The 72,089-nt window shown below is 38.3% G+C and overlaps 3 protein-coding genes and 3 long non-coding RNA genes across 8 annotated transcripts in view; 3 read left to right on the top strand and 3 right to left on the bottom strand.

Annotated features, from left to right (window-relative positions):
* LOC127945165 (transcriptional enhancer factor TEF-5) overlaps positions 1–1,724 on the bottom strand; it is a 41,361-nt gene extending 39,637 nt beyond the window's left edge. For both annotated transcript variants that reach the window (XM_052541755.1, XM_052541753.1), the window contains exon 1: positions 1,536–1,724. The gene's annotated coding sequence lies outside the window, so the exon portion shown is untranslated. The remainder of the gene's footprint in view (positions 1–1,535) is intronic.
* A 12,376-nt stretch (positions 1,725–14,100) lies between these two features.
* LOC127945054 (uncharacterized) lies at positions 14,101–15,846 on the bottom strand. Of its 2 annotated transcripts, none has more exons than XR_008150504.1 (4): positions 15,454–15,846; positions 15,224–15,312; positions 14,573–14,700; positions 14,101–14,452 (listed from the first exon to the last, which is right to left on the bottom strand). It is a non-coding gene; the product is annotated as an uncharacterized LOC127945054 (long non-coding RNA). The 2 variants fall into 2 exon arrangements; XR_008150505.1 differs by having other exon boundaries at positions 15,228–15,312; positions 15,454–15,844.
* Positions 15,847–40,114: 24,268 nt separating this feature from the next.
* LOC127944864 (uncharacterized) lies at positions 40,115–67,104 on the top strand. Its single transcript, XR_008150466.1, has 4 exons — positions 40,115–41,825; positions 61,208–61,244; positions 61,383–61,432; positions 66,977–67,104. It is a non-coding gene; the product is annotated as an uncharacterized LOC127944864 (long non-coding RNA).
* LOC127944865 (uncharacterized) lies at positions 47,651–48,956 on the top strand. The gene is made up of 2 exons (XR_008150467.1): positions 47,651–47,877; positions 48,657–48,956. It is a non-coding gene; the product is annotated as an uncharacterized LOC127944865 (long non-coding RNA).
* On the top strand, positions 56,018–60,073 carry LOC127944862 (zinc finger protein 862-like). Its single transcript, XM_052541199.1, has 2 exons — positions 56,018–58,497; positions 59,337–60,073. The coding sequence occupies exons 1-2, from the start codon at positions 57,789–57,791 to the stop codon at positions 59,759–59,761; spliced, it is 1,134 nt and encodes a 377-aa protein (XP_052397159.1). The 5' UTR covers positions 56,018–57,788; the 3' UTR covers positions 59,762–60,073.
* On the bottom strand, positions 67,045–71,219 carry LOC127944863 (transcription factor Spi-B-like). The gene is made up of 6 exons (XM_052541200.1): positions 71,094–71,219; positions 70,798–70,818; positions 69,772–69,922; positions 69,048–69,184; positions 68,808–68,952; positions 67,045–67,999 (listed from the first exon to the last, which is right to left on the bottom strand). Exons 2-6 carry the CDS (start codon positions 70,816–70,818, stop codon positions 67,683–67,685), a joined length of 771 nt encoding a protein of 256 aa, XP_052397160.1. The 5' UTR covers positions 71,094–71,219; the 3' UTR covers positions 67,045–67,682.
* Positions 71,220–72,089: the final 870 nt, after the last annotated feature.

Here is a 72,089-nt window from a genome sequence, read left to right as displayed (position 1 = left end):
GTACCGGTCGAAAGCACAAAGAACACACTGCAGTGCTATTTAAAGCAATGAGCTCACTTGTCATGTTTTGCAGGCCCTCTTGAAGCTTCACAACCAGTGTCAAGAAAATTCCCACAAAATAAACATTCTATATTAAAAACAATATCGCTTGAATTGATGAATATATAAATAAATATACAGAAAAAAATCAAGCAATAATGGAAGATTAAAAATAATAATAATAATAATAATGACAGGCAATGATGAATAGATGGTGTTCTTGTAATAATAATAATGAACTTAATTGGATGCACTTAATTGAAAGCATGTTAAAAAAAAATAGTGTCCAATCACTGAACATTTTTTTGGGTTAAAGACTATGTGGGAGCATTTAGAGAAGAGTTCATACTTCCACAAGTATTCTGAAGGAAATGTCTGGAGTGTTTTTTTTTTTTCTTGGCACCACTGTTACGATCTGGCATATTTGTTGCATGAAATTCTTCCCTGATTGCTCACTGTAACGTTACACGTCCTGAAAAACCTGTTCAATCTCTGCACGGTGAAACTGAGGAGGAGCGTTTATCTGACACGGGTGACGATGGAGCCAAGATGCACGAGATCTTAAATTAATTAAAAGGAATATTACACTCCCTTTGACAGCCGAAACTGAATCATACTGATAACTTTATACGAACAATGCTGTCCATTATAATTCAAGACAGAGAAATTAACACTAAGCAGTCTAATTTTGTCATAAATAGGCTGGGTTTTATGAGTTATTTTTACAGGCTTAAAGCTAATTAACCTACATAAAACAAAGACGCTGCCAATATTAAACTAATTCTTTACAACCTTTTTTTTCTTTACACATTTATACACTGTCAACTTCTTGAATCATAAACATCGGTTTTTAAACATCAGTTAATGGATTGCACATCATACAGTCGACCTGTTTTTAATAACTAAATGTAACACAATTTAGGACAAAATGGTTTTGCACAGCTAGATCAAGTAGTGTAGAATTTAATGATTTTAATTTATTTATAAAGATCTAGGTATTTTTTTTTACTTTTGATAATTATATATATATATATATATATATATATATATATATATATATATATATATATATATATATATATATATATATTAAAACATAGAACAACAAACAAAACTTTAAATGTATTGACACATACTTGTCAGTTAAGTTTAAACATGTAAATCAATCTTATTTGTTCACCATTTAAAAAAAAAAGTGTGGAGATGAGCAATGAAACAATAAATAAATGTGATTAAAATTAGTTGCTCCACTAAATTAGAAGTACACATTTTCTCACACTTATTCTCATACTCAGTATCCATATTCCATGGATACAAGTTTGTATTGAAATATCAGCAAATAGTTTACATATGTAAAGTCAGGTGAGTGAGTGTGCGAAGCAGCATCACTGAAGCAGCTCCGAGAAAAATGCCAAAAATGAGAATCATGTAAAAACTGCAGCGCGAGCGCAATGACCGCAAGAAACAAAGGCGCGCAATAAAAGTTTTGCACTTACCTTTAACGCAAACTTCTACTCTACTGCGGGCAAAAAGGGAATTCGGGTTTTATCTCATGAGCACATTTACAAATGCAAACCACGCTGATGTTTTTGTAGAATTTTTTCTCCTGATTTGACAGTAAACCTGGAATGTCAAGTATGACTTCGGTATGAAATCACAGCGAACCCGAGCGGAGTGCTGGAGGAGGAGTCACGAAGGAGGAGGGCGTCAAATCTCCACCCACCTCAAACTTCACCAGCAAATCTCATGCGTGCTGATCAGTTTAGATGTATGGAAGGCCAAAAGGGCCAACAACACGAATTTTAACACATCAACAATTTCACGCATTAAATACATGATGCTTAAATAGTGTGGAATACAAGTTAAAAAACAGTTTCAATGGGTCAGTGTCATTGGCTGCTGAAGACTTGGATCAAACCATTTCTGTGAGCTTAGGGAGTTGTGTCATTCATAGACCATTAAACATGCTATGGATCAGGGCTCGCATTCACAAAACTATTTATCTTACCATTAAGGGTAAGATAAATAAAACTTTACTAAGGAATAAACAGAAGTCTTAAGCTAAGAGTAAGGGCGGGGTTGACCTAGTTGCTATGGAGGATGACAGCATACTTACTACATATGCACACACCGATTGGCTGATAGTCTCTGTCAGAGATTCTTTTTCATAACAGCCTTTTAATTACCAGAGTAGAGTAATCATGGCTGACAGTAAGACATGCAAACATAAAAGAAAACCAAACTGGATGCGAGATCAGCTATATATTAAGAATATAATCAAAAATTTAAGTTTGGGATTACCTCCAAACCAATCATTTTTAAAAATTAATTATCCTCAAATATTTCTAAAATGTTAATATTCCGAGGTAGATTGCTGGCAACAGCCATTTTAGGATTTTTCAGATGTCGTCTTAGTTACTTAGGAGTTGTAATGCCAGGCTAGCAGAGGGAGCCCTCACCTGAGTATTGACTGTCAATCTCCATCTGCTGCCTCGTTGGTGACTTCCTGTTTGGCAGCCATAAAGCATGGCTTGCCCAAACACTCTTTGTAAAGTATTGCCAGTCTCGCCGAGCGTTCTATTACCATTACCTGTTGATATTTGTGTATGACATCTGCCTGTTTGATACTACTTCTGATTACTGGATTTCCCCTCTGTTCTGGCTGCCAATTGGACTGGTTGACTGTGTTTAGACAACTGCCTGTTTTCTGATGCTGATTCTGGATTGCCCTTTAAATAAACTTCTGCATATAGATCCTCACTCAGCTTCAGCCTCCTCGTTACAGAATATTTTGCCACCAATGAATCCAGCAGAAGTTTCAGAGCGAGGCAACCAAAAACAAGTTGAAAGCCTACAGTCCATCTGACACTGAGTATAATACCTGACACATTATACTTGTTCACTTCCTCCACCCATGCCACAAATGGTAAGCCTTGCCATTCCTGATAAATTTGATGGTTCAGTGGATAAATGTAGAGATTTTATCCGACAAGTAGAAATGTATTTTGACCAACAGAAAGGCAAGTTTGCTTCTTATAACCAGAAATGTGCTTTTTTGATGACACTCATTATGGGAAGAGTGATAACCTGGCTGCTGATGTTTGAGAGTCAGATTCACTTATTTGTACCTCTTATGAATACTTTAAACAACAGCTATGTGATGTGTTTGAATATCCCGCCGGGGCCAGGGATATTTTGACGCAATTACTTTCTGTGTACCAAGGCAATTGTTAGGCAGCAGACTACGCAGTGGAGTTCAGAATGCTGGCAGCACAGAGTGGATGGAATGATGTCACACTGAAAGCAGTTTTCCAGCGAAGCTTAACTCAAGAACTTCAAGCAGAACTGGCCTGCAAGGGTAAGACTTCAACTTTCTCTGAGTTTGTGGATTTAGCCATAAGGATTGATAACCTATTGAGGAATGCTCCTCAACTCTTTCACAGTCATGCTCAGTTCCCCTGGCCACAAATCAGGAACCTATGCAACTAGGTCTTTCAAGGCTCTCTAAGGAGGATAGAGTTCGATGATGATAGCACAACTTGTGTTTCTATTGTGGTTAGGCCAGACATCATAGGATGAAGTGCCCACACAAGTCTCAAACGTTCTCTAATCCCACACCCCGGGTAAATATTGATCAGTTCTTTCTCCTGCCATTTAAAACATTCACCATTCCTGTTCAAATGGCTTATGATGAGTCCTCAAATTTGTTGAGGCGCTGATTGACTCTTGAACTGCCTTAAACCTCATTCACAGAGACATCGTCATCAAATACAACATTCTCACTCAACCTTGTAAACCACCTATCCAGATCCGAGCAGTTGATCATTCACCCATTGTAGATGGCATAATGGAACAAACTCACCCCATTCAACTCCAAGTCGGCCTGTTCCATCAAGAGGCTCATTTCATGTAATTGACTCTCCAAGATATGAAATAATCCTAGGCTTCCTTGGCTATCAGTTCATGACCAAGTTATTTCCTGGCATCATGGTGAGTTAGCCTGCTAGTCAAATTTTTGCTTAACCCATTGTACGCACTCGTACAAGCCTTGTCACTGAACAAACCACCAAAGTCCCGATTACCCAATTACCCAATTACCACCTCACCATCCCTGGGATTGTGCTATCGATCCCTTTTCAAAAGCAATGCCGCCCAAAAGTAAAGTATACCCACTAACCCATTACAAAACCCAAGCTATGAAGAGTTACATCAAAGAAGCCTTAAACAATGGATTTATACACACTTCAATGTCTCCAAACACTGCAGGTTTCTTCTTTGTAGAGAAAAAGGATGGTGGACTTCTTCCTTGTATCGACTACAAAGGTTTGAATAATGTTACAGTCAAGTTCGCTCGTTCCCTATAGTTCCAGCTGCCCTTGAACAACTCAGAGAGGCAAATATTTTTACTAAACTGGATTTAAGGTGTGCACACAACCTGATCCGGATCCGCAAAGGGGGATACCTTCACTGTAACTTATTTCAAATGTTAATGTTTTGATGTTAACTTAAATTTATCTCACTATAAAAGCCAGAATACCTACTAATATGTTTATTTACAAAAAGTCACGAGTGGAGGGAAATTATAAATTATATATATATATATATATATATATATATATATACATATATATATATATATACAAAACAAATAAGCTGAATAAGATGATCTATAGCTTGTTAAATGGTGGTAGCCATATAAAAACACCCCCCTAAGCTCACAGAAATGGTTTGACCCAAGTCTTCAATTGCCAATGACACGCACCCATTCAAACTGGTTAACTGTAATTCATTAATTAACTTATATTTGTTGAATAAGTGTATTTAATGCACTGGTTTTTCAAGTGCAAACAACATGTGTTTAATGAGTGAAACACATGTTAAATACACGTGAAATACACGTATTTAACGTGCTGTTGACATGTTCAAATTCACGTGTTTTTGGTCCTTTTGGTCTTCCATAGAGATGCACTCACTATGCGCTATGTAGACTACATTTTTTGGTATGAGTGGTACTTTCCTAACTGACTCAGCTAACTGTGCATCATAAAAGTGATGAATAAATGAATAAATAAATAAATAAATAAATTTTTATTTAGCGTTTTATTTAGCTTAAGTTATTTTAGGCTCACTTAGCATATAATTATTGGATTAATTAATCATAAAACTTGATACACAATATTAGATTTTATTATTATTACTATTATTTTTACAGTAGCTTTGAAGTGCTTAAGGTGCAGAGGAAGAATTAAAAGCGTCAGACTCGAGTATTTGGCCACAGTTGAATAATGCACATGTATAAAAAATAAATAAAAAAAATAATATTACAAAATAAATAGTGTCTTAATTAAATAGTTTAGGATTAAACATATACAAACAAGTAAGAGGCTCCATGCAAGTGTGAATTCTCAAAGCAGTCCATATAGCCTTGTTGAAACAGCACCACCTTAAGGACAACTTATTCATAATAAAGTAATCATGTTTGTGTGAACAATTTTAAAAAATCTCCAGCTTGAGTTTCCGAAAGAAAAAGAAAAAAAGAAGAAGAAAGAAACCTGTAGTATTTTTAGGATTTTTTATTTATTTTTTTGAATAATTCTTCAAAAGCGGGCAAAATATTATATTTTATACATATGTCATAAAGTGTTATACTACAGTATCTATAGCATCTTAAATGCATTCATAAAAACGGTTTAAAGAATTTATAAAGAAGCACATATCATTGATTTCCTAAATGCATGTACAGAATAAATAAATATAAAGAGAATAAATAAATAATATAATAAATAAATATAAATGAACAAATCACTTTGTTTTCATGGAAGGATATATAAAGGCATTCACATTTTTTAAAAAATATGATAGTTTGATACTATAATTTGAGTAAACACTCTAAAACATTTTTAAAAATTACTTTTAAATGAACACACATGTATATTTGCATATGTTTTGCACCTCAGATGTTTGAGAGAAAATATACATTGTACTGATCATTTATAATAATTTACATGCACCTTTATTATATATAAAAAAGGAAAATTCATAAATCTTAGTAAAACAGAAAATATAACCAAACAGTTTTCCAGTCACATTATCAAATCGCACATCTTCCATCATCTTTCTTCCGGATTATGAAGTTATCCTGTGTTGATTGCAAAGATTTGACTCTTGGGCATATAATTTTGTGCCATGAGTTCATTCGCAGGCCAGGTTGCCATCAAAACTGGACAGAGCAATGGCAAAGGATTGTACTGCATACCTTTCATATCTGAAAATAAAAGCACTTACAGTCAGGTTAGTTTTCTTCACACCATGGTAACAACTGAGCACAAATTCTTTAGAATATGAAATTATCAATGCAACATATGCTAGAAAAATGTCATACTTGTGACATTTTGTTCTATTGTGAAGTTTTCTTTTTGTGGAATCCCAGTTGAAGAGGTAAGTATTTGTCAGCATCACCAGTATCACTCACTGTCTTTACTGTGGATGATATGGAAGTTCTTGTCAGAGGCCTTGTGTGACCCGACCAGAGGACTTAGGAAACAGTGTCATCATTCCAAACTGGAGATTTGTTGTGGAGTTCAATTAGGTTGTCCATCTACCTGTTTTGGTAGTGAATAAGTATATTGTCGTTGTCCTAAAGGTAAAATAACAAAGTTGTTTTGCATGAATGATATGGTCGTTGCAATGAGTATTGCAAATGAGTTCGTAAGTTATCTGAACTGCCTAACTAGCCATCATTTTTGGGAAATCATGGGTGATGGTAAAGGCCTGTTCACACAGGACGCATTTTTGCATTTAAATTCACTTCTTTTCCATTGATTTTCTATGCAGATATGCATATATTTGACCATTGCGCTCGCATCTTTTGCAAAATATCATGAATGACACTCTCTCTCTCTCTCTCTCTCTCTCTCTCTCTCTCACACACACACACACACACACACACACACACATACTAGTAGCAGGCCCAGACAATAGGAGGACAGAGTGAAGGTACATTTCCACTCATTTCCACTCTTTTATTAGCCCCGGGTCCAGTGGTCCCGAACATCCTGTATGTAATAGAAATGTGTAAGGGGGTGTACAGTAAGTGGTCAGTGAAAATTTGTTCTGATATATGTTCTTCACAGAAAATGAGCCAAGGCCAATGAGTAAAAAAAAAAAAAAAAAACATTGTATCGTATCATATTAATCGTTTCATTTTTCTTTTGACAAAAAGTAAAAACTGGACCCACAGACCCAGAACACCATACAAGGGTTAATAAAACGTGAACTTGTGCCCCTCAGGAGCCCCAGAGGAGGTCGTCTGTGAAGGTTTTCACTCATCTAGGTCATTGCTGAATGCCTGCTAAAATGTATTAGTTAGCGGCTGGACTTTGTTTTCCATTTGGTGAAGTCGTTTCTCCACTTATCCAAGTGGCATGATCAGACACCCCCTGAGGACCGCACCATCTGTCTTTTAATTTAACAAAAAAATTAGGCCAAGCCTTTACAAGATGAGCAAATGTATCCCTAAAAGCGTAACTGAAAACAACAGTCAAATTCACTTGAAATTCCCCCACTTCAGCTTGTAGATAAAGCGGAGCGGTGATCTTTAAGTCAGCTCTGCCGTATTGTTCTGGCTAATCTTCTTAGCTCACAAGATCTAGTCCTAATCCTCTCCCTGAGCAGCAAACCCCCATGCATGTGTATTTAACGACATTAAGAGTTGCACACACTGAAGCCATTGTCAAACAGTTTCCTCTGACTCCAAACCTAATGTGTATTGCTCAGAGGGGAAAAAAGAAACTAAAAAAAAAATAAAGCTGGGACCAAAAATTCTCTTGACATACTCTTGGAAAACACTTCCAACCCCCAGCAAAGCTCAAAGGGACTCTTATAATAACATAAATGCTGCTTGACTGTAGAAACTAATGGACCAAAGCTCAAAATGAAGCTTGGCCTCACTCATTAGCATGCATTCAAGTGTGAATAGGCTCAGATGACCTTTGGCCTTGGATTTCTTTACTTTGGTGCCAGCAGGGGAGCTCTCTTTGGTGGTTTTCTTCTTAGTTTTCTTCTGTGAGGTCTCCTCTTTTTCATCCTCCTCCTCATCATCAGGATCTAAGACAACAATATTGAAGGACAAATGATCAGGCAATGTAATACATCCTAAAATTGGTCCTGCTGAACACATTGTTAGTCTGTGCATGTTATTTAAAGGGGGACATGTAATTCTAAATAAAAAAAAAATTGCTCTACCTCTTCAATGACTTCCCTTTTTTGCTTAAGTCACCAAGAGGTTATGGTTTTGTTTGTCCCTGCTGTGTTTCTCTCTTTGGTTTGTGACTGTTTGTGTTCTTGTGGTGCCACCAGCCATTAGTCACATGCCATTTTTTGGAGCAATAAGTCAAATAAACATTCCTAATAATTTTCATAATGATGCCAATTCAAGTAGTGTTCAGGATTTATAAATTTTTCACTTTTATTCGATGTACCTAATAATCGGATGCGTGAGACACTACGCATGTCTTCTACTTAACATCCAGTTTAAAATATTTCATACAGTGTTAGGGAAAAATATGCCCAAGATACTGGGATGAGCTCAAGCATCTCTGTTAATCTATTGGACCACTGGTTTGAAAATGCTTTTATGGAACTTCATGTTTAATATACATTTATTTGTCCCAGTTGATGTATTAAAAATCAGTTTTCTTCTTTACCGCTTTGCTCTCTACTGAGAAGTTACAAAATAACAAACATTTGTATAACCCCTTGAAGAATCACCATCAGTTAAAATGACCTTTAAAAAACCAAGTTTTAGTACTTTCCGCACATTCAAGCACTGCTCAAAAGGGGGTTGAATCTTTTGAGTGGATGTGGCACATTGGTTAAGATGTAACCTCTTATGTACAGATCGCTGAAGGAGGCCAGACTAGGTTACGTATAAGGAGAAAGTCTAATTCTCACACAATGTAGGCCAGATATCACAGCCTGCTTCCATACTACACAGAGTGGGGAGCATATAATCTGATTAGTTACGATCTTAGTATTTAAAGACCTTACTTTAACAAAGAGAAAAGACAGTGGGATCCTTCAATACTGCCGGCATGGGGGTTTCACTTAGCTTTAAGGAAAACTCATTCATAGACCGTTAGCCACAGTAGATTCAGTTTTAATGTAAGTGAGGTTCTGTTTGACAAGCATCCAAAAGCAGTTGCTTGGCTGGCTGAGAAATATTAACTTGCCAATTTTTAATTAGAGTTAATGTTTAGGCACTTTTCATAATTTCAGCCATGTCTCCTCTTTTGGGTGAGTGAGTTTCAGTGCCATGCTCCAGTGACCTCAACCAACCCCTCTCTGACATATTCAATCTCCTTTTCTTCTCCCTTTCTGGTTAATAATATAAAAGGATATTCAGTGAAAAGGAAACCGATGCATAAAATATTTCCTGGTTTTGAAAAACAAACATTTACAAATATTAAACATGGAAATCTGTTTGATATCTTTTTTTTTTTCTAGAAAATATTTAGCATTGAAACAACAACATAAAAGTTATTTTTAACAATTATAGTCATTACTTGAATTGTAACTTGTGATTTTAATCAGTAAACAGGCACCAGGACCCAAAACAACAACAACAACAAGAGCAAACTTAATCCGATTTTATGAACAAATCCAGCTGACAGGAAAACACAATCACTCTTTTGATCAAAGAGTCAATTCAGTCTATTAAGATATTATGAGCTATAAAGGCTTAATGTTCCCTAGACTTATTTAGGCTTAGACTTATGGATTGCTACCTGCCATCTTAAAATTTACAAATTGGCCAATAAACTGGATATAAGGCTCTTTAAATTGCATATAGGCAGATAAACTGGATATACGTCTATTGACAACTATGTAAATCCCAACCTACTGCAAGTTATGTCCAGTCAAAGAACAGACAGACACAAGTATGTTGACACAAACTTTAATCAATCAAACATACTTGCATTAACTTCATATGACAAACCTAGGCTTGTTTAGTACCTTCACAGAGCTATAGCGTATTTATGCCTGGTATAAATGATTATACATTTTCTCAGAACATTTCTCAGTATCCTTTACTGCCTATAAAACATCCAGTGTCATACAACTTTAAGACATGTATAACTGCATTTAGAAACTAGAAGCTGTTTTTAGCTATAAGACACGGCAACTAAGATGTACCTTCTTTGAAGACATGGTTATTGAGATGACATTGGTTCAATAGTAAAAGTCCAAGCAAGAGAGCGGATAAAGCTGTCATGTGTGTTTATACGAGTGTATGCTTAGTGTAGCATCAGTGTGACTGATTATGAAAGTTATAGTTTAGTCCAGAGAACTTGACAGTAGGATTCAGTGTTAAGCCCATTTTCCTCAGGAGCAACCAAAACAACACTACTACTAGTAATAGTAGTAGTAGTAGTAGTAGTAATTAGAGGCATGCCACATGTAACAACTAAAAGCAGGAATATAGCAAAATAGATTACTATCTACTCCATAAAAGCCATTGTTTTATGTCATGTTTTAATATGACATAGATTTATTAAGTAATGAATAAAGCAAAGATTACTGGAGTATGTCTTGTTTGTGTGTGTGTGTGTGTCTGTGTTTTCTACTTCAAAATTTCATATTCAATTAAATGTGTTACTTGCTGTTTCTTTGCAATTGTTTGCAGAGTTTACTAACACATTTTTAGCTTTTTTTTTGTGTGTCTGGCTATACATTCACAAATATTGATGTATATATGTCGTGTTCTGTCTAAATAAAAACAATAAGAATTATTATTATTTTTTTTGTGTGGTAACAAAAATGGTCCCTAAACTAAAGTGTTACCATTTGTGGTTTGGGGTAGATAAAGTCTGTTGGATTTCATAAAATATATCTTATCTTTTTATTTTTTTTATTTTTTTTTTATTATTATATATATTTTTTTGTAATCTCACCTTTCTGTATTGATCATTTCATTTTACAAACATAAATTTCAAAACATTATTTCCATTCATTATAGTTCCTATAAATCATTGTGAGCAATTATACCTTTTGGTGTACAGTATTAGGTTTATGATATGATTATTTCATTTAAAAATTAATAATATTTAACTTTATTCTATTCTATTCTATTCTATTCTATTCTATTATTGTCTATGTGTAATTACCAATATGTGCCACAAGATGGAGAAGTAAAGCAGCATTTGTTGTAGTGCTACTAAACTCAGTTCAAGTTAGTTCTAATATATTTTAAATATAACACAACATTGTAGTGCAAACTGAAGCAATTTTCTATTCACAATGCATGCAATATAAACGTTTGCATCTAAATTAATTCAGTGCATTTTCACAGATTTATTTTCCCTCACTTTATATTGACCACATAATAAATTAACACAACTTTTAAATAATATGTCATGTTTAAATGTATGTGTGCCCGTTGAGGGCCTCCCATGCATCAACGGCTCCATCTAAAGCCTGGACTAATTGAACCTCTCCATTTCCTCCCCCTATACTTAGAAGTATGTGGGCTGGCTGCCAAGTGTTGAAAACATGACTGCATCTTTAATCTGTAACTTTAATTATGAGCCTGAAGTAGGGTGTTAGAGTTCAATGGCCTGGCATACATCTCCTCCTGACCCGAGGGGTCCAGCTTTGTCCTCTACCCCTCTTCCCTGCCTGAATATGGCAGTCTAGACTAATGGATCTCCTGGCTGGCCTGCTCTCTCTGACAGCCTTCCCAACAACTGGCATCTCGCCCAGAGAAGCTAGTGAATTGACCCACTGTGGCAAAGCTCCTCACGGCTTAAAGGGACAGTGACACGCTGCAGCCTGCCGCTGAACAAGGCTGAGTTCCTGTGTGCTTTTTATGTTTACAGAGGGAAAACTATAAGGTGAATTCAGGTTAATCATGCCATTTTTTCTAGTCATCCCAATGGCAAAACATGTCCCTGTTTACCTCATTTAAGTGTCTAATTTGTCTCTGATGCTTCAACAAAACAAAACAGAATATTTATATATATTTAACAGAAACTATATTGAATTTGTTCTTCCACTGACCAGTTAAATAGAGCATGTTTCATGTATACACATAAAACAGATTTTATATTTAATTTAATAATTATGTCTATTGTCATTAATGGTAATTTAGGATATTCTTTAATGTCATTTCTAAAGAAACTTGTCTGCAGTGTATTTAAATATATTTGTAATATATATATATATATACACACTCATTTTTTCTTCTTTTTTTTTTACACAATATTTGTGTGTGAAAAGTTTTATGCTTAATAGTGTTTTGTATTTTTATCTAAGGAATATGCTAAAAGTAAACTGAGGCAGTTGGCTTTTGGAACGGAGCCCGATGTCTTTCTCGGTGTAAAGTGTTGGATGTCATGTCCAGGGTAATGCACACCGCCAGATTTTCAGGGTACAGGAGGCTCTGCATTGAAGGAAATCAAACAAAAGTAAATGATAAAATACAGATAATATGATACTGTCCTTAGGGGACTGATGTACAGGGCAGAATGTGCCTTATTTTACACACACAAATACCCAAAAGGGAGGGTGCTAAACAAAGAGGAGAGTAGGCAATATAATGAAAAGGAACAAAAGGCACACGGGAGGTGTTCTCCTTTCTAATAAAAGGCTGTGAGATGATTTGTCATGAGTAACAGTACAACAGGCTCTTCGCGCTTGAAAGATGGCATATTCTGTGACGCTCACATCCTCACAGAGAGCAGATGGAGGGCAGTGTGAACAAGTGCACATTTCTCCCTCGGGGCATTCTCAAATGCTCCTGCCCTCACTGTATCCACATACACGTGTGTTGTGTATCCACAAATACAGTCACTTTGTGGTGCTATTGTTCCTATCATCTGAATTGAGTGACTTTCCCCCTTATGAAACATAAATGAACTTTAGCAAACTTTTAAAAAGAGTATACTTAAGTGCAAACTGAATGTAATGATTTCAGACCCTAAATTGCAAGTTATTTACAAACAAATGAAAATGTACTATAGCTTACATTTATTTTAAATGCGATTGGGTGCATTTTAAGAGCTAAAGTAGGACTTAGGTATCTTTATATGCAAGTGCACTGCTGAATGTGCAAACATTTATGATAAACTAAAATATACTTTAATTTTAATTTAACTTCTGTTACAACTTTTATTTAGTGTATTTCAATATATTTGTAATTACACAATTGTTTATGACAATGTTCTGATTTAATACATCTAATGGATTAACCTTAAATAATATAAACTAGCACTATGCATATATAAACTCAAGATCATCAGTGACCTTGCCTGTCACCTCTGCACACTACATCTCCCACAATCCCCCTTGGTTTTCACCTCCACACACTTCACAATCACGCCACCTGTGTGATATCATTCTCATCAACTATCCATAAAAGCCAGCACCACTCACAGATTTGACCCCTCTCCACGTCCCTCTTTCCAGTCTCCCAATGATCTTCCTACATGACAGCAGGAAAGTATTTGGTATCTCTGAATAATAGCATGTGTTGTGTGTTGTGTGTGTGGCTACCCATCATTCATCTCCCATCTCCTATGTTCTTCATACAAGAAAACAGGAAATCTGGAAAGTGTTTGGTACTGTATCTCTCAGAGACTGTTCGATAGTGTGTGTTTGTGACTACTCACCATTCATCTCCCATCTCCATTATATCCTTTGCTCTGCTGTCTAACATCAGTAACGTGCATGCTCTTGGTACGTTGATCATTTCTGCTACATTCTCAGTTATCCCTCAAGTATTTGTAACAAAAAAATACAACATCTTGTAATGCAAAATAATTAATGTTGTAACTCCATTTATTTCACAAAAAAATTGCATATTTGTTACTAAAATATGAAAAATAACTTTCTGGTGTATTGATGTCCCAGATGTCATTAATCCGATCAAAAAATGTTATGTCTTAAGTAAAAAATAATCCTAATAATTAATATTTAGTTTTTCCAAGTCTAAAATAAACACATATGAGCCTACCTAGTAAAATGATGTATTTACCAAGAATCTTCAGAACACAATATTCACCATTTTCATTTTATTGAAGCATAGATTATAAAGTTGATAAAGTAGCATCAAGACAAATAAGATTCAAGAAAAATTATTATCATCAAAACACATTCACACAGATGAGTGATGAAATGTCCTTAAAAGTCACAGAGTCCCATCCAGTCAACTGTGATACAGATCATGTGATACATATAAGATATGTGATACTGTTTCAGAAAATAATGATTCCTTATCATCACATCAAAACTGGTTTCATCTCCCCATCGTGATCTTCTTCTCTCGTGTCTGGAAACAGTTTGTGGTTGATATCCAGCACTGATGAGGTGTAGCTTGTTCTCAGCCAGAGGATCTCTCAGTCCTAAGATCCCAGACCTGGTCAAAGTGAAACAAACAATCCAGATAAAGTTGTTTAATGGACAGAGAGCTCATCTTATGTTCTGTGTGATTTTAGCAGGGTGAGTAACTATGACCCTTGTAGTACTGTACACTTACCATTCTTCAAGCTGTTTTGAGACCTTTTGAGAAGCTTTTTCTCTGAAGACAATTTACCACATCCTCTTCTTTCACTCCTTTCAAGAGCATCACTTGGTCAAAACCCCTCATTTGGCTGATGAGATCATCTGTACAAATTAAAATACTGCAATAAAAATTTCATTCTGCAATAATTAAGAAAAAGTTACAGAGGCAAAGGACTTGCTCGTGAGACTCCATTAGCATGTGTAGTTCTCAGAGATTCTAGAATTGATCTAATGTTGCAGTAAATGAGTCTTTTTTCTTCCTCTAGAATCTTTCTCCAAAGTTCCTGACTTCTCTCACAAATGTGTTTTAGTCTGTGCAGTGTAAGGCCTGGCTTCAAACCAATCAACTATCAATTCACAAATTATAATACAACATTTAGAAAACAATGAGATAATGTCAATTGGTGTTTATATCGGCTAAACCAATTTCATGATACTTGTCTGCTTTTAAAACAGGTGGTGTGTTTTTAAAAACATAAGATGAAAAATGTCCAGTCACACTTTGCTAACATGATGTAATTGTAATAGTATGAAAAAAAACAAAAACAAATCAAGGCTGACATGAACAGTTCTGTGAGAGATCATCATAACATGTTGTATAACACAGCATTGCTTCAACACACACATACCAGAGGACTTCTGTTTGTTTGAGCACAAGATGGCCGTCTTCATTCCTCATCCTGAGCAAATCATTTCCTTGAACTTGCTCCTCTTCTGTGAAACAAGAAAATCTCTACTTACTCTCTGTGCAATTAATATTGCTCATTAAACATAATTAAGTTAATTTAAAGTAAGATTCAGACCAGAGCATATGATGAGTAAATGTTTATTAAAAAATATTCTAAACAAATGTACCTGGGAAGAGCTGATCATGGCAAGATTTGCTGAGACTCAGTAATAGCTCTTTTAGTTTTTAGGAAGGTGTGTGAGGGTTGGCTCTTAAAAGAGCTGTTGAGCTCGATATTGCTCGAACAGTATTATCTGCAAACAATCCTGTAAGACAGAAAAGAAGGAAATATTATTAATTACAGACAACTTATACATTACACTGGGTTTTGTTTAGACAATAAAAGCAGCCTCTGTAAAGATGCTGTATAATTAAATGTTAAATGCATCCATTATTGAAAGCAAGTAATTAATAGCAAGCTATAGTCATATGAATTCTTTTGATAGTGTCAGATGAGACAGTCCTGGGGCTTGTACAATATCATACAAGTGATGAACAACTGTGTTTAGGGTTCATTTTTAAGACTTTGACCCTGTCCAGATACCCACAATTGCAGTCTTGGCCACTTGAGAGTGTGTGTACGTGACAGTGTGTGAACGAGACTGTCCCCGGTCTTAATAATGCCAAAGCACAGCGTCCTTAACACACACTAAACCTCTCCAATACTTCTCCGGAGCGCTATACAATGCTTAGTGTATCCCATCATGCATCATGTTTTGAAATAAATCGTCAGACTTTTTGCAGAGATCTCACAAGAGGTCATGGAAAGCTGTCGAATGTACAGTATGTGAAATATTGATAATAGGATATTAAAAGTCTCTGTAAACACATAAGTGTCCAATAAGGCAGTGGCTCCCAATCCTGGTCCTGGAGAACCCCAACATTGCACATTTAAGATGTCTCCCTGATCAAACACACCTGATTCAACTCATCAGCTCATCAGTGAAGACTCCAAGACCTCAAAAGTGTGTTTGTCAGATAAGAGAGACCCCAAAACCGTGCAGTGCTGGGGTTCTCCAGGATCAGGATTGGGAAACACAGTCATCAGGTGATGAAAAGTTTGACACACACTTGTGGTCATCATGCCCACTTGAACACTAGGTTAAATACAGGAAAAACGTCAAATAAGTAATCAAGTGGTCAAGAGCAAAGATGGCAAGTGTGGGTATTTGGCCAGTGCAACAGTTCAAGAAACAACAAATGCTGTACAAATTATAACATATATGTCTTCTCCATTTCTGAAGGAATCCCTCTCCAGAAACACCACTGGGCTGACTGCCTTTACGTCTTTTCAGCTAAAAATAAAAATAAAAATAATAAAAAAGGGGAGAGAACATAAAATTGAATTATATACAGAATGTTAATAATGATCGGTGAGCACATATTTAGATATAAACTGATATGAATGAACTGCAAGATGGAAAAATATATATTTGTATTATTTATTTTTTATTTATTTTGTGGGGGGGGGATTTACATCAAAAGGTATTAAAAGCATGGCACAGAACATATGATTACTGTGATATCTGTAATATAAAAGCACATAAAAACACTAACATTACAGTGATACAAACACAGTGATTATTGCATTGTTGTATTGATTATTAATATACTATAGTAAACTACAGTTACAGTTACTAATGTCCCATTTACTGTGTTTTAACTTCACATTTCATTTATTACTATTGTAAGTGTCGTGATTTCGATGATTTTACTACAAATACAACTTACATCATTGAACCTGAAATTAATATAAAACGGATTGAAGGTCTATGGCACGTCACGTGACAGATAGAGTTTAATCACACTAATTAGCAACTGTGTTCATTTATTTAAACACAATGAAACTCAAAGACAGCCGCGGATGACCGATATAATACAGCGATTAAACATATGGCGCTAATCTGATTAATATAGAAGACAGAATACATTTTATAATAGGCATTAAAAGAGCGTATATACAACTACTCACCCAAACTGTGGAACTGATAGCAAGTATCGCGATGTGTGCTGAATGAGACTTCTTGAACGTGATTTCATAGCGATAAACATTTCATGTTCTCGCGTCTAAATTCTGACGCCAAAAGTTTCCCACTGAAAGTAATGAAGGTTTTAGTGCGTCGATACTTCGACGCCGAGAGGCACATTTGGCGTCAGAAAAGTGATGCTAGGGGCGCTTGACCATGCTTCGGTCTTTGACGCCTTTGGAGTGAGAATGGGTTGTGCATCATCAACTTCATCTTTGCAGCGACACAGAAAACACCAGTTTATTACGAAACAATTAAATGTCTCCTTGCATATTTTTGAACCATGAGGCCATTCTGCATTGAGCCAGACCCACGGAATGAGCGAACGGAGTGTAATCTATGGAGAAATGCACTCTCCGCTCACAAGCTCTCCGGCTATGGGCCAATGATGCTATGATGAGCATTTACTACTTTTAAAAAATGGTCTGGTACAATATTATCTTTTCCTTTCTTCGCGGTCCGAGTTTGCGGTCGGGTTAGTTGAAAACGTCGGTCGGGTGCGGGTTATTAATACATTACCCACGCATCACTGGTGCCTACACAAGTTTTGAGGTTTTAATGTGCAAAGTAGAAGTTACTAGCCCATTGCTTTGTGCTTTGTCTTCGTCATCAGTTAGGAACCTAGGTGTGCTACTTGATCGCAATCTTTCCTTAGAAAGCCACGTTTCTAGCATTTGTAAAACTGCGTTTTTCCATCTCAAAAATATATCTAAATTACGGCCTATGCTCTCAATGTCAAATGCAGAAATGTTAATCCATGCATTTATGACTTCAAGGTTAGACTATTGTAATGCTTTATTGGGTGGTTGTTCTGCACGCTTGGTAAACAAACTACAGCTAGTCCAAAATGCAGCAGCAAGAGTTCTTACTAGAACCAGGAAGTATGACCATATTAGCCCGGTCCTGTCCACACTGCACTGGCTCCCTATCAAACATCGTATAGATTTTAAAATATTGCTTATTACTTATAAAGCCCTGAATGGTTTAGCACCTCAGTATTTGAATGAGCTCCTTTTACATTATACTCCTCTACGTCCGCTACGTTCTCAAAACTCAGGCAATTTGATAATACCTAGAATATCAAAATCAACTGCGGGCGGCAGATCCTTTTCCTATTTGGCGCCTAAACTCTGGAATAACCTACCTAACATTGTTCGGGAGGCAGACACACTCTTGCAGTTTAAATCTAGATTAAAGACCCATCTCTTTAACCTGGCATACACATAACATACTAATATGCTTTTAATATCCAAATCCGTTAAAGGATTTTTAGGCTGCATTAATTAGGTAAACTGGAACCGGAACACTTCACATAACACCGTACTTTCTACATCATTAGAAGAATGGCATCTACGCTAATATTTGTCTGTTTCTCTCTTGTTCCGAGGTCACCGTGGCCACCAGATCCAGTCTGTGTCCAGATCAGAGGGTCACTGCAGTCACCCGGATCCAGTACGTATCCAGACCAGATGGTCGATCAGCACCTAGAAAGGACCTCTACATCCCTGAAAGACAGCGGAGACCAGGACAACTAGAGCCCCAGATACAGATCCCCTGTAAAGACCTTGTCTCAGAGGACCACCAGGACAAGACCACAGGAAACAGATGATTCTTCTGCACAATCTGACTTTGCTGCAGCCTGGAATTGAACTACTGGTTTCGTCTGGTCAGAGGAGAACTGGCCCCCCAACTGAGCCTGGTTTCTCCCAAGGTTTTTTTTCTCCATTCTGTCACCGATGGAGTTTCGGTTCCTTGCCGCTGTCGCCTCTGGCTTGCTTAGTTGGGGTCACTTCATCTACAGCGATATCATTGACTTGATTACAAATTAAAACAGTCACTTTTTCAACTGAACAGAGATGACATAACTAAATTCAATGATGAACTGCCTTTAACTATCATTTTGCATTATTGAGACACTGTTTTCCAAATGAATGTTGTTCAGTGCTTTGGCGCAATGTATTTTGTTTAAAGCACTATATAAATAAAGGTGATTGATTGACTGATTGCTTTGATTATCAGACCACCAAAAGTTAACGTGTGTGTGTGTGTGTTTCTTTTTTTTCTTTTTTTATAAAAGGAGTTTTCAGATTTTCTATCCTATGTGGTCTCAAGTACTGACAAGTAGTTGATACTTGGTGATTTAATATACATTGTTCTTGTCCTTCGAAACCTCTTATAAGAGATTTTATTCAACTCCTAGACGAAACACCTCACGAAACACATATTTGGTCCAACACACAAACTGGGTTACTCACTTGATATAGTTTTATAATCAGGCTTTGACATTAGTAATATATCTGTAAGTGATGCTGGGCTGCCTGATCACTGGCCTGTTTTGACAGTGTTTTTACCTGTCCTAGCCATTTCAAATCTTGTTTTTTTTGCACAAAGTTCTGGAAAAGTGTGTAATAAATCAAATTTCCCCCTACTTAATTTCTAACAACATTTTGGATCCTTTTCAGTCTGATTTCAGAGCCAAACACCGTACTGAATCTGCACTTTAAAATGTAGTAAATTACCACTTACTAGCTGCAGACACTGGCAGCTGTTCTATTCTGATATTATTGGACTTAAACTGCAGTAGGTAACTTTTGTAGAAATATATTTTTTTACATATTTGTTAAACCTGTCATTATGTCCTGGCAGTAGAATATGAGACAGATAATCTGTGAAAAAATCAAGCTCCTCTGGTTCCTCCCAGTGTCCTATTGCCATTTGCAGAAAGCCATCCGCTCCCGGTAAGAAACAACCAATCAGAGCTGCGGTCCGTAACTTTGTTTGTGTTCAAAATGTAGAAAAATGTATATAATAAGCGAGTACACCGTGAATCCATTTTCCAAACCGCGTTTTTAGCTTGTCCTGAATCACTAGGTTGCACCTATAATAAGTGTTTATATTCAGACTATTTTAGATTGCTTCGGGGGTACCGCGGCGGAGTAACCCAGTACCTTTGTGATTCTTCATAGACATAAACAGAGAGAAGTAGTTCCGACTACGATGTTCTTCCGCAAGACGCAAGCAGTTCTGTTTATTAACCGCTAGAGCGTCAAAAGTTACCTACCACAGCTTTAAGTGCAGCTTTTGATACAGTGGATCATCATATCCTGTTAAAGAGATTAAACCTTGAATTTGGCATTCATGATGTTGCATTAGATAAGTTTGCATCATATCTCACAAATAGGAGTTTTTCCGGGGTGCCCCAAGGCTCAATTCTGGGTCCAATCTTACTGTCTATATTTAATCCCTTTCCACGTAATCATATTTATGCCGATGATACTCTGCTCTATTTTCCTTTACAATCAGGTACTGAATCAATATCCTCTCTGCTAGCTTGTTTAGAGGACATTAAGGTTTGGATGTACATTCATTTCCTTCAACTAAATCAGAAAAAGACTGAAGTCATGTTGTTTGGCCATTCACACGTTTTAAATAATCAAAGTTCTACCTTGGGCCCCCTTCAAAAAAACATTTGCGTTAAAAGTAAAAATTCTGTGAGTTACTCCTGACCTTGAGTTCAAATTTGACAAATCAATTCTGTAGTTTGAGCCAGTTTTTTGCAGCTTAGGTGACTTCGCAAGCTTAAAAATATTCTGAGCTTTAGTGATTTTGGAGACCATTATTCATGAATTCATCTCAACCAGGTTGGACTATTGTAATGCATTATAAGCTGGAATGAATCTTCACTCTTGCACTTGCAACTAGTACAGAACACTGTGGCTCTCACAGTGGTGTTAACTTCACTTCATTGGTTACCAATTCAGAGTTGATTTTAAGGTTTTAGTATTTGTATTTAAATCACTTAATTGTCTTGCCCCACTAATGTTTCAGATCTGTTCCATTCATACTCTCCTGAGAGACCACTTAGATCTTCCACCCAGATGTTATTAAATGTTCCAAAATCTTGACTTGAATCCAAAATTGACCGAGCTTTCTCAGTTCTTGGTCCAAATCTCTGGAATTCCCTACAATTGTTTATTAGACTATCACATACTCTGTTCACATTTAAATCTTCTTTTTTTCAGGTATATGCTTAATTTAATAAGTTAGTTTTAATTTTAGTTTTATTTTGTTTCATGGTGTTTTGTTTTAACTTTATCCATTTTTGTTCTGTTTTTTTTATTATTTATTTTATTAGTATTTAAATTGGATTGTATGAGGATGTTTTTGTCTCGTATGTTGTGCACTTTAGTCAGCATTTGTTGTTTTAAAGGGTAATATAAATAAACTTGACCTTGTGTACTTGGGTAACAATTTTCTAATGCTTTGTATCCATGGAGGTCTGGACAAACCTTTGCTTTCAGGGTGCCATGGGATGTGCTTAACTGCACATTGGAACAACATGTTCTGTATGCCCTCCTGCTCATTCCTGAAAAATCTCTCATCCTCCCTGTGAGTCTGCCCCATTCCTGACCAGTCAAGAGTTTGCTCCCTTCCACTTCAATCCTGAGTCTGATCCAAAAAAGTTATCCAGAATCCACTCCAGAAAGTTTGTTTGTTTGTGAAGTGTTGACCGTTCTATCAGCCGCAGGAGTTCATGACAATTGTTATCGTTGCAGTTTACAGCGCCAACAGACAACTATTTTCATAATAGCCGGTGACTTAAACCAAACAAACTTAAAGACAGTTTTGCCAAAGTTCTACCAACATGTGGACTTTTCAACAATGGGAAAAAATACGCAGGACTTTGGTTACACAACAGAAAAGAATGCGTACAAGGCTGTACCACTTCTGAAACTCACCAAACCGGTTCAAAAACTCATCACAGTTTGGCCAGGTGATGCTACCTCAAAACTACAGGACTGCTTTCAGTGCACAAACTGGAACATGTTTAAAGAGGCAGCCACCTACAACAACCTCACAGACCTGCAGGAGTACACTAAAACTGTGAGTGCTTGTATCAAAAAGTGCTTTGATGATGTTACAGTCACCAAGACCATCACCACACATGCAAACCAAAAGCCGTGGATGACAGCAAAGGTCTGTGGGCTGCTAAAGACCAGAGATGAAGCATTCATATCAGGATATTAAGGAGCCCTCAAAACAGCAAGGGCCAATCTGTGCTGTGGGATCAAAAATATGTCATATGCTCAAAAAAAAAAAAAAAAAAAGAAAATCACTTCACAGACCGTAGAGACACATGGAGCCTGTGGCAAGCCATTCAGACCATCACAGACTACAAGCCCCCACCACAGGCCTGAGATAATGACACATCACTCCTGGATGGACTCAACTACCTTTCATTCACGGTTTGAAATGGAGAATGACACACCTTCACAAAAAGTGCCCATACCTCCCAAATGACCAGTTGATCTGTCTGTCTCCAGCCGATGTAAGGAAGGATTAACCCACACAAAGTTTTGGTTCCTGATGACATACCTGGCCGTGTACTGAAAGACATCATACCGGTACCAAAGAAATCACCTGTGTCCTGTTTAAACGACTACCGTCCCATAGCACTGACTCCAATCATGATGAAGTGCTTTGAGAGTTTAGTCATGTACAACCTAAAAACCAATCTCCCCAACACACTCGATCCGCTCCAGTTTGCATATCGTCCAAACCGATCTACAGACGATGCAATTTCCTCCACCCTCCACCTGGCCCTTACCCACCTTGAAAATAAAGACTCCTATGTCAGAATGCTGTTCATCGACTTCAGATTTGCAACACAATAATCCCCCAACAGCTCTTAAGAAACTAAACCTACTGGGCCTTAACAGTTCCCTCTGTAATTGGATCCTGGACTTCCTAACTGGGATACCTCAGTCAGTCCGCATCGGCCACAACACCTCGAGCACTACCACTATGAGCACAGGTGCCCCACAAGCCTGTGTGCTCAGCCTGCTGCTCTTCACGCTGCTGACCCTCGACTGTACTGCCAAGTTCAGCTCCAACCACATCATCATGTTTGCAGATGAAACAACTGATAGGTCTCATCAGCAACAGCTATGAAACGCACTACAGAGAGGAAGTGGCACAGCTGGCTGAATGGTGTGGCACTAACAACCTGCCCCTCAATGTGGAGAAGAAAAAGAAGATTGTGATGGACTTCAGGAGAAACTGACAAATGACAAACTTTGATGTTTATGAAAACTAACCCCATAAGAAACAGAAAAGTATTCTTGCAGATCCGAAGTTTGCACGGTGCATCTGTTTGGCTCTAAATGTTACAGATTGTCCCCATTTCTCTGTCTTTATCCCCATCAAATGTTACTATCGATATAGCCTCTGATATCTTATGGTCCAACTCGTCTGACGCCAGTCCAATACATTCTTCCTCGTCGTCATCTTCGCTCAGTTGTAGATTAGGGATATTATACAGTCTTATTATGCCGCTCATCGTCACTCAGATCGTCTTCAGAATCGGTGAGCGCTTGTTTATAAGCATCCGGCTTGTCGAAGAAGTACTTCGAAACATATTCAGTGTAACGGCCAGGGGCGGACTGGCCATCTGTGTGATCTGGACAATCACAGAACAGCCGGTACTCCAGGACGGTCTGCGGGCCGGCCCACCACCCGCCACGCATGCAGTCATCACCTCTTTCAGTGTGAAAAATTCTTTATCTAATTTTCACAAAATAAAATGATATAGCTTTTTTTTCCCTCTCCATCAGCGAATGATGATATTGAGAGAAAACGCGCCAGATGTCTGTTTGCTAAAGTAACAAACACTACTTTCATGCATATGATTATCAGATAAAACTTGTGCTCTTATTTCAAGGTCGTTGTCAATGCAATGGCTATTTTAACAGTTTTCGTACATTCGGTTCATCAGCATTGTTAAAACACATTTATCATTCAATGGAACTATGCGTGTCCTTTTTAGACACTTACATTGCTGCTCCGTCCATGCAATAAATACGCAGCTGCTTAGGTAATGCCGTCAGTAAGATGCAGAGACCCATTGACAAACTACAGAAAAGTAAAACTACTTCACTTTAGTATTACTGGCCACGGGTCCTAAAGAGAGATCACACATCAGCTGCGTCAGAGACGAACAGAGCATGACCGCAACCCTGTGACAGTCTCAGGCGCTAATATTACTGTCCGAAATTGGCGATTCACGATTCAAAAATCGTGTTTCAAGATCGATTCATATGAATCGTCAGGGTTTGTAATTGATGCATCAAGGAAACAAGTGAATCGTTACACCCCTACTGTATAGTTTTGTAATCGATCTATGTGTATGTCATGATCTATGGCGTCAAACGCAGCACTAGATCAAGTAAAACTGGCAATGAGATGCATCCTTGATCTGACGCAAGAAGAAAGTCATTTGTAATTTTAAGGCGCATAATTCAGCAGACACAACATTTTCTAAAATCTTTAGACACAAATGGAAGATTTTAATAATTTACCAGTTCACAAGGATCTAGTTGTGGATTCTTAATAAGAGGCTTAATAACCGCCAGCTTCAATGGTTTTTTGACGAGTTAATAATATTGAGAAATGGTTCTTCGGCTACAGGTAACAACTCTTTCAGTAATTTAGTGGGTACAGGATCTAATAAACATGTTGTTGGTTTAGATACAGTGATAAGTTTATTTAGCTCTTCCTGTCCTATAGTTGTAAAGCACTGCAGTTTATCTTTGGGTGCCATAGATTAAACTGAAGTGTTAGACGCTGTAGAATCTACATTCGCTATTGTATTTCTAATGTTATCTATTTTATCAGTGAAGAAATTCATAAAGTCATTACTATTTAACGTTGGTGGAATATTTGAATCAGGTGGCGTCTGGTAATTTGTTAACTTAGCCACTGTGCTAAATAAAAACCTTGGATTGTTGTGGTTATTTTCAATGAGTTTGTGTATATGCTCTGCCCTAGCAGTTTTTAGAGCCTGTCTATAGCTGGACTTAACTGTTTTTCCATGCAATTCTAAAAACTTCTAAGTTAGTTTTTCTCCATTTGCGTTCAAGACTACGAGTTACTTTCTTGAGAGAGTGAGTATTACTGTTATACCATGGTACAGTACGTTTTTCTCTAACCTTTTTCAATTTGATGGGGGCAACAGCTTCTAATGTATTAGAGAAAATAGTGCCCATGTTGTCAGTAATTTCTTCTAATTCATGTGTATTTTTGGGTACAAATAGCAGTTGAGATAGATCAGGCAGGTTATTTGCCAATCTGTCTTTAGTGGCTGGAACAATAGTTCTGCCCAGATGGTAATGCTGAACCATATAGTTAATATCCGTTATACGCAGCATGCACGATGCATGGAAATGATTGGTAAAATCATTACTTCGAGGTACGATATCAATATCAGTAAGATTGATTCCATGCAATATAATTAAATCTATTGTATGATTAAAACAATGAGTGGGCCCGGTGACATTTTGCTTGACTCCAAAGGAGTTAATTAGGTCAGTAAACGCAAGTCCTAATGTATCATTTGTATTATCAACGTGAATATTAAAATCTGAGACAATTAGCACTTTATCAACTGTTACCAAAAGGTCTGAGAGGAAATCTGCAAATTCTTCTAGGAATTCTTTGTACGACCCTGGTGGTCTATACACAGTAGCCAGAGCAAGAAATACAATCGATTTCTTTTGCATACCTGACAGTGTAACATTAAGCAGAAGTATTTTGAATGCGTTAAACCTGTATCCTGTTTTCTGGGTAAAATTGAGAATAGGATTCAGTCAAGCAGAGTGCATAAAAACTATTATCCGTGATCATTTAATTTACAATAACTCCTCTAGGTGTGAGTCATCTAATGTTTATGAGCCAAACTTAAAAAATAGTTTTTGTTCATTTATTAAAAAAAAATCTGGTTTAATCATGAAACGATTCTTTTCAAGATCCTACATTAAATTTATATTTTGACCCCACTATTCGTGAACAGACACAGTCTTCATAGACTTAACAGCACAAGTACTGTAATTCTATCATTTAGATCAACATAGAGAACACGTACAATAGGGAAACCGTGAGTGTGTACGTTAACTTTCGGCTAGCATAGCATGGACTTGTTGGACGATGGAGTCTCCTATGATCACAGCATCGGGTTCCGTCCCAGGGAGGGGAGTGAAGCACTTCTGGGTGGAGATCTCAAAGACTGGAGGGGGCGAAGTCGTCACCCAGGGCCTGGCTCGCGTTGTCCACTGTAGATGCGCCCAGGGTCCGTGGTGTCCTGGTGCTGGAGTGAAGGGCGTCTGGGAATATCGAGTCCTGGTTGCACCAGGCCTGGGCAGAGAAACACACAGAGTAGAAGTGGTGGGACTGTTAGCAACACACCTTATACTTACCCCGGACTTGTGAGCATCAGCCCGGGAGGTTTCTTTGCTTTTTATGCAGACTTAAGAGAGCACGTCACCCACTCCCCATCCTCACCACATTTTACAGGGGGACTGTAGAGAGCATTCTGAGAACCTGCATCACTACCTGCTTTGGGAACTGCACCATCACAGATTTTAAGACCCTGCAGTTGGTCGTGAGGACAGCTGAAAAGATCATTGCAGTCCCCTCCATCACAGACATTTACACCACTCGCTGCATTCAGAAATCCATCATGAATACTAGCTACCCAACACACCCCTCTCACCAGCTCTTCACTCTTCTGCCATCAGGTACAGAAGCATTCAGGCCATCACGGACAGATTGTGGGACAGTTTCTTCCCTCAACTCCATGTGAACTGACCTGACAACTACACTCATACATATAAACTCCTACTATAAATACCTGAATCACAAACACTTGAAACCCAAGTGGAGTACAGACCAAAAGTTTGGACACACCTTCTCATTCAAAGAGTTTTCTTTATTTTCATGACTATGAAAATTGTAGATTCACACTGTAGGCATCAAAACTATGAATTAACACGTGGAATTATATATGGAATTAAATACATAACAAAAAAGTGTGAAACAACTGAAAATATGTCATATTGTAGGCTCTTCAAAGTAGCCACCTTTTGCTTTGATTACTGCTTTGCACACTCTTGGCGAGCTTCAAGAGGTAGTCACCTGAAATGGTCTTCAACAGTCTTGAAGGAGTTCCCCGAGAGATGCTTAGCACTTGTTGGCCCTTTTGCCTTCTGTCTGCGGTCCAGCTCACCCCTAAACCATCTCGATTGGGTTCAGGTCCGTTGTCTGTGGAGGCCAGGTCATCTCGTGTATTGAATAAATTCAATGCACACAGACTGAAGTAGTCTAAGTATTTGTTTCTTTTAATTGTGATGATTTTGGTTAACATTTAACAAAACATCCACCAATTCACGATCTCAACAAATTAGAATATGATGACATGCCAATCGGCTAATCAACTCAAAACCCCTGCAAAGGTTTCCAGAGCCTTCAAAGTGGTCTCTGACAACAATTGACGCAAGGAGAATTCACAACGAGTGTTAGTCACAAAAATGAATTTCCAATAAGCTGGATGTTCACAGAGTGCTTTATCCAATCATGTCAACAGAAAGTTGAGTGGAACGAAAAAGTGTGGAAGAAAAAGATGCACAACCAACTGAGAGAACCATTATGAAGCCTTATGAGGATTGTCAAGCAAACTGGATTCAAGAGTTTTAGAGAACTTCACAAGGAATGCACTGAGGCTGGGGTCAAGACATCAAGAGCCACCACACACAGAAGTGTCAAGGAATTTGGCTATGGTAGTCGTATTCCTCTTGTCAAGCCACCCCTGTACCACAGACAATGTCAGAGGCATCTTACCTGGGCTAAGGAGAAGAAGAAATTAACTGTTGCCATTGGTCCGAAGTCAATTTTTCAGATGAGAGGAAGTTTTGTATTTCATTTGGAAACCAAGGTCCTAGAGTCTGGAGAAAGGGTGGAGAAGCTCATAGTAGTGTTAATTTTCCACAGTCTGTGATGATTTGGGGTGCAATGTCATCTGCCGGTGTTGGTCCACTGTGTTTTTTTTTAAACCAAAGTCACTGAATCCGTTTACCAAGAAATCTTGGAGCACTTCATGCTTCCTTCTGCTGATCAGCTTTTTGAATATGCTGATTTCATTTTCCAGCAGGATTTGGCACCTACCCACACTGCCAAAAGCACCAAAAGTAGGTTAAATGACCATGATGTTGATGTGCTTGACTGGCCAGCAAACTTACCAGACCTGAACCCCATAGAGAATCTATGGGCTATTGTCAAGAGGAAGATGAAAAACAAGAGACCAAACAATGCAGATTAGCTGAAGGCCACTGTCAAAGAAACCTGGGCTTCCAAACCACCTCAGCAGTGCCACAAACTGATCACTTCCAAGCCACGCTGAATTGAGACAGTAATTACAGCAAAAGGAGCCCCTACCAAGTATTGAGGACTGTATATATACAGTAAATTAACATACTTTCCAGAAGGCCAACAATTCACTAAATGTTTTTTATTTTTATTTTTTTTATTGGTTTTATTTAGTATTTTAATTTGTTGAGATGGTAAATTGGTGGGTTTTAGTTAAATGTGAGACAAAATCATCACAATTAAAAGAACCAAAGACAAAATACTTCAGTCTATGGGCACTGAATTTATTTAATACATGATTTTCACAATTTGAGTTGAATTACTGGAATAAATGAACTTTTCCTTGACATTATAATTTATTGACAAGCACCTGTGTATATATGTATATATCTTCCTCTTTATGAAGCACCATATGTTTTCTGTGGGTGAAAGATCTGGACTGCAGGCTGGCCATTTCAGTACCTGGATCCTTCTTCTACGCAGCCATGATGTTGTAATCGATGCAGTATGTGGTCTGGTATTGTCATGTTGGAAAATATAAGGTCTTCCCTGAAAGAGACGATGTCTGGAGGGGAGCATATGTTGTTCTTGAACTTGGATATACCTTTCAGCATTGATGGTACCTTTCCAGATGTGTATGCTGCCCATGCCACACACACTCATGCAATCCATACCATCAGAGATGAAGGCTTCTGAACGGAGCGCTGATAACAAATTGATTGTTCACAAATATAACAGATTCTCTGAATCTTTGGATATTATTATGCACTATAGATGATGATAACTTCAAACTCTTTGCAATTTTTTCTGAGAATCTCCTTTCTGATATTGCTCCAGTATTTTTCGTCACATCATTGGGGGAATTGGTGATCCTCTGCCCATCTTTACTTCTGAGAGACTCAGACTTTTTTATACCCTATCATGTTGCCAATTGACCTAATAAGTTAAAAATTGGTCCTTATATGTACATTTAAATTTTCCAGCCTCTTATTGCTACATGTCCAAACTTTTTTTGGGATGTGTAGCTCTCATGAAATCCAATGTGAGCCAATATTTGCGTTAGCAGGCATTCAGCACTAATGAACCCGCTGAGAGCAGCCTCATCTCGGCCAAATCTCCTGGAATTTACTGTTGGCTCTAATGTCTCTGTAGTGGTTAAACATGAGATATAATTCATTTTGGGTCATTCTAACGGGCAGTCTTTTGTTTTATTGTTCTATTATTTGTTCCAGAGCAAATCGTTTTTTGGCTGAGGGCAAAATTTCATCACATTATATTCTTATGTAACTTTAATGCTGTATTTCAGAGTGTTGACTTTGTACTTTTGACTGAATTGTCTAGCAACTTTTATGATGGCTGTTGTGGTTTATTATTCAATAAATACTATTTTATATTCACAGTAGTATTGGGAAACAGTATGTGTGTGTGTGTGTGTATGAGAGTGTTCTTGATTGGGATTTTTGAGACATAATTCTGTCATTTGATGGCGACAAGAGACTGTTTTAGTAAAGACTTAACTGAAACAGATGGTATTTTAACTTTTAATAAGAGCTTGTAAGATGTAGTTAAAAAAATGCACCGATCAGCGCTGTCATCGGAATCACCCATTACAGATGAAAGGACATTAAAAAAATATACGTTCTTAAGCAGACGTTCAAACTAATGTTTCATTGTAAATATGAGATTGAGCTAAAGAATGAAAGCTGTATGCAGGTAATCACACTTTCAGTCCATCTCTCTCTCTCTCTCTCTCTCTCTCTTTCTCATAATACTCTACGTACAGTGAGTTTTTAATGCAGTGATACAAAAAGCTTTCAACGAAGCAACTCAACGTTCCCTCATTACTAGTTCTAAAGTGATGTTTTCGAATAAGTAACAGATCTTGAGGTCAGCTGTTAAACTGTCAAACTGAGATTTTAATCTCTGGCGGAAGGAAGTAGTTCTGCACAAAACGGTTTTTAAAGACACTCCCTTGTTTTTTTTTCTTATATATTTACAGATTTTTGCCATCGAACTGTATAAAGACAATATCACACTCGTAAATGTGAGATATGGCTGTAAATCAGCACTCTGTGATTACCTACGGCACTCGGCCTGTGAATCACATCCGTGACAATATACAGCCATATCTCACGTTTACGAATGTGATATTGCTCATATCTATACATATATAAATATATATTTGTATGTGTTGTAGCTGTAGCATTTGGGAAAATGTCTGCTTGTAAGTGTCCCGAGTTGAACTGAAGACACAAACATATTACGGTGACACAGTGACTCATTTCAGTAAACACTGAGGGTGTACTCACACTAGGCGTTTTGAAACACGCCCAAGCGTGTTTGACCCCCAAAGTGCAGTTTGTTTGACTAGTGTGAGCGCTCCGATCCACATTCGGGCGCGGTTCGTTTAGCCGGCCCTGGCCCGATTGAAAGAGGTGGGCCAGGGCAAGGTTCGGTTTGGGCTCGGGCACGGTTCAAGGCAAACGTGCCTAGTGTGAGTACACCCTGACAATCCATACTGGACCCAGCACAATAGAACATATAAAGATGCCTTTTTAACATTAAATGTTACAATAATTTACTTTTATAGATCTTCATCTGCACCCTTTCCAAATTTTATTGTGTTTGGTGGGTTTCAAAGCAACATCATATCACTCTATCAGTATTGCAACTATGAAACCCCCAGCGATCGGGGTGGCATGTTGTGACGTAGCTATTTCTTCAAGCTCCGTCTCTTGTTCTGAGAAACTGGGTTAGAGAGATATATGTCCTGACTTGACCAGGGTTTTACAGGCGGGCCGTTGTTGATGAGTAACAGGCAATAACCAGAACAATCGGCTGCTCTGTTGTTTGTACATAGACACTATTGAGCCTGCCTGTCTCAAACACATATTCAGCTATGCATTTATCCTTCTCTATACTTTACTTGGATGGAACAGCCAGCTGAAAATCAGTGTCCTTAGCTGAACCTTCCAGGCTTGTGGCAATTTCACCTACTGTACTAGAGTGCTAAGAAGACTGAACATGCCCACACATGTTAGTTGCAGTGTTTTCAAGTCATTCTGTTTACCCAGACTTCATGTGCTTTTGAATGCAGAAAATAATAGCTCTCCCTTTAATCACGCAACTGGGATTGTTAAAAACTGTTAAACTGTATGCAGTGGCATAGCACACAATTGTGGGTTTGTGTGTGTGTGGGGGGGGGGGGTATTACATTGCAATATTTGAAATATTTTTGATTTAAACCATTAAGTCTGGTTTTAAGCAATGTGCAACGTCTTAACCTAAGTCGATTAGGCCTATACAAAGTGAAAAAAAAAATGACAAACTGATGATGCTTCCACTATTCAAGCTCGCTGACTGTTTAAAAATAAACCACCAATTTATATTTTTGCTGCATATGCTACAGAACAACAAATTCAAATATGTATAAAGGGCTGTCAACAAGGTCAACATAAATTGCTGTCAACATGTTCCCTCCTGACTGCTTTCTCCACTCGCTACCGAGCTCTGCCTGGATCTGGTTTTCCCGTTTTGCTAAGCGGTGCCAGCCAGAGTTATTTTCTGTTCATTGCCAGTTCATTCTAGGGCTATGAGATGAATAGAAATCATCATAAAATCACGATATGAGCGTGTGCTCATTTCTAAATCGCTTTATAGCACAATTTTCCGTGGCCCTGACCTCCAACAGTGTGCTTTCTTATCCAATTAGAATGCAACGCACCTAGCGCGAGAAGAGAACAAACTGGGCATATACCTAACTCCAGGATCACACACTGTTTGTGATGTGTCTTTTTTCAGAGTCCATGTTAATGGATCAGAGCATTCACACTGCATGCGGTAAAAGGCTAGAAATAAAAACGTGCAAAAATAATTAATATCTAGCACATAAGCATAGAGAGCGTTGTGAGTTCACAGGACGCAGTTTAAATGAGAGGAGACACGTGTCTCCTTAAGTGCGCACACTCTCTCCGGGTGAGATCAGCATGTATCTGAGCAAGCACGTCTGTCTTTTTTTTTTCATCCATATCGCACAGTCTTAGTTCATTCAATGAATACAGTTAAATCTAGCTTCTGAGTGCTAAGTTATTAACCCAACAATAGCGGGGTCAGAAAATCTTTTTTCAGTGGGCCGCGCAAACACATGTGTTTGGTTGTGTGGGCCGCGAGTTGAAAAAAGGTTGGGAACCACTGGTTTAGCTAATAAGGCAAGACTATTCCAACTTTACTTAGCATGCACCAAAACTTCAACATCAACTCACACTCATCTGTCAACACATCAGGAATCTGCGAACCAGTCACCTTCACGTCACACTGCATTTTCCTCTACCACACCGTCAGACTGTAGCCCCAGCTCCTCCTAGTGGGGGACAAGTCATAATTCTACCTACACTAGCTCCATCTCATTTCACTCAAAAAAGTAATCTTTCTTCTTGTCTCTGTGTTCACAAATATATCAAACTTCCCAATCACATAAACCCTTTCACCCAACCATCCATTCCTCTACCCTTCCTTCAGCCATATACTGTAATACGGCTCATGTTCCTTCTTTTATTCCTGCTACTATTCCTCTAGTCCATAAACCCCATCCAGCACCCCAAGACACTTTACTTCACGCTGGGCAATCTGGATTTTCTCAACTTCCAATTCTGTTTCTATCTGGCCTGTCCTTTGTCCCCTCCCTCCCCCAACATCCATACATCATAACATCTAGCAACACCCCCTTTTCTCTAACCACAGCCGTTCCACCCCAGCTTCAGCAGCTCATCGTCCTTCTCCTGTCTCCGCAACTCTACGTTCACAGATCTTAACCGGTAATTGCATAGATTTAGCTCAGCTTCTTCAGCCATCTCTCACCTCCATCAGCCAGCCTAGAGAACTGCAAACTATCCTAGGTTCCATGCAGCTCAGCCATCCTATTCCCTCACGTTCCAAAAATTTCACTCCTATTGAGTTTGATCTTGCTTTCTCTATTTTCCATGATATAATGTGTATATCCAGATTGTAGACCTGAACTCAATGACCACCTCTCAATCATCCTTGACATGGCAGTCCACTTCAGAGGGACCATCTTTTACTATTATCATGTCCTGTTTGCTACCCAAGCAGCAGGATACCTGCATCAGTTTAACAAAGTTCCATAATGGGGTCTCTGGACTCTACTGCTGAGTGTTTGCAGACCAATCATCAATTTTAGGAAATGGTGGACCCAGAGCGGAGTGATTATTGAATGCTTGGAGTGCAGAGGGGAAATTGTTGCCGCTCCACTCTGCCTCATCCGCCTTCTTAGGCATCACATTTGATTCAGTTTCCTTTCAAGCATCTCTGCCTCTCACAAAAATCAGTTGCATCATACTGCTTCTCTCCAACTTCTTACTGGTAGACAGTTACACAAAGTGACAGCTTCTAGACCTTCTAGGCCACCTAAATTATGCCGTTGGGACAATCCTTCAAGTGAAATCATTTGTGTTAAATCTTCTGTAAAAAGTAAGTTTAATATGAGTAAAAATAAAGGACTATCACATTCAGTAGTTATCATGCCATTCATGCGTAAACTTATACCAATTTCCACTCAACGCCAGTTCCTTCTCAGAGCTGCTCACATACCAGGACATCTTAACATCATAGCCAACTCAAGATCTCATTTTTCTTTTCAGAAAGGCTCTTGGCTCCAGAATTTGAACACTTATCCAATTTTAGTTCCACAATTCATAACATTCATCTTCAATTAACTCCACTGATTAGAAGTCTTTCAGACGTCTCCCAAGAAACCTCAGTTATCTTACCCTGAGTACCCTTTCAGCATACATAACCAGTTGGAATTGTTTCAATGCTTAACACACCTACTATCAGCTTTCTTTTCTTTCAACCAACGTCTATCTGCAACTTCATCAACCATGCACATTCCTTTCTAAATATATGCACCTGCTCCATTCAAACCTACTTATCAGAAATCAACTTCTTCTACAAACTAACAACTGGCAACAACTGTCCATTCATTTTCTATTTGCAAACTTCTATGTTCATTAAAGGTCTGCGAAAACAAGAACCTTATCCTATCAAAAAATGACTTCCACTTACCACCGACATACTCAGCATTTGCATATTATCGTGACACTCACGTTACCAAAATCCAGACATTGCTCAAACCTTAGAGCAGGGGTGGTAAAAGTACTCAAAAGTTATACTCAAGTAAAAGTAGATGTATCTAAATAAAAAATGACTCCAGTAAAAGTAGAAAGTCCTCCATTCAAACATCACTTGAGTAAAAGTACAAAAGTATCTGATTTAAAACATACTTAAGTACCGGAAGTAAAAAGTAAATATTCAAATTAACTGTAAATATCAATAATTAAGCTGATCAGTTGTTTTGAGAGTGATATGCAGTGTTTTAATTGAACAAATGATGAGATTAGATACTTAAGAATTTGTTAGATTTACAATCAAAAGAGACAATGAAGAACCTTATGGCAGTATAGGGATTGAACTTTCAATAGACATGTTCCATAACATCATAGTTGCATCAAACAGAAGATGTGCCAGGTACAAGGTAAGACTGTTTCAGAATATCAATGAGTAAGAACCACCTCTTTAAAGAGTTAGTTCTCCCAAAAATGAAAATTCTGTCATTCGCATTTTAGGGGCTAAATATCACATTATTGGTATTTTCGCTTTGACCTGTGTGTTGCCACATCTGCGGTTGTTTTTCATGTCTGCCGGTCGAAGAAACCCTAATGCCAATAACTTGATATTTAGCCCCTAAAATGTGACTTTTACCAAGGCAACCCTTCCAATAAACCTATATTTTAACCCCGGGAAGCAATTTTTATCGGGGAACCTCCTGGAAACGTGTTTTTGGCTAGTTTTGAACTAGTTTTGAAAAGCAACTGGTCAGGATTTGTTGTGAAAACCTGGCAACCCTGATATGAACGCATGTGCTTGAAATATATACTACTTAATTACAGGAGCGTTACTGATGAGATGAGCATGAAAATCGCATTCGACACAGCCCTACTGAAATTTTATTCATCCGTGGCAGGCAAAGAAGACATCTCAGCCAATAAGAATCTCCCTTGACTTCTGTGAATTCAAACAAATGGCCATAGGCGATCCCTGTCGGGAATCTCGGGATCAGTGCGGGATCACCTATTTTAGCGGTCATCTTCCAGCTCGAACTAACTGCTGCGTGAGAGTATGTTGGCAAAGAACTCGTGAAGTCGCGCGTTCTTTTTTTCAAAAGACAACCAAATATTTCTTTGTTTTGTAAAATCAGTGTAATAAATACTTGAAGCGGGCATGGGGAAATGTATTGGAGTAAAAAGTAAACTTTGTCTTTAATAAAGTAGTGGAGTAAAAGTGAAAGTAGATGCAAATAAAACATACTCAAGTAAAGTACAGATCCCCGAAAAAAATACTTAAGTAATGTAGCAAAGTATTTTTACTTCGTAAATTACCACCACTGCCTTAGAGTCCGTGTCCTTGCTTGCTTTCTTCATCTTTTTAAGGTGCTCTAAATTTGCTCCGACTTTTTCAACCTTTAATCCTTCCATCCATCCCTGCATCTCCAACATGACCAACTTCTCCCTGGACCCCTTCATATACACACTTAGGAGAAGTAAAACAGACCAATTAGGAGCATTGTTACTATAATTTCTGCCTAAATTTCTTTTAAAGCCCATCCAAAACCAATTTCCGAGTCAGTTCACATCAGACTTGTTGCTCAACCAACTCCCAAAGATCTGCTCTTCATCATGGAAATGGGGCATCTTGGACGAAACAATCAGAATCCTTGTACACTAGTCATTGCAAGCCTACCACTCTTACATTCGCAACAATCTCAATGACATTTGCCAAACCCAAGCTAACCTCAGCTCTCTTGAATCTTAGAGGGTCCTAATCACACGCCCACACACAACCAAGAAAATACCCACATACTGAGTCACTCTGGGCCACCAACATCGGACGCCTGAATCAACCTGTTATAATCCTTTCCCCTTTTCCCATTCTTCCCTTCTCAGTTCATCCAAATATTTATACAATAAAGTATATTTCCCTACATTCGCAGTGTGGCTTGGTTCTTGCTAGTGAAACTACAGTAATATATTTCTGTCATCATTTCTTCAAGCTAAACTGGTCTTTCAGTTTTACTTTAAGTTCTCAAGTTTCACAATGACACCTGTACATCTTCTGTTATCATTACGCAGGTAGGGGTCAGCAGCTTAAATACAGTTTCAAAGAACGTTTAAATCCAGATAAAAAAGCAGTTTTAACAAGTGACATTGACTGTGTCCATAGTGTCATTGTATTGCCTGCCAATGACAAAATACACCCTCGATTTCCGGTTTGCAGAAAACATGGAAACAACAAAGATGCGTTATGCATTTTATAACAGAACTTTCAAATGTATCTAGTATGATAAAACAAAGCTGCTTTACCCCACATACTCATAACCGGAAGGAGCGGAAGCAGTTGACTGTGGCATAATAAAGGTTCTGCTGCTTTTGAGCCATGTGTCGCACTTGTTCAGAAGCCTTGTTTCGCTTTTATGACTTTCGGCCTCACCCTGCTTCATTTTACTACATTAATAAATCATAAGCTCATCCATGAACATTATTTCTTCTCAAGTCCCGTGGATTGCATCGACTGTGGGGATGAAGATGACAACTCCCTTGATTTTACACTCATGGCGTCATCAAACTATGCCTTTGTTTCTTTGTTTGTTTTAAATACACACCCTCTTGTGGCGAAAACTTACATATTGCACCTTTAATGCAGCACTGTGTAGACTGAATGGTGTATGACATCATAATATCAGGAGATCCGGTCTGTGCAGTGCTTCTGTATTTTTATTTGGCATGAGATTTACTTGGGCAGCGTGAAAGTGTGAGACAGAGCCTGAAAGCATGTGTCACACCCCAAATGTGTGATAATTGGCAACCATGCATAAAGCATTTCCTCAATTTAACTGTGTTTGCTATGCTATCCTTGCATAATAATGTGATACATTACATGTATGTAAGCATTTAACATAGTATTTATTCTCAGCCATCTACAACCCTATCAGATCAACACCTGGCTGCCACCATTTGCATTTCAGATCACATGTTCATAGGGGTTAGTGTAGATTAAAGATTCATCAGGCTGTCAGAGTGTTCTCCACCAGTGATAATTCACTTCCACCACATTCACTGAAAAGAGTGACCACTTCACTCTCTTAAGCACTCCAGTAGAGCTTTCAGCGTGGCACTTAGAACTACTTAGCAGCTTCATATTTCAAAATTATGTCAGGTGAAACAGAGTAGGAGGAGGCTGGACCCTTGATGAAGTGGGCAATGAAATAATTCATGGTGGACGTCCCTCAAGACAGAGCTATGTTCCAATTAGAGGATCATGTTCGAACTTAAATATTTACGAATAAAGTCAAAACAGAAAGACATCTAAAATAGAAAATGCTTCAAGAATACACAGGAAGTGGCACTTCCCTTAAATGTTCCTCAGAAATGTGACATTGACATTTGTTTGTGAACTTCTAAACAGTACATGATGGCCCAGTTGCTCTGTAAATGATGAATGGTTGAGCTCTCAACTTTGCATCAAACAAACAGTAATACATGTATAGTAATATGCATGGATGTTTGGCCTTTGTATGCAATTGATCTGTTTGGAGCAATGTGTAAAAAGTAGCATATAGACTGAATTAAATTGCGGTCTAACTTTAGTTTGTGGACCTGTTTTCACTATAAACTAACTATTGACTATGACTTTTACTTAAATAAACTTCTGCTTTGTTGCTTATTAATAATTAGTAATTTAGTTGTTAAGTTTAGGTATGTTGAATGATTAAGGGATCTAAAATATGTTCATGCAGAATAAAGCATTAATATGTTCTTTATGAGTACTAAACATACAACATGTTAGAAATATGAATGTTAATAAGTAACTAGTTAATAATGGGAATTGTTACTGTGTTACTGAAAATGCAAATTCACTTTCTGACAGTAGGTGGCACTTTTAGAGAAGCAGAAATAACCGGACATTCATCTACTTGTGAACAAGTGCTGACAGTGCTGGAAATGTTATAAACCCATTTATATGAAGAATCAGTTAGAAGTTGTATGTACTGTATGATTCAAAACCTTGCCTTTTGCCATTTTACTCATATATATTGCAAAAATACATCATTGCTCAGTTTTACTGTTTAGTTTTACTTTGAATAGCTGCTTTGGGGAATTGCACAGCAGACACCAAAATAAAAACACATATACACGTTTGAATACACCAACACATTTGTACATTATTAAAGCTGCGGTAGGTAACTTTTGACGCTCTAGCGGTTAATAAACAGAACTGCTTGTGTCTTGCGGAAGAACATCGTAGCCGGAACTACTTCTCTCTGTTTGTGTCTATGAAGAATCACAAAGGTACTGGGTTACTCCGCCGCGGTACCCCCGAAGCAATCTAAAATAGTCCGAATATAAACACTTATTATAGGTGCACCCTAGTGATTCAGGACAAGCTAAAAACACGGTTTGGAAAATGGATTCATGGTGTACTCGCTTATTATATACATTTTTCTACATTTTGAACACAAACAAAGTTACGGACCGCAGCTCTGATTGGTTGTTTCTTACTGGGAGCGGATGAATTTCTGTAAATGGCAATAGGACACTGGGAGGAGCCAGAGGAGCTTGATTTTTTCACAGATTATCTGTCTCATATTCTACTGTCAGGACATAATGTCAGGTTTAACAAATATGTAAAAAATATATATTTACAAAAGTTACCTACTGCAGCTTTAACTGACATTTGTGCCTCCCCAATCTCAAAAAGCACTACAGAAAATAACATAAACAATCTGGAAAAAAAGGGAACTAGGTAGGTGCAATGGGAACTTGTTCTAAACAAGCTCTGCAGGTGGAGCCGAAACATGAATGTGACAATCAGCTGCTCAGACGTTCCAGCAGTCATTTTAAGCAGCGCTCAGTGTTTTTTTTTTTTTTTTAGCAATTTATTTATTTTTTGACACGCAATGCTAACAGCTGTGGAGTGCAACAAGCCAAAGTCAACAGTTCAGTGTTGTAAAGTGAGATAACTCCGGGGCCACAGATATAACGCATACAGGCATCACAGCCCATCCCATCCGAGTGTTTCCAGGCACATGCATTACACAAAACTCAGGAGCACAGACACTTCTTTGAAAGTGCTTAGGTGCAGGTGGGCCAAGGGTCTTTTGAAAGGCATGCTTTACTGTATGGGAGTAACCAGACCCGGATAGGGTCCTGCTTTTAGTTGACTAGATGGCTTGTGCAGGAAATGGTAAGTGCCTCTGGGAGGTGTACACCTAACTCACATGAAAGGTGCTCTGATCTGTCCCACAACAGGCACACAAGGTCTGACCTAGATTCCCCCCATTCTGTAAAAAGCTGCTCTGCCAAGTAAGGCAGAGTGGGAAGGGCTAAGCTGTAGTGTGGAGCTTTGCCCCATCTCTCTCTCTCTCTCTCTCTCTCTCTGTCTATCTCTCGCTAGCTCTCCCAAACATGGGCGGAGTGTAGCGTGGCCTTTTCAAACTCACCCGGCTGGCAAGCAGACTGGCTTTTGGAAGCAAACAAGACTGTTTTGAACCACTGCCAAATGAGACAGCCTCTGCCGGCACAGCTGAAACTTTTTACAGCCTCCCCTCACTTCGACAGGAAGAGACACGGGGAGCAAATTTGTAGGCAAGAGGGAAAAAAAACAGTAAAATAAATCTTTGTAGCGTCTGCAACTAAGGCATTGCATCAAGGATTTCCTTCTGTGCTTTCACGCTCTCCTTCTTTGGCAAGGTGCCATTTGAAAAAAAGATGTTTAAAAGAGATTTTTTTTTCTCTCTCTCTCTCTGGGAGGATTGAACGGGGAACGGATGTGCTAGGAAGTGAAGAGTTCAATGAGTTCAGTAAATGAGAGATATGTAAATGCATAAATAACAAAGGAACTGTGACGTCATGCACTGTGCTGCCCAAGACACTGCCTGCAAGCAGACGGGACAAATGTGGACTCATTTGACAAGATACCATTTGCGTCCTATATAGAGTATTTCTGTTTTACATCACAGATTCTTGCACAGGAAGAGGACCATGTGATGTCTGCAACGACTGTGACGAATGACATGTTCTCTTTCATGGTGAGGACTTGAGGACCTGACAAACTTTTAACATTATGACTCCACTGAAAACTGCAACAACATTTCTCAGTGCTTATTTGCATAGCGTTTTGCTACTCCTAACTAAATGACTTCATGCAAAGTGCAACACGGATGATGATGTCAGACACGAGGTGAGTCGCAAAAGCAAATGAATCAGTCAGACAAATGAGATTAACCGAGTATAGTGTCTTTAAGACTCTTTGAGGAAGTACTACGGACCACTCATGTCATGTTTCTCTTCGTTTGACATCCGAAACGCAGGCAGTGGCAGAACAGTCACTGGATGTGTATAATGATTAGCGCGGACTATAACTGGAAGGATCAAACTTCCTGGGACAGATGCCAAATGCTGACAAAGGAAATCATTGCATTCTCAGGACAAGCAAAATCAACTTTGTCCTCTTGCGCTTCTTTTGGGAGGGTTATTTATAATTCCTCGAGGAACCACATAAAGCAAGACTAAATGCTGAAGGGGTTGGTCACATGCTTTGGCTAAATGCATAAAAAAATCATGTAATCATTATCCTGTTTTGAATCCTGTGTAACTCTGGACCCATTCAGCTAATCAAGAGTTTCCATTAAATAATCGATTCTGAGCCCTTATTTTGCAGACTGTATACTAGGAGAAACTGTGACTGGGAAAGAGGGGTACAACCTGACCTTCTCACATTCCCATAAAACAAGTTTGTCAAGTTTTGCGTGCTAGATTAACACAGACGGTAGCAATAACTGTGCCTTTATGGGCACTTTGTGATTTTCAGCATGCCAAATCCTCTCTTCCTGATCTCTGATTTCTTTTACGTTACTCAAACTCCCTTACTTTCTCCACCTCCTCTCTCCCTCTCTGAGCTTCGGTCTTTCACTTCGCATCCTGTGCCAAAGTGGGCAGGGAGAAAGAACTCGTGGTGAGGTGGGTGAAACGGAGGCCGCTGTACGTGCTCTTTCTTCAGCCACAACCCCGAGGAAGAGCATGTTTGGTGGTAGCACGTTTCTAGGTCTCTCTCCCCGAGATAGGCGTAGTATGTGCATGAGTCTACTCTTCTCGCCGCCATGACCCTGCCTTGTGTTCTTGGATTTTGAAGCCTCTAGTCTGCAGGTATTCAGTTTTTTTTCTTGTTGAGTACTTTGGAATATTTTTGGCTACTTTTTAAGGATTTCTCTTAAAGCATCATTGTCGATTCTTTTACCCAGTAGCTCTGGCTCTCTTGTTCACTGTTGTCTTCCTCTTGTAAACGTGTCTGCTTTACCCCTGAGTCCATGCCTCGGATTCCGCCATTTCTACTACACTAAAACAATTTGCGGACAAATTAATTGTTCATGTACATTTAATAAATGTTTTTAGGCTCGAAGCTATTCAAGAAAAAAAAAAGATTTTTGTTAATATAAAAAAAGAAGTTGTTCTCACAATTATGTATGCAAGCATTCCTTCGGATAGCATGTACATTCCTTTAGTTTTTGGCCGTTTTGTGCGTTTGATTTGATCATTTGTTTAAGGATTTGAATGCATTTGAACATCCAAATAGTGTTTAGGTGCTGCCTTAATGTTTTTAAAGGTACATTAACGCAGTGATGTATTTGGATATGATGCTAATGTTTCATGGATGGCCTATAAATTCCCATTAAGTAAGATTACTGTAGAAAGATCTTAAAGTCAGTTTTGTATTTTATACTTTTATAGAAAGTAGGTGAAGTGAGGACTCAGCTGGTAGAAATAGTTAACATAAGCTTAAACTTAGTTCATCTTGCAAATACCAGAGCATTCAGTCACTTTTTGGCATTGGGAGATATGATCAAATGACTTATTTTTCTATTCAGGTATTCTAGAAGGTATTCTTTCAAACTGTAGGCTTGTACGTTTTTTTTTTTTTTTTTTTTTTCGCACTGCAAATTACATGACAGAAAGAGAAAAAAAGAGTGGGGCTAGCTTGGGAAAGATTTACTTTTGCATTCGTTATGCAAAGGTAACTGAACAAAATACTGATCAAATGTTAATACAGAATACAGTTTTGTGCCTTTTTTTTATCAAATTCACAGTAAATTCAATGAGATCTGGTTTTCCTAGAAAAGAGGTGAGGACATCTTTTTTGTTACAAGGCTACTATAACTTGGACGAAATTGCAGCAAATGTCAACTGAAATTGAAAATGCTTTGATGGATTTGATTAAATCTAATTTACGTCTTTAAAATATTACAAAGAAAAGCTCTCAAGATGGCGTCGACATGCCACGTGTTTGTGTATTACTGTATTAAGTGTATGTTACTTAAAGGGATTAATGATGGAGTCTTTTTCAAGTGACACCAAACCTTTTGTATGAACAAATCCTTATTTAACAGCAGATCGACTCTTCACATGCAAACAAAATTGGAAAAGCTGAAAATGGTGGTGCTGATGTTTGTTGATTTAGCTGTAGAGCAAGGATTTTTCTTGGATAATGTTCTTTTTTTTGTGCTTTATTACTTGTCAGCATAAGCAAGGAGGGCAGGTATTTTACTGCTTCGTAAGGTATAACCGAAAGTCTCGCCAAAGAGGCACAAAAGTTTGTGCATACATGTTTATTTTGCTCAGAGACAGAGAGATATGGCAACAGGAAAAAAAAAAAGTGGAGCGAGGGAGGGAGGAAAGGAGAGCATTTCCTCCACCCCCTGTTCTCCTCAGATGAACTTATCATGTAGCATCATATTTTCTCCCTCTCCCTCCCTTTTCCCCCCTTTCCCATACAGCCCAGATCCCTCCTACATTTACTGTAGCTGACAATCAGATGCACTCTGGGCACCGACCCCGCATTAGCAAACAGGAAGTTTCGAAACAAACAGAGTTTAACCCTAAAAATACTAAGATTTCACTGCATACACAATCAAATCATGCTAAAATAGACAGAATGAAACACCAGTTTTGTAATTTGACTTCAAACTGAAAGTGTTTATACCGAAAGCAGAAAATTCACTGCAGGTGAGAAAACACTGCTGTTTGCCCTGCAAATGTGCAGACACGCAGCATATGCTCGCAGCCTATTAGTTACATGGCCCCAGATGGGGGCAGAGATCTAACTCTAATCTGCAAGTTCTTTGTATATATAAGGCAAGACAGAATCCTTATCGTCGAGTTTCGATGAGTAACAGCCTGCTCTCCGGAGACCGCGTGACAGAGTCGACCAAGGTCAAGCCAAGCCCAACTTCCTGTTTTTTGGGGACTGCTATTTTTGCTTTAAGGGCGTTTCTCTCTGGTGTAGGTTGATGACAGGAGATCATATGCAGAATGATTAATTACATTTTTGAAGAGTTATAGCTTTCTATGGCCGAACTATTTTAAGCAGTGGCAAGGCTGTGTGGAAGGAAAAAACGGAGGAATAATGTCACAGGTACAGTAAATGGAACAGGAAGAAAAGTTTAGCTAAATGTAGTTCGGGGAAATTTTACGCTATATATTTTGTACAATGATTCATAAAAAAAAAATATGGCATGTTTCATGTTAAGAATCTTGTTCAACAGTTGTACTAGAAGCTAATTTGCGAGTAATATGTTAGAACTCACCACTGGTGGAAACGCTGATCTACTGCAGTTCAAACAAAAGATTACAGATGCGATAGATACTATCAAGAGTAAAAATGGAAATCATCTATTGTTTTTCCATACAATATCACATAGTTTCCTCGTTCCTGAGACATGTTTCGAAGACTACTTTCAGTTATATGGATGCAAAAGGGATTTTCAATGGGGAAGCTCCCCTCCTACATTAAATTATCGCTGCACAAAGGCATTGTCTCAGGTTTCCTTTTTTTATTGTGGCCTTTTACTCTTCCTCTGCCAACATCCCCCACCCTTCAATGCTCTACCCACCACCCTCTTCTACGTTCATTGAAATTCAGCCTGGCATACAGGCACTGCCCCTGTCTTGGCATCAGACTCCGGTACTTGGCGACAGAAAGGATTGGAGAAAATTAAAATGAAAACAAGAATATGTACCAGTTTCTCAATCGCTGCGCTTTGTGCCAAACAGTCAGCCGGTTTTGGTGGATCTAACGCAAGATTATCGATAGGCATTTTCGGTGTATGATTTCCGCAAATATCGTAATCATATGGTCTTGGCAACCATAACACAGTGGGAGGCGTTCAGCAGGCTAATTGATTTGCCCGTTTACCTCCTGCGATTGGACGGTCACAAAGGCTAACAGCTGTGTCCTTTGGTCGCTAGGTAAGATAGAAGGCCTTTTGTTGATCTTATTTCATTTTGTTTACCTATTTTCTCAGACAGGGAAGTACGATGTTCCTTTGTGACTATGGAATGCTTGGTGTATGATTATGCCTAGAGGTGGTATGGTATAGGTGAGATGTAAACAAATGCAGGCAATTAATTTCTACTTTGAGAAACATGTTTTATCATGTATCACAGGGTGTGATATATTAAGCCAAGAATATTTGTAAAACATGCTTCAGAGATGTTTTTCATATACTAGAAACACAGGCTCTGTTGCAAAACCTAGTTAGCTGCCTATGTAGGGAGCATTTTAAGGCACCATAGTTGATGTGAAGCCTGTGCCAAAAGTTAAGATACTTAGCTTGAGCCCAATTCTGAGCGAGTCCTTGCCAGAGAAGGCAATCCCAGAATGCATAGCAAGCTCAACTTTTTAAACTTTGCCCATTGCGCTTATTTTCTGGGTTCATCTGCTTGACTGTACAAAGTATGCATCATCAGTAAGGTTTATACTGAATTTAGCCTTTAAATATTGCTTGTCTTAATGCAAACCTAGTAAAAAAACAACTGTAGGTCAGTGGAGTAATGACTTGTTTTGATGCGGGGATTCCTGTAAGGGTGTGATGTCACATGGAAACTATGAATTGTATTGTGTATTTTAAAATGTATTGACTTAAAACTTGACTGAAATCAATTATGAGTCGAGTGTCCAGTGTATGTTTGTCTGATCCATAGAGTATCTGACTTCCACAATCTTCCAAATCCATCACTTATAATATGTAGGCAGAGGTTTGCAAGGCAGTTCACTAGCTTTTGAAAAAGGAAAACTGTACATTCTTTTAATTCAGATTAAGATGTTTGATACATGCAGGGCGAAATCTTTCACAAAAATGCATGCTACAACAGATATAAACTTATTTCATTATCAATCTGGCACCCACATGTAGGCTATAAGCTAAAGATTTAAAATGAATAAACATGTTGAATTATAAACATTAGACACTAATGCCTGCAATGCTATGAAGTATTACATGCAGATATCTTAGTGCTAAATTGCTTATGTTAACGCTATGACTTTGTGTTAAGCCTGCATGCATTCAGTTGGCTTGATGGTGAGTAAATTATGGGGTAATATTAAATTTTTGGATGAACTATACCTTTAAGAGACTCGGTGTATAAAAGTCAGTCATACAGAAACTAAAACTAATCAACTACTTTATTTGAATTCCATTTAAATATAGTCTTGTTATTAATAGGCTCTTATGTAAATTGTTAGCTTTAAGAATAATTAAAGAATTTGATTTTGTGGGCTCATCCATGCAAACTGTTTCCTGAAGTCGTCAAACAAAGTGTTGATAACTGATATATTCAAAAGACTAGCTATTTAAATATTTCTGCAATTCCATTGTATGATTCCATTTTCAATGCCATCCACACTCTCTACACTGAAAGCAACAGATCATCTATAATACCCATCTTGTAAAAAATCAGGACATTTGTGTCTAATTTGAATTAGCATTAGCATTACATATTTAAAAAAAAAACATAACTAAAGAACAGACTAGTTCCCTGTGCAATCTACAAATGATCCAAATGTCACCTTTTCAGCATATAGATCAACAGCATATGCAGTTTAGGTATGTTTTGAAGCATGACAGCTGGTTTGAGCTAGTCTTTAGTCGGTCATGAGCTGGTTCTCAGCAGGAGCTAGTTGTTTAAGACCAGCACACTGGACCAGTTTAAACCAGCTCAAACCAGCTGTCATACTTCAAAACATACCTAACTAGCATATGCTGTTTTCTTTATTCAAAAAAGCTGTCACACCATATTAGCATATTTTCCTCTATCATGGGCAATGCACCAAATGTCGTCCTCGAGTAAATCAGCTCTAGAATAGTTGTGATTACATTTAAAACATATTTTTATTACATCAGAGTAAGACAACTGCATGTCTGTATCTGATGGTGATACTTAAGCGTGTTTTGCTGTACAGCTTTTGACCTGACCTTTGCCATCTCTTCAGCTTCTGTCTCCTCTTTTGTGATCCAGCAGACTGCGTTTGCGTGCCAAAACTTTTCAATCAATGTCCCCCCGAATGGGCCAGAAAGAGCATGTGTATGCTAATTAGCGAAGAGGACTTTTGTATGTTAACAAATTGCTGAAAGTCAGTGTCTGGAAGATATTTGCATGTTTTTTATGCAAAACAGACATGTTCCACCTCTTAAATCCACACGATAACTGTTTTTATTGCCATTTTGTGAAGGTTTTGCGCGTCTCACTTAGCTGCTTTATCAAAGTTTCTGCTGGAAGTTTATAGGGAGGAGTAAAGATACTGAAAAAAAAAACTTGGGTAAAGCCATAACATTCTCAAAATAAGAAACTTGATTTAGTGGGATGCTGATATGTTAGAGTGCTGATGTTCAGAGATGTTTAGGTTCATCACGTATGCTAGCATGCTAACGGGCATCCAGAAGCAGATGACTTTCACAGCATATCTGTTCATTTTGTTGTGTGTGAAAGAACGCTATTGACTCGAGGATGAATCTTGGCTTTCTTGTGGTTGTACTGATGCCAGGCGTCCTTCAGTGCAACGAAAGGGAGACCCTTGCTCTTGCAGACAGCCTCTGAGAACAGTGAACGCGTGAATGGGTTTTTCAGGCACACCTCGGAGACGTTGTAAGGAATGCACAGCAATCACACCCTAAAATGGCCGAAACAACGCCATTTTGTTTTTCCTCTATTTTGCTGTAAGGAATAGCAGAATCAGCTTTGTTAAAGCTATAGGAGACAGCTGGGGAAGCCATGTTTTACATCGTCTGTTTACCTCAAATGCGTAGCTTACACAATGTTGTCTTGTTGGAATGAGCTCAGTTTTTGGCAAAACGGGCGCAAATTCCTGGCGAAGGATCAAGACTTTTTTTTTCTTCATGATCCAATGCCAGCCTCGCTAGAATGAGTGAGTAATTTCTTTGGCTTTCAAAATTAGCGCTTCCCTCTTAGCCTGCATCCTGGTTCAACTCCTCACAGTTCCCCGGTTTTTCATGTGCGTTTTTCCGACTCAAATAAGCGCCGCTGACTCGAGTCTGGAGAACACACATGCCAAGCTTTCAACTGCTGTTGTTTTCCTGCAACTACATAGAAATAAATAGCTCTGTGATCGATGACATGAGGACGATGCTTTAACAAACAGTGGCACCAAATTAGACTCCTTTTGACACCTTGAATTATAGAATAAAATATTAAACCAAGTGGCGTCACAAACAAATGCTGCACAAGGTTTTCTCATAACTAACTTAACTTTTCATTTTTTAAATAATTTAAACCAGCTGGTGTAAAGGTGATTTTAGTGGATGTATGAAGTTGGTTCTCCTCAAATTCATATATGGTGTCCAATTATATGTAGTATACAACTGAATGAAAGTATATAATATTTTACATTTATGTTAAATGCAATTAATTGAATAAATTGAGTGCTTTTTTGGCTCACTAAGGTAGGACTTAACTTTATATGTAGTTTAGTAAATTAGCGTGTAATTCGGCTAGTTTAAAATATACTTTTAAGGTTTCAAGTATACTACAAGTGCATATTAAGTACAATTAAGCACACTCAATGTACATGTACAATGTACTTGTATACATTAAAATGCTCGCTCAAACTGTAAAGTCCAGCTACAACAAAGTTTGAATGTATGATTGTGTTAAGCAGTGTCTCTCTCTCTCTCTCTCTCTCCGCAGGAATCCCGCAGTCTGCTGTCTGGCTGGTGGACATCTGTTCTGCTGTCCTTGGGGCTGAGGTAGTAGATTGGATAGTTGTGGAGCCCTGTGCTCTCTCACTGAGATAACTATACAATCTACTGTCTTTCCTAAGGCGACAGCCAAATCATCCACAAACAACATGGACTCGTTTGAAAAAGTGTCTGCATTCCTCCAGTGAGTCGGAAAGGATATTCACTCACATTACAGAAGTAAAATGGGCTGGGATTACATACGCAAACATGTCAGGTGCTGGGACTGTCCTTTGGTGTCCTGACAGGGTGAGGTAGTAGGTTGTATAGTTTGGTGGGAGGGATCAAACCCTGTTCAGGTGATAACTATACAGTCTATTGCCTTCCTTGTTGTACCAGCTATCTGTCTGCTAGTGGAAACTCCCTGGAGTTTAAATATTGCTTAAACCCTATGGCCTGTTTCACACCACGTGTTTATTTCGGCACCCATATTTACAGGTTACAGCGTTCACACTGCCTGCATAAACAGAGCAGTGTAGCATGAGTAATACACTGAAGTTGGTCTTCAAAAAATAAATAAAAGGAACAACTTTTATGAAGCAGCAAAGTAATAGAGCAACCTTCCTAAAAACAGCATGCTTTAATCAGTAAATCTGAAACATGTTCTATTCAGTAAATCTGACTGAATCAAGAAGAGTCAAGCAGTTTGAAAAGTTTGGGGTCGGTAAAAAATAAATAAAAAGCTTAATAAATAAAAACTTTGCATTTAAATCATCAGAAATGACAGTTAAATAATGACAGTTATAATGTTATAAAATATTTCAATCATGGATTAGAACTTTGTATATATCTGAGAATCCTGAATCATACACTCGTTATAATGTGGCCCCAGGTGCGACGCAAGTGTTTTCTGTTAGTTTCAGCCTGACGCAGTTATCATTTTCACATACTGCGTCATGCTGTTTAAATTAGGGCTGTTCGATTCCACAATTTTTGGAATCGATTCCGATTCCTGGTCCTGGTCACTATTGTTTTCGATTCTTTTCCAATTCTTTTAATTTTGTAATTTTTTTTTTATTAAAAGGAACCTAATCTCACCATGATGACTGCAGGATAGGTCGTGAAGCTGAAAAAAAAAATATCATTGGCTGATAGAAATGTTTAATATATATATATATATATATATATATATATATATATATATATATATATTAGATGGTAAGAAGAGCAAGACCCTCAGTGACGTCATGATTCGTTCATGCAGCGCTCAAAATTGTAGACAAGCCAGTTCCACCGTAAAATAACCTCTGAATCGTTTATATATATATATATATATATATATATATATATATATATATATATATATATATATATATATATATATATATATATAATTGATAATAATATCTTATCTCACAACTGTTGTAATTATGGCTTAGGTGAATTGTGGTCCTAAAATTCAAATGATCAGTGCCGGCAGGTTTTCTTTCTGTTTATTTTTGTGAATTTAAATGTGTGCAGCCTTTGTCGGATGTAGCCTTCCGTAAGAGAGACTCCCATAGATAAGCTTTGTTGAACTGAAAAATACTCTGAATGAGGAGACGATTCTTTTTTTGTTAACAAAATGCTTACATTTAAAAACGTTAATTACACATACAGGGATGCACAGCAGCACACAAAGAATGTTTAAAAATTAAGAATTAAAGTATTAAAATGGAGATTAATATTGTGTACATCAATATAAAAATGCCTACATGTCAAAATGGATAGTCTTTGCTTGAATCAGAATTCTGCGCTCGAGCAGATCTTACTAGAGAAGCGTTCAGTTTTTCTGCTTGCAAATTCTGCCAAACAGCAAATCCGCATTGACACGAGCGCAACTGGCTTTTAAAAGAAATGGGAGATGAGACTGTGATTGGTTTTTTGCACGTTACGCCCAAAACACACCCATTACTCATTAAGAGAAAAGGGACAACCCTTTTAGACCATGGACCGGGTGCACTGACTATTTTTCCTTCTTTAAACTAGCAAAAATGGATTCAGAAACACCCTAAACCTAATTGCGCTGTGCGCTTTGGACCATGCGTTTAGAACATTAAACAGGGTCCATAGTATCCAACGAAAAGAATAAAAAAATAAAAAAGTTTTGAACAATTGTCACTCAGAAATATAGAAAATTGTACAATTAATTACAAAGAAAAGACAAGTGACATTGAATTAAAGTGAAATGTTGAAGAGAAAAGACAGAAATAGAATTTCCTTTTAAAATGTACTCCAATAATCTCAAATAAAATTTTTCTTTTCTTTTCTTTTTTTCAGTGGTTGATAATGATCAGAAATGTTTCTTGAGCAGTAAATCAGCATATCAAAATGATTTCTGAAGGATAATGTGACATGGCTTTGATCACAGAAATAAGTTACATTTAACTGTTTTATATATTCTGTTTTCTTTCTTTCTTCCTTTCATATTTCTTTCTTTTTTTAATGAAATGAATGTGACCTTGGTTAGCATAAGAGACTTGAATGAAATGTAAAAAATCTCACTGAGCTCAAGTTTTGAATGGTGGTGTAGATTTAATGATGGTCAATGCTGTGATAGTTCTCACTACACCAAACAAATGCTAGGTTATGGTCATTCATTCAAGGAGATGCTTCGTGCAGTAAGCTAGAAATCACTTTGTTGTACAGAACAACAAGACTGTTGCAGCTTTGTGTGTTTGTGTGCATTGTGAAACAGGGCTTACACTTTACCTAACAAGCCTGAACAACATCCATTCCTCTGCTGCAAGCTTAACATGCTGATCCGGTACATGAAGAGAGAAATCAGATTAAAAGAGATTTACTACACTCTGATTTATGGCTTAATCAATAATTTAGCATTTCTGTTGGCTTGTGATCAAACAGGATTTTCACACATCATAACAGGAAATTCATTTTCAGTCAGACAATGTATGTGGCCTTGTTCAGAGAATGAATGAATGTATATATATATATATAAACAGCAAACTATGCATAACGTGTTTTTGTTCTATGAATAAAATATAGTTTTATTTAACTCTTACCTTTTTCATTTTTATTATATTTTAGTTTATACATATATAAACATTTTTTATTTTTTTATTTTTTTATTCTTGCTTGGGAAAAGTTAAGAGGTCAAACAGTTTGTGCTGCTGTATGTAGGCCTATTCCTTTGTTGTGCAATCTTTATGAAATCATATAAGCTAAACACACAAGCTAATTCAAGCAAAACTTCCATAAACACTCTAATAAGGTTATTCATATACTATATTTGATAGCTTGTTACCATAAACATCCATGCAGTTATTTTATTTTATTTTTTTCCACAAAGTTGGTTGGCAGCAAATGTAACTGTGTATAAATATTAACATGTAAAACCTGTCAAGTTAGACTTTGATCTAAAGCCCTGCGTGTTACAATCTTTATCTGAACACATGAACAACAAAACTACAGTACCACCAACCACACAATCAAGTATAACGTTTAGAGACAACTTTAGAGACCAGTTTAGAGAAACTAGTTCAAATGGAATAAAATGAAACTCTCCATAGTCAAGTATTTGATAATATTATAATGGTCACTATGAGGTCACAATTGTAATTGCTTTATTAGCTCTTTTTGCCCTTTCCAGTATAAGGTAGTCAGCCTCATTTGAGTCTTCTCAATTTACAATAAAATAAATAATAAACATAATAAACAAACAAATGAAAAACGAAAAATTTTAATACTTTACAGTGACTTCTGGGAATCTCCTTTTACTATTTTACACCATAAATTATGAGACTGTCTGTATTTCTACAAAACAATATTTCATTGCATTGCAAAATATTATAAAATATAATAAAATATGGATTTTCTCAATAGATGTTAAGGCCATGCTTTTACACTATCCATACATACAGTATGTCACCCTTAAGTAAAATAATACCATTGATAATTATTATTATTATTTGTTTTTTAGAAGACTCATGTTAAAATGTGAAAATCAAATATAATCATCAGGCTTATGAGGAACTTTTTTTCATATTTGTTCATTATCTTTGTATTGCATTAAATTATATGTTTTGCCTTCCACAATAAATACTACAGAGCTAAGAACAACAAAAGCCTGATGTATTAAATTTGATTATATTTTTTTTCTGACAATTAATTCTCATGTCGCTTTACAGAGTTACAGTTTTTCTCAGTCACTTTGATGCATTTCTCAAATCAGAAATGAAATTCTCAAAACTATTTGTCCAACCTCCACATCATCTAGTCATTTATACACATCATAAAACCAGTTGCGATTGCTTTTGTACATTCATGCAATTGATTATGCACATTTATCCACGGTATCCTACATTACTGCTAATGTCATGTTGCTCAGAATTTATTATATAGTTTTCTGTGCAATGGTCTTACTCCTCAAAACATCTAGTCTTTAGTTCATCGTATAAGTCATTAATTGCAAAATGGTTAATCTAGTTGTCATAAACTGCCAAGAACACTTTTTATTTTTGCACATTATTATTAGACTTTTTGTCAATTTTGCATGAATTGTGCAATTTAATCTTTACTAATGTTAATAATGTTAATTAATTGATTAATTAATGCTAATGTTAATGTTGTTCCTGTAGCTCAACTGGTAGAGTATTGCGTTAGCAAGTGCAAGGTTGGGGTTTTGATTCCAAATGATAGGTAAAAAAAAAAGTCGCTTTGGATAAAAGCGTCTGATATATTTAATTTTTAATTTCAATTCACTAATGAAGAGAATGTAGATGTAGATGTATTTCTCTGAAATAGCTCAAAGGTTCTTCTCATGAATTCTATCCAGTCTCTTTCAATCAATATCCCACATACAGTAATGTGTAAATCTGTACTTTGGAAATGGATACATACATAATCATATGGCATACTGTTCAATACAGTAACTGTCATCTAAAATGTTCCCATAGTTTACATCAGAACATCCCTGCAGAGTACATACTTATATGAGAGCATAACTATGCAATTTGACTGTCTTATCCGTAAACTATGACACAAGGACTTGTCCTTCTGATGACACTGACATGTTCATTGACACAGATATTTATTTTTGAGAGATGAACTAAGGATTTTGAGTAAGAGACTGGCTTTTGCATGTAATCCATTGTGTTTTGCTATTTGTACGAGTTGTTTTGAGAAATGGACTTACTGTTTTGCAAATCTCAAGGATGATTCGAGAAATGTACCGAAGCGACTGAGAAAACCTGTGGACCTAATATGTTTTCACTAGCATGTCTGCTAGCTCTCTTTCTGTTAGGACGACTAGCCGTTTTAAAGCATGTGGCACCCTCTTGTGGTCAAACGGCTTCACAGCCACGGAAGACTGAAGCTTCTCAGAAGCTTTCCATATGGATATTGTAGGATATCTACAGTATCAGTCTCCAACATACAGTCACTAAAAGATCCATTCAGAATTGTATTACAGTGAAATTATGATTGTAGTTTATCTGCCTGATACACATGTCAGTGTTAGAGGCTAATGTAGTTCGATGGCCAGTATTAGGTTCTTCAGGCTGGGATCTCCATGAGGAACTTGAGAAGTCTCCCTGTCCTCTCCAACACTAGGTAAGCCTCCCTGATCTCTGTGAAACGGAGGGCGTAGACCACAGGGTTCACCGCTGAGTTGGCATGAGAGAGGAGTATGAAATAAATTTAAACCGATGTGGGGGACGCTTCCTTGAGGACCCGCTGAAAGTAGTACACAGTTCATGAGATGCAGAGGCATCCAACATGCTGCAAACAACAGGAGAACCAGAGCCAGAGAACATGCCAGCCTCTTCTCCTTGATTAGAAAAGCCCTTCATTTAGATTCAGCAGGTGCTGAAATCTGGTCTTGCCTCCGGAGGCATTTGTGCAGACTGTAGAAAACAAGAGCGTAAAGAAGAATCATGGCTGCCAACGGGAGTAGGATGTAGCCTAAGTAGTTGAAGTAGACCATATAGGGCAGAGAGATGACAGCTGAGAAGGTGCAGTTGATATGAGAAGAGTTAAGAGAGGACTGGGGATCGCTATTATGCCAACCAAAGAAAGATCTCAAGATATCATCCAACACAGGAGCGCTGCAGTCCAGGAGCGCTGCGGCGGTGATCTCTTTAAACCTGCAATCACAGAGCATGTTAACTGTTGGGTAATTGGTCGGCTGAACCTACCTTTGTCAAAAAGAAGTAAAACAGTTCACAGTTTTTCTCAGTCACTTTGGTGCATATCTGAAATCAGAAATGAAATTCTCAAAACTACTTATACCTCAACATCATCTAGTCATTTATACACATCATAAAACCAGTTTCTTATTCTTTTGAACAAGTTGCGATTGCTTTTGTACATTCATGCAATTGATTATGCACATTTATCTGCAGTTCCCTACATTATCAGTTGCTAATGTCATGTTGCTCAAAATGTATTATATAGTTTTCTGTGCAATAGTCTCATCCCTCAAAACATCTAGTCTTTAGTTCATTGTATAATTCATTAAATGCAAGATGGTTAGTCTAGTTGTCATAAACTGCCAAGCACACAATTTTTATTTTTGCACATTAATATTAGACTTCTTGTCAATTTGGCATGAATAAAGAATGTAGATGATAAACCAATGATAAACCATTTCTCTGAAATAGCTCAAAGGTTCTTCTCATGAATCTTCAGTTGGAAAGCTTATACTGTATAGATGGTTTCAACGGCATCAACATAAACAAACGTTATTGTGCGTGCGCGCTTTTGTGGACCTAACTTAACTTCCGGTAGACTCTAAATAGAGTCAATAACAACAGCAAGTCCCTCTAGAGTAGATATTTTTTGATAACAAAAAAAATATGTTTGCTGCGTGGATCAGGCAGACTTAATGAATATTCAAATTCATTCTTTGCAGCAGGAGATGTTTTAAAGCATAGACATAAAGCGCGAGAAATAGAGGTTTCCCCAGTAACAGCTGTAAACAAAGCAGAGCTACGCTCACACTCTGCTTTATCAGGCATATAACATGCAAGTCTTCCTTCAGAAATACAGCGATATAAAAACACCTGTGCCTCGTTTTGATATTTAAACATATAAATGTAAGGAATTATTATTAAACATGCAGTACGTAATGTAACGTTACTCATGTTTATTTAACGAAGCCTTTTTGAAAATGATCAGTTTTAAAATTGAGGCGAGTCTCCAAAAATAAATAAATGTATGGGAAACACATCCCGCAGCACAACCGCCTGAGCTCAACTTCAGTCTACTCATCACCTTGACTTTAACTGCGTTTGTAGATGGCACGCAGCCAGACCGATATACACAACACAGACCGGAAGTTAACATAGGTCCAGGCGCGTGCGCCCGATGAAACCGTCTATAGACAGAGGACAACACAAGAGGTACAATAAGTCCAAGAGTTCAAATGGACATACTTTCATCTTTGTGCCCATATTTATTTTTCCTTTTCTATATCACAATGACATTGTAAAGGTTTTTTTTATTATTATTATTATTTGGGTCAGAACACTAGTAATTAAGTGTAACTGGGAATTCTATCCAGTCTCTTTCAATCAATATCCCACATACATTAATGTGTAAATCTGTACTTTTGAAATGGATACATACATAATCATATGGCATACTGTTCAATACAGTAACTGTCATCTAAAATGTTCCCATAGTTTACATCAGAACATCCCTGCAGAGTACATACTTATATTGACAACATAACTAAGCAATTTGACTGTCTTATCCGTAAACTATGACACAAGGACTTGTCATTCTGATGACACTGACATGTTCATTGACACAGATATTTATTTTCGAGAGATGAACGAAGGATTTTGAGCAAGAGACTGGCTTTTGCATGTAATCCATTGTGTTTTGCTATTTGTACGAGTTGTTTTGAGAAATGGACTTACTGTTTTGCAATCTCAAGTATGATTTGAGAAATGTACCGAAGCGACTGAGAAAATTCTGTAAAAGGGTAATTAATATATGCAAATAATATACACTAAAAAATGTTGGGTTGAGACCGTTGCATAGGACATTGGGTTGTTTTAACCCAAGTTTGGGTTTGGAAATTGGTCTCGATTTTAACCCAGCGGCGCTGGATAGAGCACGCGGACATCAAGGAGAGCACGCAGATAGTACGTCTCCAGTGCGAGCAGCTGCCATTTTCTTAGTGTGAAAGAAGCGAGAAGCAAGTGAAAGACATTAAGTAAAGATTCAAAATGTAAAGTTATCGTTTATTGTTTACTTGGTTTTAAGAAAGGCGGAAACAAAGGAGTTTAACATTATGGACGCAGTTTTCGCCTCAGAATTGGAGGTCTTAACGGCCTCCTTTAAATTTACTGAACAGAAGAGGTCAATTTTATTATAACGTCCATGAATGTCTTATATACCTAGTGTCTCAATATCTGCACTTTTTGAGCTGTTCATAGACGGCTATGGTTACGGTAACAATCATGGTGATTTATCTTATTTTTCGTGGTTAAGCTCCGCCACCACCGGAGAAAAAGCCGAAGTGTAGGGCGTATCGATAGGAATGGAGTGACAAGTTCCCATGGCTAAGATGTGAGGTAGTTGATGGTAACGAAAAAAAATTATGTTCGCACTGCAAAAAGGCAGAATGCCTGCTCTCATTGAGCATAGCCAGAGCAAGGACCATGTTGCGGCAAACAATTTATTGCCACAGCAGGTTGCGATGAAAGGCCACTGTGACAAGGCCACGGAAACTTCTAAGAAAAAACTATGCTCTCAGTTCAAAATTGTATTCCACATGGCAAAACATGATCTCCCATTTAACCATTTTGTAGCACAGACTGAGCTACTGCAAGCTCACGAGGCTCCAGATTTTGTCACCACCGATGGCATTTATTGCCACAGCGACTCTGTGGATAATATGGAAAAGGCATTAGAACACATTGTGGTGGAACAGAGCCGTGAAAAACTGAAAAACAGTGACTTCATTGGAATAATAATTGATGAAACTGTAAATATCACTGCGATCAAAAAGTGAATCATATATCTAAAGATGGAAATAAAAGGAAAGGTGGAGACATGCTTTCTTGGAAATTATGATGTGGACTCCGGGACAGCAAGATGCATTTATGATCGCTTTGTTGCGGTGCTTCGCTAAATGGATATAGCACTGTCTCGTGTCATTGGCCTGGGTTCAGATGGTGCAAGTGTAATGATGGGAAGGCATGGTGGGGTGGTTGCTTTGTTTAAGCAAGCAAATCCCTTTTCTATCCAGGTGCACTGCGTTGCCCACAGGGCTGCACTTGCTGCGCTGGACGCAGAGAAAGCTGTGGAAAACATCAGAGCTTACAAAAACACGATCTCCCTACACAGGGCTGTGGAGGCCATGAAGCACAACTGGGCAGCTGTGGCCATGGAAATTAATGAAGAGGCAGTCGGAGGAAATAACCAAGCACAAGGGCTGCTTGGTCAAATCCAGACATACAGCTTCATAGCCCTGACTCACGCACTGGCCGATCTACTACCAGTGATGACAAAACTGAATTTAGTTTTTCAGAAAGACAACGTCAATCTTTCCAGCATCCGACCAATAGTGCAAGCATCTGACGCGGCATTTACACACTTACGAGATGTCCCCGGTCCAGAAGAGGAAACATTCCATGCGGGATATAAAGACGGCACATACAAGGATGTCAAATTGACCAATTCAAGCGACCACTTCATTGAAGCTTTCAAAGAAGCCAGAGAACGCTATGTTCAACATCTGATAGATGCCTTGCTAGATCGGTTCCCCGAGGATTGCATGGATGTACTTCATTGCCTCGATGCCCTTCTGAACCCCTCTAGATATCCGCAGACACATAGTGGTAAGTAGGAGATGTTGATATATTATATTGGTCATTCTACAGAAATGTCCAAGGTGTCTTAAAATGTATTTGTTTTTCTAACATTTAAACTTACACCAAATTATTAGATTAATAAAAATGTCAAATATATAAATACAAATTTATATTTTTTGTGCATTTATTTAAAGACGGCATGTAACTTTTTTGTCACTAAATATTAATAAAAACGAAAAATAATAATACAACAGAGATATTTATTTTAATCAGGTTTGTTAAAAGTGTGCTTGAATGAGGTTAGTTTGTTTGTGCAACCATGTAACAATGAAACTATTTGAAAACCGGTTAAAATTAATGATGCAATCCTTTAAATCTTAACTTTTGAGTGTAGCAGAATTAAATGGATGTAAAATTATTATTATGTCACATGTCGCATTGTATTTAATGTGACAGAAAAAAAATACTTTATAGTTTAAATATAATATCAAATATATTTGATATTTGATAGATATAGGATAGCCTACATTATTGTATTTTAAATGGTGTAAAAACTTGTTATTGGCCTCTAAAAGCACTTTCCCTGTGGGGACAAACACTTCTGGGAATTCTATAGAATTAATAATAATCAAACAGCCTATTAATGGCTCAAGAAGGTGTAATTTTTCAAATAACATATTGTTTTATTTTAAAATGTAAAGAAATTGCAACCCTAAAGTGTTTTTAAGTGTTTTTTTTAAAGGCTAGGGACAGAAAAATTGACATTTCCACAGAATGACCCATACAGGCCTATTTATAATAAACGCAGCATTATTTTGTAGGCCTATAATTCTGATATCGTTCTCAACAATTATATTATCTTATAGCTCTCCAAGAACCAGCGATCAGAAGGATTATTTGCCATTTTACAAGCCTTGAGTCTGCGGACACCGCTACTCTTATCGATACCGTAAGCCTGCGATGTGATGCCCTCGCTGTCATGACAGCGCTCCGTGGCTATGGAGGATTGCATTTCTCCACAGCCTGCGAAGTCCTCATACGTGATTTCAACAAAATGTATCCAGAGTGGACCAAGCTCGCCAAGATAGCCTGTGTAATCCCTGTCTCAAGTGTTCCTGCAGAGAGGGGGTTCTCGCTGCAGAATCGGATCAAGACGAAGCAGCGAAGATGCCTTGCGGAGAACAAGGTTACGCGGCTTATGCGCATTGCAAGTTGTGGAGAGACACTGGGAAGTTTTGATTTTAAGTCGCCAGCTGCACAATTCAGCACTGCAAAAAAGCGTAAAAAGTAGCCAAAAATGACGCGAGACAATGTTATAGGCCTAGTCATTTGTTTGTTCAAGTTAATTTGACAAGGAGTCATTTCACACGGTGGCCAATTTAAATTTTACCAGCTAAATGAGACATACTGAGTTTATAATTAAGTTTGCTTGAGTGAAAACAATGCTATATTCGGATATTTTATGTGGGGAAGGGGGGTTGGTTTGTTAAACTATGAAATGTGAAACCATAGTAAAAAACAATTGGTTGATTGACGCCAATCGGACGTTCATGTTTTTTTTTCTGTCTATTTGAAAGTAAGGCTAATAAACATGTTGCATATACGGCCTGATTATGTCATTTTTTAAGTTACATAAACTGCTTTCAGTTTTCCTCAACTTGACTAATTAAGAGGAGATATTTGACTGGCATATCATCAAAATGTCTGGAAAACGCCACCATTTTTTTCTTGCGGAAACTCTGACATGGCACCACTGCTCGGTAAGTATGCTCAACTGCTCGCAACCCTCCCTCCCTACCCATTATAAGCATGAGCACACTAATGCGCACCTTCTGGCTGTCGTCTTGTTTTTTAAGATCACTAAGGCTTCCAAAAATCTTAGCTGGCATGGACCTCACTGCAGAGAGACACCCATCTTCATTACCAGACTATAGGATAGACGTACCACTGCCACATCTACATGATTATCACCATTTGCTTTAAAGACTTTATTAAAAGTCTTAATTATTATATATTTCTAAATTCATGGTTCCGGAGAGTTAATGTTAAAGCTCTTGTATGTTCAGTTATTCTGGGAGCAAGAACCCCCATAAGGAACCACACCGCCAAAGATAAATTGTGTTCAATAAACTCAAGTAAACTTGCCAAAGTGGTTCCTGTCTGAACTATTTATAACAGTTAGTGTGGTTGTAACAGCAAGGCACTGACATGTGATACAGACATATTTTTTCCCTTCTCTTCAATCATTAACAGTTCTGTTGTAGTGGCGGTTTTCTAGAGTACACATGTTTTGCATATGTGACCGTATGTGTGTGAATATGTATATGGTGGACTCATGCTAAACTGCCGTCAGATGAAGTACAGAGCTTTGTCAGAGATGTTGTTATCTGAGTGAACTCCTCATGATAAGGCTTATCAGTATGAGAATTCAACAGGCTGTTTTAAATGCATAGATGCAAAACCAAAATCTTTAGTTTACATGTGGGTGAATGTTCAACAACATTGCACCCACATGTAAACTAAAGTGACCTAGTTTTCCTGAGTTGCCTATTATGTCATTCAGTTCACCTGTTTTCTAATAATCATCTCATTAGTTCCCTTTGTTTGGTTCATGCTTTTAATTTCTTCCTTAGTCTTTGTCCGTTCTTTGTCTATGTTAAGTTGGTTCTATTTCGTTCTTACTGACTGCCAGAGGCAGTGCTTCCCACTGAATATTATCTCTCTTGCTCATGCACAGGTCGAGTCTAATAACAACAAAGTCATCACATGACCAGGTACGTCACGGGGTTTTATGAAACGTGTATATATGGCATCTCAGAGTGGTTTCGCTCCATAGAAAAGCCATAGTGATTAATTATAGCGAACAGTAAGAGTGTGTGTGCTCCAGGAACAATATATATTTCTCGTTACAGACCGCGGCATGCACTGCAGCTGGTGGAAATCATATAGAGCATTCAATTAGGTAATTAATATATATTTTTATAATTTCATAGGTAGCTATGAATTTGACGATTGAATTATTTTTTGTTTGTTTTTCTTTGATATAGGCATATATTATATTTCTCGCAGTTGCATTATATACGAGTATTTTCATTCTGTTTTTTGTACTGCTACCTGGTACTTCTATCAACAGTGGGCTAAGTATTAACACTAGTTTGGCTGTTAAAAAAAAAAAAAAAAAATATATATATATATATATATATATATATATATATATATATATATATATATATATATATATATATATATATATATATATATTAATACGATTAGGTACCTTACCGTTTTTTGTGGCATCCAGAGTGTTCTCGCTTGGGGTTCAGTAAAGCACTGCTGTGGCAGTATGGAACAGCTTAGCCTGACATGCATAGTGTGCAGGGCCACCTTACAGCAGGATGATGGACATGACTGCTGTCCATCCTGCTTAGGCTTGGAACATTTGAAGCAGGGTCTTACTGATGATGCCTGTATGAATTGTAGCACTATGTTGTGGGAATGGAGAACTTCCTGACTAGCTGCAGTAGAGGGACTCTTGACATCAGATGTGCCTCGGCAGGGAAAAGTGACAGCTAAAAGGAAGAGGGTGGAAGCAGTGAGTGTCTCCACCAGTAAGAGACATAGAGATAATTCTTTAGCCAATAAAGTGGAGGTTTTGACCTCAGAGTTTGCCCAGATTAAGTCTCTAATATTGAATCTGCAACAAAGGGATGCACCATCACAGATGTTGGGAAATCCCAGTAAGGAATTATCTATTCCTGAGGAAGATATGCTGTCAATGGCAGCCTCAAAACCAGTTTGGTGAGGAGGGTAATGAAGAATTCTTATCGGGAGTCTTATCTTATGACACTCTCAGTTCTCTCATGATGACTCTCAGAACACGGCAAGGGGTTCAGCGGAAGGAGTGGAATCTGATCAGGATGTAGTGAGACAAGCCATCCAGATTGCATTGGCTTGATTAGGCATGGACACTGCCCCTATAGTGGCAGCTCCCTCCAGTGCCTTTTTCAGAGAGACGGCAAAACCATCTGCTCTTAGCATTCCCCCATCCAAAGATTATATTGAGGAACTACAGAGGTGCTGGGCTAATCCCAAGTTACTTACTCATCATATCACAGCAAGCAGGGCCCTGGCAGCTATGCACGAACCGGACTCTTATGGCCAGGGTCAGATGCCTAAAGTAGATCAATTTATCGCTTCTTTCATCATATCACCGGAAGAGGCTTGGAGACCTAATGCTCGCTGCCCACGACCTCAGTGCAGAATCACGGATGATCTTCTTAGTCAAGCATATACTTGCAATACATATGCAATACTGCAGCACACATGGGTCGTATAGGGAATTCACTCTCTCATCTTATGCTGGCACCATCTGAGTCTCTCCAACCTATTGGGGGTGATCCTTCAGTCCACATCCTAAGCGATGCATCATTGCAAGCATTTGCATTCATGTCAAGAGAATTGGGTAGACTCATGTCAACACTCACTCAGGCACGCCGCCAAGTATGGCTGGCACAGTCTCCATTGTCAGAGGCTTGTAGGAGAACACTTCGGGATCTCCCTGTAGTCCCAGGCCAACTGTTTGGACCAGCAGCACAGCAAACTCTGGAAAAGAGCATTGAGATGAATAAGACAAGACAGCAGCTAGCAGATTTAAGAGGGACTCCACCACCACAATTTAGACAAGGGTATGGGGGACGGTATCCTACTCTCTCTCAATCTTTAGTTCAATCAAGTGCTGTTCAGAGGAGCCAGCCAAGGCAGCTAGACTAGCTTGGGCAGTACCCTAGAGAACGAGGACAACAGTTAATTCGGGCTCCAAGGGTCAGGGCACCAGGTCAGCGCCTACCAGAGATAAAAAAAAACCAGGCTCGCAGCACCTCAATTTCTGGAAAGAAAACACTTCAGACCCTTGGATAATAACAACACTATCTCAAGGGTACAAACTGCAATTCCGACGGCGGGCCCCTGCTTTCAATGGGGTCAAGATGACTACTGTCAAAGACCCCAACAGCTCACTGGCACTGGAGAAACAAATAGCCGAACTCATAGAAAAGGACGCCATAGAACCAGTAAAGTGGTGAGCATGGCTAAATGGGTTTTATTCAATGTACTATGTAATTCCGAAAAAAGATGGTGGGGTAAGGCCCATTCTCAACCTTTGTGGCCTCAATCCGTCCATCAAGGTTTTACCATTCCACATGCTATGCACAATGGAGGTCCTTCAGGCAGTCAGACCACTACAGTGGTTCACCACAATAGACCTGAAGGATGCTTATTTTCATATTCCAATTGCAGCACAACACAGACCGTTTCTCTGCTTCGGATTTTAAGGTCAGGTCTATCAGTTCCGGGTCCTACCATTTGGGCTGTCTCTGTCCCCTCGGGTGTTCACCAGGTGCATAGCTGCAGCTTTGTCCCCAATACAAGCAGGGGGGTGCAGGTGCTTCCTTATCTGAACGATTGGCTCCTCTGTGCTCCATCTCAAGAGCAGGCAACAGAACAGACCAATCTGCTTATTTCCCATGTCACTCAGTTGGGTCTCAGGGTAAACTTCAGCGAGAGTCAGTTGGTCCCATGTCAGTCGGTGAAGTTCATAGGCATCACTCTAGACTCAAGATCAATGAAAGCATTCCTATCACCTCAGAGGGTGGACAGCATCTGGCTCTTTCTCCGGCATTTCCGGAAAAAGATCAAGCTTCCATTCAGAGTGGTGCTCAGATTGATGGGCATGCTAGCAGCAGCAGCTGCATTGATACCACTGGGCCTTCTTTCACTGCGCCCTTTTCAGAGATGGGTAAATAGTCTTCACCTGAACCCCATATGGCACAGGAGCAGACTGGTCAAAGTTACAGATCGATGCCTCCTTACCTTGAAACCATGGAAAGAGAGGTCATTCCTGACAAAAGGGGTAGCTCTGGGTGTGATTCCCTCTCACCAAGAGGTAATACAGACCGATGCTTCGCTAGTTGGATGGGGGGCAGTGTGGCAACACAGGATGATCAGGGGGTCATGGAAACCCGGGCAAGCCACAAAAGACATTAATGCCCTGGAGCTACAAGCAGTTCAATTAGCTCTGAAGCACTTTGCTCCGGCCATATTCTCATCATAATGGACAATACATCAGTGGTATATCATACCAACCATCAAGGCAGCACAAGGTCCAGCCAGTCTCTGAGAATAGCGCAAGACCTTCTGACAAGGGTCTTTCCTCAGTTCACAAGCATGGTCTGGCAATTTGGCAGCGCACAGGTGGATCTCTTTGTCTCAGAGACCTCGACCCATTGCCCCCTGTGGTTGTCCTGGACAGAGAAGTCCAGCCCGTTGGGTCAGGATGTGTTTGCACATGCCTGGCCAAATCTTTTACTGTATGCGTATCCCCTGATCCCCTTAATTGTGCCAACTCTCCACAGAGTTCTTCAAGGGCACCAGAGGATGCTCCTAGTGGCACCGAGCTGGCCAGGCAGGCCTTGGTTCCCAATGTTATGCTGGCTTCTCAATGGGGAGCCCTGGGGCCTTCCCAGGAGACAGGACCTGCTCCTTCAGTTGCAGGGGCAGATTTGGCACCCATGCTCAGATCGGCTACAACTCTGTGTCTGGCCATTGAGGAGCCAGAGTTACTGTTGAAGTCTTGTGATGTTAAGGTGCAAATCACAATCCTGAATTCTAGAGCACCTTCCACCAGGAATATCTACGCTTGTAGGTGGAAGCTTTTCACGGACTGGTGTACACCAAGAGAGTTGATCCCAGACCACTGCCTGGTGCCAATGGTGTTATGTTTTTTGCAGTCCCTTCTAGACGATAACAGGGCTCCCTCTACCCTAAAGGTATATGTGGCTGCAATTTCTGCCCAGCATGTAAAGATAAATGATCAATCACTAGGGTCACATATTCTAATCACTCGCTTTCTGAAAGGTGCTCAGCGATTGCACCCTGCTCCAACTGTTAGGGTGCCCTCATGGGACCTCAGTCTGGTTTTAAGAACACTTACACAACACCCCTTTGAACCGATGGAGCATTGTGACCTGAAGTGGCTTTCAATAAAGAAAGGATTCCTTTTGGCAATAACGTCAGCCAAATGTGTTGGTGAGCTCCACGCATTGTCAACCAATACGTCCTATATGCGTTTGAATGCAGATGCAACAATGGTGACATTGTGGCTTAACCCCTCATTCCTACCCAAAAGGCTCTCAACATCATTTAGGAATCAACCAATTGAGTTGGTAGCACTCAATCATTCTGTGGCTGAAACACAAGATAGCAATCCAACGGAACAATTATGTCCAGTGCGAGCCCTTCGGGGCTATCTGAGTGCCACAGAGAAACTGCGACAATCAGACCAACTCTTTCTCTGCTGCGGCGGGCCAAGGAAAGGGCAGCCTCTGTCAAAACAGAGGTTGTCACATTGGGTGGTGGAGGCCATTGTCCAGGCGTATAAGGCCAACAACATGACATTGCCAGCCGGCATAAAATGCCATTCGACGAGAAGTATCTCAACGTCTTTGGCAGCATTAAAAGGTGTCCCTCTAATGGACATTTGTGCAGCGGCTAATTGGTCTTCCGCTGATACCTTCTCCAGATACTACAGAGTCATTGTGGCCACCCCTGGTGCTATGGAAATGGCAGTCCTGTTGGGACCCTCAACTTCGGCTTAAGGTTAGAAGCAGCCTCCTCGTGACCTTGTTGTTATGAGTCATCCAGTGGGAAGCACTGCCTCTGGCGGTCAGTAAGAATGAAATAGAATGAGAGTTACGTATTTAACTATTTTTCTATGAGTTCTGGATGACCGCCAGAGCAACCTGTCACTCTGAGTCCTGCGAGAAGATTCTGTTGAGACAATTTGCAGGATGTCACAGGGTTAAATAGAGGGGATCCCCGTGACGTACCTGGTCATGTGATGACTTTGTTGTTATTAGACTTGACCTGTGCATTAGCAAGAGAGAGATGATATTCAGTGGGAAGCACTGCCTCTGGCGGTCATCCAGAACTCATAGAACCGTAGTTACATACGTAACTCTCGTTTCTGTGCCTGTTCTCCTGGATTTATATGATTAAAAGATTTTAGGGGAAGTTGTGGCCTAGTGGTTAGAGAGTTTGACTCCTAACCCTAGGGTTGTGGGTTTGAATCTCGAGGGTTCGAATCTCGAGCTGGCAATACCATGACTTGCAGTAGGTGCCCTTGAGCAAGGCATCGAACCCCCAACTGCTCCCCATCGCGCCACAGCATACAATGGCTGCCCACTGCACCGGGTGTGTGTTCACAGTGTGTGTGTGTGTGTGTGTGTGTGTTCACTGCTGTGTGTGTGTGCGCACTTTGGATGGGTTAAATGCAGAGCACAAATTCTAAGTATGTGTCAACAGACTTGTCTGAATGTCACTTCACTTTCAAAAGTCTTCTCGTTAATCTCCTTTGTCCTCGTACATTTTGTATCACCAACGCATGGCAGAAGAATGAACCAACTACTGTACATACAATTATTTATTTATTTTTTATTTATTTTTTTTGCAGCATTTTGTTCTCTTTCCCCCCACTCCTATGTCACCATGGACATTCCTGCTGTGGCCCTGCAATGCCTGGAGAAGGGTGACTGTCCGCTGGAAGAACACACACATGACTTTTTACATACTGTATTGTGCCATACTCATTACAGTGATTGCTTTCTCTGTGGTTTTTCCCATGTCAGCTTGAGCAAAATAATAATAATAATAATAATAATAATAATAATAATAATAATAATAATACATTTTACAATGGATTTTTTTTTGGATTAAATAGTTTGGCTGGGTTCCTTGTTATTGTCAAAACTACAAAATTACATGTTAAAATTAATTTATTCAGGCACACCAGATGTCAACATTTTAATGCCATTAAAAAGTCATTGAAATGAGCACAACAAACATGGCAAATATTGTATCAAAACAACAAAAAACTGATTTGTCACTACATACAACGTAGTGTAATGGTTAACAATCCTCAGATTTTAAAAAAATATTCAAAGTTCACCTTCAACTTCTTAGAATTTCATGTTATTCGATGTTAGTGTACATACAATTCCCAAGTTCAGTAGAGCCCCAATTAAGCCAAATAATATTAGAAAATCAGTGTTTTAATGCCCATATTATGGAACATTAAAAGGCAAAATCATTTTCTGTAAAATACTCAGTATTCGTTTACACTTTCCCAGTTAGGAGAAATTCTTGGTTGGTGAACCACATTAACGACCCATGAATCTTTGCGAGTTGTTCTGAAGGCCTCTCAGTGTTCTCTCAGTGAACTGATAGGTGAGTTTACGCTTCACTTTGCAGATCTCTCCTGTTCGTGAATAGTTTCGTAGGGCGCGAGCCATTTTCTGGTATGTCATGGTTTTCCGGTTACCCTTGCGTCTGCCCCACATCTCAGCCAGCTTTTCCTTGTTCTGGGATGAAAACTGGAATATTCCATTGTTAGACTGAACCCACCAAATGCAGCTCCGCATGTCTGGTGTCTGTAGCATCTCATATAAGAACTGAAACAGCCGCTCTTTCCTTTTACCTGAGAAATGAAATTGTAAATGTCAAATGTATTTTAGTGATAGCAGAACATTACATTTTCATTTTGCACATCCAACCTATGCACAAATAAGGCAGTCTCTTGTCAAAGCCCATAACGCCCTTTTAAATGTGAGATACAAAATTAGCCTGTACAGTGACATACAAATTCATACAAATTCCAAACTGGATATTTTTAATCGATGGAGCCAAAGTCTTTGTGAATCACTTGACTGTAAGGGAAGCTCTGTTTGGGAATAAACCACAAACTGGACAATACAACATTTTACACTAAATAACCCTACCCACTAAAGTCTGTCTCAATGATTTCCTGTGGCTAGTTGCATAAACTGCTTATTCTAGTCTTACAAGTTAGCCATCCAATATGTATTTTTATTTTATTTTTTGGACTGGCACAAAAGGTAGATTTGTGCAATTAAATCTGAAAAGTAATACTGATTACCCCCTGGCTAAATTCTAGAGACGTTCAGAGTGATTTAAAGACTAGTATACCACTTTAACTGAACCAGTGTTGTTTTGGACAACTGACTTTCAAAAACAGTTCAGACATTCTTCAAATGTCCTTTTTGTGTTTCACAAAAGATATAAAATCACAAAGGTTTGAAATTACAGGAGACTGACTAAATGATTACAGAATGTTTTATGTATAGGTAAAAAAAAGAAAAAATATAAAATATTTTCCCCCTTTAACCAGTCTATTTTAATCTACCTATATCCAAATATTCAGAATCAACTTTCCCAAAACCAAAAAGAAATATGATAAGCAATGTCCTAGCAATTCTGTGTCTTACCTGAGAGCGGTGCTAGAGCCAGGGAGTCATACGCAATTTGACCCTTCATGTCAGAGGTCGGAGATGGTGGAAATTCTTGGCAACCAGAACTGGTGGACAGTGAATCTGAATCACTGTACCGGTTTCTATCATACTGGAAGTATCCCTAAAATATAGAATATTATTAATAACAACCATGAACAGGTCAACCTTCACTTACAAAATGATAACAGTGTTTACTGCATGTCTGGTGAGACCGACCCATTCATTGTGACTGGACTGACAGAGCCACGTCTGCTGCTGCTGCTGCTGCTGAGGCTGTGGTTCATGCGTCTCATCTGTTCCTGGCACTTTACTATAATGCCATTCATATGTATAATGTCCAGACCAGCTGTTCTCTATGGAAACACATCACTCATTATTATCACATATGTTGTTCGCTACAATCAACAACACACACTATGGTTATATGATAAATGTTTTAGATGTTAAAATACTTCCTCCTTTCCAGCTTAAATTGCAGCAACAACTAAATATATACCATGTATAGTTTGATTCCCCTGAAATGTGTAAATACTGTTTCTCTGTAGCATTTTCAAAACATTGCTGTTTGTTTGAGCGTCCGACCAGCCTGGCATGGCAACAGCTCAACCAATGGTGTGACTCTGAGGGCGGGCCTCTGTTTGACTGGCCAATAGCAGTTGTGGGGAAGGGAAACCTGTTTAAACACTATGCGACTGTGTTCAAACTAAGTACTTTTTATTATTACATTTCCAGTGGTTTTACAGTTTCTAGTCACGAAACTAAATTTTTGTCACCCATGATGTGGAATCCACATCTTGAGATACAAATAAAAAAGCTTGGTCGAAGAGGAAATTACTGAACTTACAAAACTGAAAGTGAACTTCTTTTCAATTCATTTAAGAAGAAGTGACCCTTCCCTCAGTGGTCTATTACAGTGTTTAGTTGACTTTCGAAGCCTCACCTGCCATACCGTGCTCCTCTTGATCTCTCCTCTGCACACGCGGTGCTGACATCACTTCCACCGAGTGCTCCTGCAGGTACTCCTCAATCATGTCCAGGTCCAGATTCCCTGAAGACGGCTCTCTAGGGCCCAGATCCTGGAAGTATTGAATCTGTAGGCAAGTCAATGCACGCTATCAGACACTGAATGAGATGCAGTACAGACAATACACAATGTACAAAACACAATAATTTCCTTTCCTTTTCTTTCCAGCTTTCATTAAAATCTGAATATTATACATTATTGATAATAATAATAATAATAATAATAAAAAACTACCCATGAATAAACATACAGCTGTTTAATAGGAATATAAGAAAGAAGTTGTAACAGTTTACATGACTAGTACATTCTGCCTCTCATCAGTAAAACTGGGTTTTTAAATGCACCAACAGACATATTTGCATTGTAGGTGTGTAAACATTTTAGCAGTAATATTTTATCTCTGTTTTGACAGTTCTGTGTATATCACATATACATTTTGTTTTGACATCTTGACAGTACTTTAAAACCACACTTGAGCACCTATAATGTCTGAATATCATTTACACGTGCCATTTATTTTACTTCAACACCAGCAAACTTTCCATAAAAAAATATATATATATATATTATTCAAACACTCTGCCCTAAGAGTCACTTAAATTTATTTGCACCACTTTACATTAACACACGAACTTTAAATGAAATCTGATTTCATATTTGTTGATCAAATCTGATATTATGAGGACATACCGATTACCCATCTGCTTACTAAGGCAATTTCCAGCACACTTATTACAAACAGAATCTTCTAATATGACTGGTCAAGAGTATGATAAATTATATATTTTACCTGTGTGATGCTTAAATATATCACAGAACCATTTTTTTTTTTTGTAGATATAAAAATCATCTGTCATGTATTTTCCCCAATGCTTTCCCCTTCTGTTAAGCAATAATAATAATAATAATAATAATAATAAACAAAGAGCAAACAGTACTCACGTTTTCAAGAGTTGCCAACATCTAAAAACAGAAAAAAATGCATGTCAATTGAGTAAAAACAGCACATAAGTACAAACACCTTGTGGCTCTACATGACTGCACAGAATGAACAGAATGCTGTTAGAATGCAGTTTGATCATGTCAAGTTTTTTTTTCTGAAACATATTTCACAACTGTGAAACAATGAAACTGAAAGCATAAAAATAAACAAAAAATCATCCTGTCAAATTAGCACAAATAAGTGCAAACAAAGCCGAAGTCTGAATGATAATGAAGACATATGGACGTTCAGTTACCTTAGTGCAGTTCCAGTGAGTGAGACAGCTGTTAGTGTATCACAATAGAAAAAGTGGAAAAGATTGTGACCGCTGAATAAGGGCTTGGAAGGAGGGTAGAGCCGTACATCACCTGTAATGTGCACCTGTTGCCTGATCTGATCCTTTTATATCCTCCCAACTGTCTCTCTCTGTCTGTTCTCCCCTCCTCCTTCTGGAATACTCATAACGTTAACCCAACCTTCCATCATCCAAATGCAAATCTCCATTAATCAAACATGGGTTTAACGGTATGGGCGAGTGTAACGGCCTCTCTCCTTTGCCCTGTCTGTGTCAAAGCCTTCTGGCCATGTTACTTCATGTCCAAAAAAAAAAAAAACAGGATTTTACTTGTAACTGCCACAGCGATAATTGAGGAAATTTGTTTTATTACACAGATCCAGATGAACTCCTTTCCCCCCTGTCTGAAATCCTGCTAAATCCTGTTTTTGAAATGATTATGACTGAATTAATTGAAATCTACTGGAGGAGATGCTTATACATGATTATTTAATGTCAAATTCTATAAAATGAAATCATTTTTTTTTTTAATTAACACACAGCAGCTTTGTTGATGCATGAAAACCATGATTTTCTTGTTCTTTAGTCTGTAAAGTTTAATGATGGAACAGTAATTCGAAATTAAATCAAGCTTTCCAGTACAATCAAATAATTGGATTACACTTTATTTTACAGTGTCCTTATTACAGTGTAATTATACATCTAAGTACTGAGTAATATGAATTAATTGCATGCATTATTAACTATAGTTAGGATGAGGGTTTGGGGTTAGTGTTGGTTGCATGTAATTATGCATGAGTTATTGTCATTACTATGTAACGTGTATAAGGACAACGGAAAGTACTGTACCAAGTACTGCACACCTCAAAATTAAAAGACTTATAGAGTATATAATGACTACTTTTTATAATGCTTTTCAAAAACATGAGAGTAAAATGTTTTATCCCATGTTATTAT

Source organism: Carassius gibelio, chromosome A23 (assembly GCF_023724105.1).
Source record: "Carassius gibelio isolate Cgi1373 ecotype wild population from Czech Republic chromosome A23, carGib1.2-hapl.c, whole genome shotgun sequence".
NCBI lineage: Eukaryota > Metazoa > Chordata > Actinopteri > Cypriniformes > Cyprinidae > Carassius > Carassius gibelio.
The sequence above is the reverse complement of the archived record's forward strand: the minus strand, read 5'-3'. Positions and strand labels throughout refer to the sequence as shown.

Excerpts from the sequence above, each read along its gene's own strand:
- LOC127944862 (XM_052541199.1), top strand. The coding sequence starts at position 57,789 with ATGGATATAGCACTGTCTCGTGTCATTGGCCTGGGTTCAGATGGTGCA. Across the intron at positions 58,498-59,336 it reads ATATCCGCAGACACATAGTG|CTCTCCAAGAACCAGCGATC; the intron begins GTAAGTAGGAGA and ends ATTATCTTATAG.
- LOC127944863 (XM_052541200.1), bottom strand. The coding sequence starts at position 70,818 with ATGTTGGCAACTCTTGAAAAC. Across the intron at positions 69,923-70,797 it reads TGTTGGCAACTCTTGAAAAC|ATTCAATACTTCCAGGATCT; the intron begins GTGAGTACTGTT and ends ACTTGCCTACAG. Across the intron at positions 69,185-69,771 it reads AGAGGAGCACGGTATGGCAG|AGAACAGCTGGTCTGGACAT; the intron begins GTGAGGCTTCGA and ends GTGTTTCCATAG.